Below are 72,089 nucleotides of genomic sequence, written 5' to 3' on the forward strand. Positions count from 1 at the left end.
TTCTCTTGTCCATTGAGTCCTGGCAGGGTTACTAGCGTCGCCCTTCGATCCTGGTGCCACTAGCTCGATCTGACATGTAATGTCGCTCTCGTTTGAGTTCACTAATATCTTTGCTCGAGATTGTTGATGGGGGACAGGACATGTTGCGGCGTGGTGAGTTGGGGAGTTCACAAATGACACCGCACGAGAAGGGAGATCGCCTTCTTCCGGCTGTAGCCAGGTGGTTTATCTTTACCGCTGCTCTGCGAGGTGAAAGCTGTTGCACCAGCAGCTCCTTCGTATTTCCTCAGTAGGCAGAGCCGTGTCGGGGGCAGGTGTGGCGCGTCCATGCGTTTTCAACGGAGCAATTAGAACGACCTGCTGGAAGGTGATTCTTTCTGCTCCACGCGTTCTGCCGGACACTGGTTTTGTCAGCTGAGTGCGGGCAAGAGAGTGTTGCTACCGACGTAGTTTTGTTCACTGTAACGCAGTGAATTTTGTGTGTTAGCGGAAGTATTTAGGCGATGGAGTATAGTACCATTAGTATGAATATTGAGTATTTGGCGGGCAGTTCTTGATCAGCTTAAATAGAATTTAGGTTTGTGAAAGTACCTTGAACGTAACTTTTCATTACATGCTGACGCTAGAATGAGGTCTGAACTTCCACTGATTCTCTAAAAGGCCCGGTGACACTGAATTGTAATAAATATCTAGCTGACTTTATCGATTTGGAGCATTTACCCGTGTTTAATTAAATCATGTCATGCAATGGCAAATTACATCGACTTATGTAATGTCTCTAAGGAAATTTAATATTATTTCTGTTATTTAATCTATCTGAATGAGCTGTTCGACCTTGGCGTCAAGTTTATTTTCGAACAGGACTAACCACACACAACTGTTAGTTGACTGGTTGGTGTACAGTTTGGCTCGGCCGCTCTGTTTGTAGTTAGCGGAAAGAGGTCTGTCGTGGGTGATTCGCTGGTTTCTCTTGCTCCTCGTGCGCTGACGTGTTCGAATTCGGCCGGGAAAGCTGTGTTGCGCTTCCGTCTCTCACGGCCGCCGCTACTGACGTTTGTGTGTGATTCGTTATCGGGCTTGTTACTTTGTCCTATATCCTAAAACAGTTCATTTGATAACTTGTTCTTACGTGGAATTGTATCGTTGTAGCTTTCTGTAGTATCGTGGCCATTATTGGTCGTTAATGCGCAACCTTAGCGTGCTGCAGAGGTACTCTGCATGTGTCTGGCCTTTCTAACCGTGGTGCAGTGACTGCGCCTCGTTGTACTGTGAAAGAGTTTCGTCGCACCTTGAGTGATTGTCCAATACATAGCCTGGTTATTTTAATATGATTTAAAGTCTTGTAGGTTGAATGCCCAAAATTTTCTGCGCTTAATTATTATTGTTTAAAGGGAGCCTTTTGGGTTTTATTGTTATCGACAATTGGGCGTAATATGTTGTCGCTCCTCAAGGTTAATTACTTTGCAATTGGTCTGATTCTTTATATTGAGTTTATTCAACATTGGAGTTTCTCTATTTAATTTATTACTGGTTTACGTGACAGTTACTTGCCTAAGAATTTCGTAACTGAAGCAGAATTGAAATTTTCAGTCATTTAAATCTTATTAATTACTGGTTTACGTCAGTTATTTGTCGAAGCCATTTGTGTAACTAATTTGATTCGAAATTTTCACTCTTTTACATTTTATTATTTACTAGTTTAGAGGAGTGTTCTATCTCAGTCTTGTAACTGAAGCCGTTATAACAGAAGGCCTGCCTGTTCTCTTTTTACTAATTTTACTTAATTAGTGAGGTTATTATTGAAGGCCGGCCCGTTTGCATTGGGTAATTTGACTCAAGCTCTTATTATTGAAGACCTGCCCGCAGGCCGATGTGGCCGAGCGGTTCTAGGCGCGTCAGTGTGGAACCGCGCGACCGCTACGGTCGCAGGTTCGAATCCTGCCTCGGGCATGGATGTGTGTGATGGCCTTAGTGTAGTTAAGTTTAAGTTGTTCTAATTTCTAGGGGACTGATGACCTCGGATGATAAGTCCCATAGTGCTCAGAGCCATTTGACCCAATTTTTTAAGACCTGCCTGTTTTGCATTTGCAAATTTTGCGTAACTGAAGTTGTAATTATGTAATGCCTGTCTCATCTCTATTAATTAAATTAAGAGCTGTTTCATAGTCTGGGTTAGCTGAAACTCTTAACAAGGCATTCCAGTTTTTATTTACCTATTATTAAGATTTATCTTAACCAGTATGTATTGTGATTAACTGAAATTGTCATTTCCATTGGCTTACATGTTTCAGAGGTACTTCCGTTAATAAGGTAGTAACAGGAAATGAACGTGACAGTACATGGGCTCTAGCCTTTAGCCTTACATCCCTCTATCCATAATTGTAGGTTTCACCAATGTTTCATATGTCTGCCTCAGCTTCAGTTTGTCTGGGAGGGTTTGGCTGCGTTTAAATTTGCAGTGAAGCTCTCTTTGCTTTCGCAGTAGTTTCCTAACTTTGTTGTTGAACCACGGTGGGTTTTTCCCGTCCCTCACAGTTTTACCCGGCACGTACCTGTCTTGAACGCATTTTACGATTGCCTTGAACTTTTTCCATAAACACTCAACATTGTCAGTGTAGGAATAGAAATTTTCGTTTTGATCTGTTAGGTAGTCTGAAATCTGCGTCCTCAGAAATCATATAAAGTGAGTTTTGCGTCAGTGCACATAGATTTTCTACAAGGCAGGACGCAGATTCACAGTCAGGCCAAGAGGTCAGAGTGTATCAACCGTAAAAAAGTCAAATCGCGTTATTATATTTTCTTGAGTCAAAACGGTGTATGAAACGGGAAATATTTTCCAGGCATTCTCAATGGAGACCTACTAGCTATAAACTTACCGTGGTTAAAAAAAGAGTAAGTAAACGAAATGGAGACAGACAACAACCCTACGACTGACTGTGGATCGGACCCTCTGTATACATATTCTGGCATCTTACAACTGAGTCACCTGTCCACATTAAAATGAGCAGAAGGAATTTGTAAAATGCACCGTAAGAAAGATTAAAAACAACGTGCCAGACCATTACAGGAAGCACAATCTTGGCCTTTTGCGTTCAAGTGTTCTACCAACTAAGCCAATGGTTCCAGATGTTTCTGACACGAGATACCATTGTTCCTGAGTATAGATATTAACTAGTTTTTCCTCCTCTTTCACCATTATCAATATTACTGCGTAGCTAGATGTTAGGATAACAATGAATTCTCTTTGAAAACTTTCATATTTAAAATGAAAGGTAAATGATGCTTAGTTGAGGGCAATTGAAACACTCAACACGTCCATAAAGTCGAAAATCGAGATATCGCCCTTTCGATAATCTTCGTCCTATTCTTTGTAATGTGGTAAAAGAGTTATGTCCGTAACTTCTCACGTCCGGTGGATATTAAGCATTGTAATTTCAAAAATTTCGTATGTTCCTGATTAATGCGTTTCTAAATATTGTATGTCCAACATGAATTTCAAAGTTTCTCGAAGTAATGTTAATATGTTGTGTTTGCTATTGCGTATTAAAAGCAAATATGTATAAGTAGTCGTATTTTATACAGTTAAATGAGTCATCACTTTTTTTAACTCTGAGAAGACTGAAAAGAAGCTCTTTCGTAAGAGTTGGCTGTTGAATAAAACAGAGTTTTATTTATGATGTTTATGACCGTATAACAAAAATAAATGTGTGGGGACAATGAGTATAAACAAATACTTGAATACTTGAATAACAATGTACTTCTGCAATGGGTTTTTCCCAATTGATATCATACAGCATTACGAGCGCAGTATCTGTAATGGTGCAGAGTAAAATGGACAGGGAAGAAGCCAGTTTTAGAGTTTGTGAAAGTATTATTACTGCAACTGAATTACGAATTAAGAAAAGGAAACTAAATGTTTCCACATCGAAGGGAAGCCAAGAGAAACCAACTAGGTAAGAATTATTACGAAAGGTGTCTTATTTTATTCCTACAAAGATTACCTGTAGTTTATGCCGAGGCTCCAATTTTTCTAGTTTAATAGTGGGTTTTCAAAAAGAAATGAATTAACCTTGGCTCAACCATATTAGCGCTGTTGTTCTTAGCGTTTTTGAACCATAGGTATATCTCGTCAATTCCATTAAACAGACCAAAATTACAGACTGAATTTTTTCAGTATTTCAGTAACTTTTCCAAATCTCCTCCCAGCAAACCAAATTGTAATTACTCTCAAAAGGCTGACTTTAAAGGCAGTGATCTTGGAACGAGAGACATCACAGCTTCACCAGCCAGTTTATGAGTCTCATAAATAAGTAGGCCAAGATTCATTCTTTCTTCATTACGTGACGCAAGAATCTCTACAGAGTAGAACACCAACAACGAAAGAAAGAACTGATTAAAACCAAAGTTTTCACACTGAAATACTACGTACCTAAACTTAGAGATTCTTGCCAGACAGTACGTGATAAGTGTAAGAAGTTTGGAGTAGGTACAGTAACCTAGGAGGAGATGTGTACGATACATACATATATATGTCTATATATATTTATTGTATGTATGAAAGTGTGGATTAAAGAAACTAAGTTCATTTACAGATATCACGACTTCCGTGGTAAAAACACCTTTCGTTTCAAAGTCCGAGATGATAGTCAAAATATGGCTTCATCGTCGACTCTTACTAGTTTTAAAAATAAAAAGACATTTATTCACCATAGAACACTGTAACTGAAGAATTAACAATATCCCCAAAATAGCCGTAATACACTGCCGAAAAAAAGGGGACCCTTTTAGAGGTATCCACTTCGCGTAAGATTTATTGGTGCAATAATTCATATGGTTTACTTAAAATGATTACATCTGCAGATCAACAGCACAAACGGTTCTGAGGTACCAGGTATCGGCAAATTCTGCAACACCCATTTCATCACATGGTGTGGTCTCCATGGGCGGCAGTGCTGGCGCTGACTCTGGCATCCAATCGAACGTACAGATTGTGAATACTGTCCTGGGATACGTTATGCCTCACATGCGTGACCTGTTCACGTAGCGATGTAACAGTTGTTGGCCGACGTGTGGCACAAATCACTTGTAGTCCCGTTATGTCCCACGCCTGCCCCATTGAAGACAATTCCGCGGATCGTGCTGGCCAGGGAATTTGCTGCACCTCTTGCAGAGCACGTAGAGTTACACTGGAAATGTGTGGATGTGCATCCTCTTGTTGGAATAACACGTCGCCTTTCTGTTGTATGAACACCTAAAGAACGGATCTAACAACATTCTGTACGTACCGACAGCTGGCCTGCGTCTCTCCCCTCGCCCCCTCCCCACCCCGAAAACATCAGAGGTTTCTAGAGCTGTAATTTATCACACCTCAGACCCTAAGCTCTGGGTTGAGGACAGTGTGTCTTGGACGTATGCACTCTGTGAAACAGTGCTCATCAGGTGTACCTCGTACGCGCAAACGACCGTTACTTGCGTTAAACAGAATATCCTTTCATCGCTGAAGACCGCGGCATACCATTCCATCTTCCAAATGATCCTCCTACATCTCCAGTTAAGCTGTTCGCGTCGAAACTGTGGCATGAATTTAATAGGGCCAGAGATGTGCGTCCCTGCAGTCCATTGACAATAACCGGTTCGCAACAGTTCGTGGTGACACATCCGGACTCACAAGCCCTCTTATCCGTGCTGCGGTAGCTGTACAATCTGTCACTACTGCCCTTACAATAGATGATCCTAGCGAGCATCTATACTGTGTGGACATCCAGAAGCACGAGTGTGAGAATGTTCTTGTGACCACTGATACCAGCATCGTTGCACAACTCACGCAGCACGCCCTACTTGTGTGGCAGTTCTCATTTAGGACCATCCCGCCATTCGGAAAACCATAATTTAACCCAATCCAAACTCGCTGAATTGGCTGTAGAAAGAACGAGTGCGTCTCCGTAGCATGGTTGCACCGTTGTTCTGAAACGTCCCCTTAGAAAAATTATCAGTTACTGTGCTGGTAAACTTCTACGTTATTTGATACAGAGGCAGCTGAGTAAAACTGAACTTATTCAGACATTTCTCTCTTTACTTATTCTGATCATCACTAAACCGAAACACAAAATTTTTAGCGCAACGCAACCTCACTTTCAATAACCCCTACAAAAGAATTGCCCTGACTAACAATAACATGCACAAATTTAATAAACATTTTTGGAACAGTGATCAAAATTTTTTTTAATTTTTCTTTTTAAAATTCAGTCTTGATCACACCATGTATATTACAAGCACGTAGGTGACCGGTTTCGGTCATATCACATGACCGTCATCAGACCTGTAATTTAATTTAGAAAGTAACAGAAACCTTACTAGATTGACAATAATATATGACAAAATGGTTATAAGGATAAAACACAATAAGACCTACTATACCCATGGCATCCTTCGAAGATGGTAGGTGGAGCACTCTTCTCAGCTGCTGGTGTCAGCTGGTGCCAGCAAGTGGCGAGCATACGCTTAAGTTCGAAGATGCTCCGCCTACCTCTTCTCCCTCCACCTCACGTCAACCAATCAGTATAAAATGGATTCACATAATCGTCAAAACGAAAAAAAAAACAAAGTACGATAATAACATAAAAATAGTTATGTATAAAATACCTCTTTACAACCATAGAATTACTTAAATATTGTATAAAATATCAATTACAATAAAATAACTGTACAGACGATGCATACTCAGTGTGCCCTCTACGAGCTTAGGTGGTACTACCACAATGGGACCAAAGTCAACGATGTTGTGGAGGTCTTTGGCATTGTGGCATCATATCGAAATGTCAGTAGTGACTCGACTCCAAGTTACATCTATGCCAGATTCAGTCTGTCTGTCTTATATTAACTTCATTTGGCACTAGAGATATATGTAATGATGAAAGGATCAGCTGCAGAGTGGTATGATATTACATAGATTCTTTAAAATCTATGCTAAATTCCATGGTTCTAAGGAGATTTTTATACATAACTATTTTTATGTTATTATTGTACTTATTTTTTTACGTTTTGACGATTATGTGAACCCATTTTATACTGATTGGTTGACGTGAGGTGGAGGGAGAAGAGGTAGGCGGAGCATCTTAGTACTTAAGCGTATGCTCGTCACTTGCTGGCACCAGTTGACAAAAGTGGTTCAAATGGCTCTGAGCACTATGGGACTCAACTGCAGTGGTCATAAGTCCCCTAGAACTTAGAACTACTTAAACGTAACTAACCATAAGGACATCACACACATCCATGCCCGAGGCAGGATTCGAACCTGCAACCGTAGCGGTCGTGCGGTTCCAGACTGTAGCGCCTTTAACCGCTCGGCCACTCCGGCTGGCACCAGTTGACATCACAGCAGCTGAGAAGAGTGCTCCACCTACCATCTTCGAAGGATGCCATGGGTATATCTCGTCTTATTGTATTTCATCCTTGTAACCGTTTTGTCATATTTTATTGTCAGTCTAGTAAGGGTTCTATTACTTTCTCAATTAAATTACAGGTCTGATGATGGTCATGTGATACGATCGGAACCGGTCATCTATGTTTTTATAGCATACGTGGTGTGATCAAGACTGAATTTTAAAAAGAAAAACTTTAATAACCTATACCCTTCATGAATCACTCGCCTCAGAACTCGTTACTCAAACTACTGCAATACAGCGAGCGCCAGCACTGCCAGCTAAATAAAAGAATCTAACCACGGAAGGCACTTACAACTGATAGGCACCGTTATGAAATATTGATTTTGATATAGAACAAACAATGTATTTACCTTAATAATGTTCAAAACTCATCATATATGTATCAGTTCATGATGTCCAGTCTTACAAATTTCCTCTTTCTGACGGACACACGTCTATATCGTCCGCTCTCGAAACTCTGGCATCTCTGTCCCCACATCCACCACTGTTCGCGGCTCACCTCAAACTGCACAACGCTACGCGCTGTTCACATCAAACAGCCCAACAGTACACAAGCAAATATTCCAACAATGCCAACCAACCACGGACTGCACACAGCACAGTCAGTGATTTTAATACAGAGCGCTACGTGGAGTTACCAACATAAAAACCTGAACAGCCTACTTAGAGCTCCACACGTTTACACCACACTAATCGCTCTGGCTATGAGCATTCCATAGACATACATGGCACTCTGGTAGCAACGCCACTACTGCCACTACTCTATCTGTTGGAGCACGGCAATGAAATCATTATCATTAGATCTACTATATCCCAGGTGGCATAAGTAGTCGTACCTTTTTTACCTGTAGTTTATATTATACAGTATTTGAGGGTGTCGATCTGGTGATATTCACTAAACGCTGCACAAAGCACATCCCCATGGCTCACAACAAGGACAGCTGGAAATTCTGGACACTGTTTATGGCGGTCTCCCTAGGGTGTATTCCTGCATGGGATTCTAAATGTGCTCTGTCGACTGAAACACAGACCACGAAACATCATGTTCTCATACGTACATTGTCCCTTAAGTGCAATACTCTTCCCAATTTTAATATCTGGAACTGTATGCTACAATGTTATTGGTAGCAAAAGACGTGCTCTCAAAGTGAGAATAAGGAACATATATCTTAATCAAGATTTATTTTCTGAATGTATCTGTTACAGCTACAATTATTAAAATAAATACTCTTTTCGGTGATGAGACAATTAACTTCACGCACCAAGTGACACGAGTATCTCAGCCAGTTGATAGCTTTTATCACTTAAGGAAGATTATACGAGGGTATACTGAAAAGTAATGACTACGAATTTTTTATGTGAGAACTCTTAAAGCTTTTTACATCAATCAAACATTACTACGATTGTGTCTATTTATTTATTGCTAAACATAGTCAGCCTGGTGATGGAGTCATTTATCTCGTCGAGAGACCGGTTTGTTGATACCGTCACTGTAGAATGTCTGACTTTATGCACGGCGCTACAACCTCACGTCTGCCTGCACGAAATCATCACTATGAAGGTGAAGTCCTTTCAGGTTTTTGAAACAGAATAGAATCGGATGGAACCAAGTCGGGAGTGTGTGGACTATGGTCGACGACAGTGAACGCAAGGTGGTCAGATTATTGCAGATGTAGCAGCGCTGCTGTATGACCCGGCATTAACATGCTGAAGGAGAGAGTGCTACAGGCGTAGACTAACGCGTCGGTTTCGAAACTCGATTGTAGCACGCTCTTTCTCACTCACCGACATAGTTACTTTACAAACCGCCATGTTACACGCTACAATTCGGTGCCCTCTAGAGGTAGAGGGTTGCAAATTTTTAGCCGTGAAGAATAAAAATGTAGACTGTCAATAACGTTTGTTTTATTTAAACAGTTTTAAAACTTTCACATAAATAATTGGAGGCATCACCTATCAACATGCCCTTGTATGTCGCTTCAGAGCGGTCTGTGCTTGCGAAGAGCTCACCATTGTGAGTAAATTCGATATTAATAGAATGATGGGGGAAGTTGTGCCATCGCAAGGTGGCATCTTCCTTCACCTGTTACTTCCATGCGGCAGTGGCCTGTAAGGATGGGCAACGCCTGTGATCTGGCATCTGTGTGCAAAACCGCAGCATACCTTGATGCCGGTGGGCGACGCCCACCCGCGAGGAGCCAGTGACAGATGCGCTTTTTATGGGATCGGCGGCCTGCGAGAGGACAGGGAATGGCTCTAAAGCATGCGTATCCGTTGACAGTGACGGATGGGGGTGGACGAGGCCCACTGGTCTCCCGCTCGGCGCCTCTGCTCTTCCGTGGACTGTGCGAATGAGTAGTGGCTTCGGACCGCTCCTAATACCTCGCATCTTATGACCTACTTCAGTTCGATGCGATGTAACTGCATGTTGTTCTTTCTGTGCTGTTCAGGAAATTTTGCAGTTTTACCACGTTTCTTTGCAGGTATTAAATTTTCTGTTATTACATTTGCATCTACTGAGAAGTGCGCGCATTAGAATCGTAGGTCATGAAACGTCTTTGTTTCGGTTTTCCCTAGCAAAGGCTGGTTAGTCGGCGTCGCGGGAGAGGGCGCGGAGTCATCCATCGAATTCACTTAACAAGTGCGGTCCTTCCTGATCTCACTATAGGCCTCCTGTTTAGCAACTGAAGTCACTCACCGAAGACTAAGGTCCGCCTCGTCGTGCCATCGGTGAATGTGGAAACATTGTCCACACACCCGCTCAAGGATTATTGTTTTCATCGGCGGGTATGACTGCTGCTTTGCATCATTTGAATCGGTACGCTTCTTATTTCTGCTGCTTTGATTCTGGAAGGTGTGCTGTCCGGATTAACTTACAGCCAAACGCAGACGTACCAAGAAAACGGTGAGCGCCTCTGTTACATGAAGCCAAAGGACGTGAATGTCTCTTGTCGTTTGCGAAATTCCATGTTTCTTGAGCGCAATGCAGTTTGGGTTCTCTTACCTTTCTTCAGTGACAGTTACATTTCTCTTTGATATTTATGTCGATCAATATTCTGTATCTATAGTACATGCCCGAGTTTCTTTGAACCTTCTTGTAAAGGGCAAACATAATTTTATATTTTAATCTTGATTGCATTGTGGAAGTCTCATTTCTGCATCCATCCATTTAAAAGATATTAATTTTTAAATTATGTGCTTTCGTTTAACGGCCAAAATTTAAAACCGTCAATCGCTTCCATTGTTTCCTTTGCTTTAAATTGCTACAGTAATTTCTTTAATCTAAGGTTATTACGACGAGGTATGCAAGCTTCAGATGCAGAGAACTGGAAAACAGAATGCTGCTTGATGTTTTATTTTGGTATATAAGCTTATTTCGGCTATATTACCATCACCAGTACATGCATTAACGTTGTAGATAGACATGTATCAACTTTGAGTACATCACTATTGCTGTCTGTAGTTGCTAGTTGTAATATTATCTTCAGCAACATTTTCCAACTGTTCGATAATTCGCTGTTGCACGTATATTGTAATATGTTTTTTTACTAACAGTTGTAGGAAATCGAGATTGACAGCTAATGATTTACTCAAAAATATTCGAGGTGCTACAATAAATAAACAAACTTGAGATGTTTAGCTAAATTTTGCAAGGGCCTTGTACGATCTTCCTGTGTGCGATTTATGGTCATCTGGTTTTAATTTTACTTTGTGTCTGTCTTAGATCTGAAGTGACCCAGTGATGTCCGAGGCAGCTCAGGTAGAAGTCCTACGTTAACGCACCATTTGTTTTCATGTCGTTTCTGAGTTATTGCTCGGAAACTTGTAAAATTGTTAACAATTATTCTCTTACTGTTTATCTTATCCGACGGGCAAGTGTAAGGATTTGTAAAGTTTTTGGTAAACGTTGAGTCATTTTTAGTGTCATAATTTCAACGATATTTTGGTGGATGATATAAAAACACTTTCGATTTGTTTGTTTTCTCAATACAACGAAATAATGTGCAACAAGTTGAATAAACTAAATTTAATTTCTTGACCGATTTCGAGCACTTAGTGCCCTTGTTCACAAGGTTATACCTATCGCATTATTTGCTACTGTCAACAATAAGATTCATCATTCGCAAACAATGCGGTACGTATAACCTTGTGAAGAAGGGCACTAAGTGCCCAAAATAGGTAAGGAAATTAAATTTATTTTATGCAAGTGGTTGATTATTGTTTCGTTACATAGGACTACAGTTGCTGAGGATGGATAAAATACTAAATATTTTCTCAGTGATAAAAAGACATGCAGGAAAATAATAATTATTAAAAGCTTTTTCACGTATTGGCACACCAGCTTACAACTCCCAGATCCAAGCTCCCTGCCATTTCATCTATACAGCTATATCTACTACTTGAACCTGCATCTCTACGCCACTAGCCACCTCTCGGTGTGTGGCGGAGGGTGCTTGTGATACCATTAGCATTACACCCTCCACCCTCCCATCCCCCTCCCCCCACTACCGTGTCCGTTCCTGCTCCATTGGCGAATGATGCGTGGAAACGAAGACTATCGGTATACCTCATCAGTGGGAACTGTCATTTCGCGAAAGGTGTATGGGCAAAAGTAACATATTGCTCATATGGTCTTGCTGCACATGCTCTCGTTATTTCAACTGTATACTTCTTCATAATACACAATGCATCTGCAGTAACGACTGCAGTTTGAGTTTTTGGGCGTCTCCGTGCAGATGATGCAGTTAGTAAGAGATTCCGTGACGAAACACTCCGCTCTTCCTTGGATAGTCGACATCTCTTCCAGTATTCCAACCGGGGCTTGGTCCAGGACTGATCATCAATACTTGTGAATCAGGATGACATGTATTTAAATAGGGAGAAATGTTAATCATAATAAAATTAGAGAAATCAGAGTTCGGAAGAAAACATTTAAATATTCGTTTCACCCAAGCGCTGTTCAAGAGTAGAGTGAGAGAAATTGTCGCAAGGTGGTTCGATGAACCCTCTACCAGGCACTAAAGCCTGAACTGCATACTACTGTAACAGTTCTGTCACTAAATGTAACAGGGTTTTCTCTTTTGATGCTAGTCAGTTGTCAGGATGAGCTTTACTGCAAAGGGCATTTGATTCTAAAGCGTTATGTCAGGGTGAAAATACTAAATTAATTAGTTTTTCTCTCTTAACAACATGTGGGCAGGGTGGGTTCTTCCTTGGCTCGGGTATGAGGTAGAATGAAACAGCATTTTTACATAAGATAACTTTTATTGAAGATGTGTACAACTGTTTCCTTACTGGATGTGCTGGCTCGGAGAGCGACAGCTGTGTCGTTTGCGAAGCCTTCTGCTGCGGCAGCGGCAGTGTCTGATCACGCGTGGCAGTGTGTATCTCGTGTCGCCGTCTCGCCCAGTTGACTGGAGACGCGCAGCGCGAGGTGGCCCGTTTAATTATTGCAAGCGAAGTCGTGCGTCGGATGGTGATACCTTGGATGTGGCGTCCCAGCGTTTCTCTTCTCTAAGCGGCCGCGTGTGTTGTGCGTCGGCTAGCGGAGCGGCGCGGCGGGGGAAGGCCAGTGTCCCTGACTCGAACAACGGACTCTCGCTTGCCAGTCTTCGGCTGTCAGATCCTCATCCCAGCTCACAGGTGACTGCTGATGTGAGGCCGTCTCCTTCCCGTCCTCACGAGTCAACCGGGTACGTAAAAATCAGATTTCAAAGACATTTTAACTTCTGTCTTCTGGCGCCGAGGCTACTGCTTGCTATTCCATTACAGCGGCGGACTTGGTGCGTCTGTCTTTGATGTAGTCTCTTCTTGCATGACGGTCTTCAGCACCGAAACTGACTGAAAACTACTGCTACTCTCTTTTCTCTTCTCTTCTTGTCGGGCCCACTGCGTCTCACGTATTTATTCACTTCAATTCACTGGAGGTGAACGACCTCACGGTCATTGCCTAATCTGTCACGCTGAAAAACATCTCGAAGAATCTTCTTAACGTCGGTCATTGGCTCTTGGAATGTAGGCGAGGGCCTTTGCTCACATGTGACAACTGAGAAACACGTGAGCCGGTCGGGCGATGCCCTGACGGCTGAATCGACAGCGTCCGCTTATGTGGGGAGGGCGATGGCTTCTTCTGTCACGTGAAAAGCTTGTCGAAGAATCTTCTTGACATGAGACGGTCGGGCGATGCCCTGACGGCTGAATCGACAGCTTCTACTGAACGTGCTATGCTGACTTGCAAGCGCCGGCCGTTCCCACTGCTGCTTTGTCCGTTGTTTGCCAGTGTGTAATTCTTCTAAACTAAACTAAGTTTTTCATTTATTTTCTAATTTCTCTAATTTATTTACTTATCTTAAGTACCACTCAACACTACTAATGTAGATAGGTAGATGAAGGGAATCCAGGAACATTGTACATCTAAATGTCCTTACGTGGAACTGAGTGTTGGTCCTCCCGAATGAATGTCCGCTACTTAACCACTATGCAGGGTAACGCGGCATGTAAATTGCTAGTGATACAGAGCAGTAGCGTTTGCAAGAGCTGAGCGACGCTCTATGTGCGGCAGCATCGGGTGCAACTACAGAGGCTTTTAGAGGAGCATTGAACGCGGCGCGTGGTTATCTGCCGGCGCTAAACGTTGAATGAGAGATCCCTACGCCTCGGTTACGCCTCGGTTACGCCAAATGATGCCATTTACTCAGTTGCGGATGTTTGTCGTATCGTGAAATTGCAGCCGGTAATGGGACCATAACGAGGAATTCCACGGGCCATACAGATCCAGACGACTACGAAATATGACGACAGCAAATAATGAGTGACATCTCGTTCATGAGACTGACGTATCGCAAATGCACATCTCCAGTGGTGACGCAAGGCTACATCACAACCACTATGGAGTCATACACTGAAGAGCCAAAGAAATTGTTACATAAACTTAATATCGAGTAGGGCCCCTCGCGAGCACGCGTAAGTGCAGAAACACGACGTGGCATGGACTCCATCAAAGTCTAACGTAGTGCTGGAGGGAACTGACACCATGAATCCTGCAGGGCTGTCCATAAATCCGTGAGAGTAGGGGGGTTGGAGGTCTGTTCTGAGCAGCACGTTGCTAGGCATCCGAAATATGCTAAATAATGTTCATGTCTGGGCCAACGGAAGTGTTAAAACTCAGAAGAGTGATCCTGGAGCCACTCGTAGCTTTTCTGGACGTTTGGGGTATCGCATTGTCCTACTGGAATTACCCAAGTCCTTCGGAATACACAATAGACATGTATGGATGCAGGTGATCAGACAGGAGGGATACGTACGTGTCACCCGTCAGAGTCGTATATAGACGTATCGGGGGGGGGGGGGGGGGGGTCCCGTATCACTCCAACTGCACACGTCCCACACCACATACCATTACAGAGCCTCCACAAGCTTGAACAGACCCCAGCTGGCATGCAGGTTCGGTGGGTTCATGAGGTCGTCTCCATACCCCTACACGTTAATTAGCTCGTCACAATTTGAAACGAGACTCGTCCGACCAGGCAACGTGTTTCCAGGGATCTAGTGTCATACGTCGGTGTAGACGGAACCAGGCGAGGCGTAAGCTTTGTGTCGCGCAGTCATCAAGGGATCACGAGTGGGCCTTCAGCTCCGAAAGCCCATATCGATGATATTCCGTTGAATGGTTCGCACGTTGACACTTGTTGATGGCCCAGCACTGAAATCGTCACCAATTTGAGCAAGGGTTGCACTTCTGTCACTTTAGACGATTTTCTTCAGTTGTCGTTGGTCCCGTTCTTGCAGGGTCTTTTTCTGGCCGGAGGGATGTCGGACATTTGATGTTTTACCGGATTCCTGATATTCACGGTACATTCGTGAAATGGTCGTATGGGAAATTGCGTACTTCATCGCTACCTCGGAGATGCTGTGTTCCATCGCTCGTGCGCCGACTATAACCCTACGTTCAAACTCACTTGAATCCTTATAACCTGCCACTGTGGCAGCAGTAACAGATATAATGGCACCAGACACTTGTTGTGTTATAAAGGCGTTGCGGACCGCAGGGGTGTATTCTGCCTGTTTACATATCTCTATTTGAATACGCATGCCTATACCAGATTCATTGGGGCTTCAGTGTATTCAGAATCCGTCTGCATTGGAGTGAAATGGTTCAAATGGCTCTGAGCACTATGGGACTTAAATTCTGAGGTCATCAGTCCCCTATAACGTAGAACTACTGAAACCTAACTAACCTAAGGACATCACACACATCCATGCCCGAGGCAGGATTCGAACCTGCGACCGTAGAAGTGTGTGCTATAATGCACGTGTGTGCATTTATCATAGAACTGTAAGTCCTACGGTAAGAATGGTTCCCATATTAGTTGTAATGAAATGAAAGTTATGCGCCAACGGTAGAATACATTGCGTCACACAGAACCAAAGTTTGCTTGGTTGCTCTTCATTTTATCATTTCAATTTGGGGGTTATGTTCAGTGTACTGCTCATCGGTAACAGTAACATTTTTGTGTAGACTTTTTTGTGTTCCTGTGAGCAACGCGCACAGTGTTTATTAATACACAAGGAAAGAATCACAGAGGAAGGTATGGTTTACAAGAAACCTGAATGAAATGGATCTGTGTGAGCGAGGAATCTGTATTGTGTGACGTTTATTCCAGAAAGACCTTATGCCGTCGCAGAGTGGTAATTAACACAGCATTAAACACTCCCCTGAGCAAATCCGACATCCTGTCCAGTAGCTGGCAGCCAAGGCCCTACAGTCTTCACTCGGCGAACAACGTCGAGCTCTCAGCCGCTGCTTATACAGGCGACTTGGCCAATTTGAAGTGCTCATACACAACTCGGCAGGAGCGCTGCTTATGATGTGTTCTCAGAATTCACGACCTCTTTGACTCTATAGCCGTGATAGTTTACTCAGCCGAATCGTCGCCATCCACCACCCCCCCCCCACCCCACCCCGCCACAAGGGAAGGTCGGTAAAAAAAAATGACCAGAAGGATGGCGGATACAACACGATTGCCTAAAGGATAGGGGGTTGTCTGGGTCGTTGTTTACGCTGGAGTGGGTGGAGGTTGCTGCATATCTCAATTCTGGTAATGACAGAGGGATTTGAGATGCCTCGTCCTTATCCCATAAAACGGTGGCAGAGTATTTCTGCGCCAGATGCCTGGACGGTGCATAATGTGCAATACTGTATCACTGATTACCCATTAGCGGCATCTTCCTCATAGGTTGGTCACCAAGGGTGACAAGACTGGATGAAAGTGCACTGAGTTGAGGCTGGATTATATTTTTTGATTATAATATAGAAAGTGATATTTGGACAGAATGGTATCTTAAGAAGGAATGTGATTTTACTGTAACTGATTGGCGATGGTACGGGAGAACATTATGATCGTTATTGCCTCATTTGTAGACTTGAGAGAAGTTTAAGATAGCGAGAGGTCTAGAAGGGCAGAAAATGAAAGTGGGGCAAAAGAAGCATTTAATGAATTATTTTGGGCGAATACAAAATTGAGGGGTGGATCGAACAGGATATGTGTACTCTAGAGATTGAAGAGAAGGGGACAGCAGGTTAAGAAACAAGATTATTTGGAGGGGTAAATTGCAATGTTTTATTTCAGGATTTATTCTAGCTTGTTTGGTGTCACATTACATAAGGATTTTTTTTTTGGCACAAGGTCTGTGCAATTATAAAGAGATAGTTTAGACACACATTTGGGTGCAAGGAGGGCGGAGAACCCAGTTATTTGGTGAATGGTATCAAGTCAAAAATCAGTGCACAGTATGCATATCAACTAGGTTTTCAGGAGTATATAAGGGATTTGTTTATGTGTATGTATGTGTTAGAATGAAGTTTTCGGATCGTCTTATGTTCGTTGTAACTTCCAAATTATAAGTTATGGTCACGCAAATTTGGGCGCATGGAGGTTGGAGAAATTTGAAAAATGAAATATAATAATGCTTACCTAGGATGACAGATGTATGTTTATCTACTTATCTGAGAATAACTTGGGGGAATAATTTACTGTTGTATGAAGTAACGATTTGTGTACGCAGCTTCACTACATGGAATTAAATAAAGGGGAGATTTGTTCATGTTTCTTGTTAGTTTTGAGTCTAAGTGAGTTAAATGAAAGAAAATATTAATTTGGCGATGAAGTCGATTGGGAATCTGTCACAAGATGCATGTCTCTAGTGGGACTTGAACAACGTGTCAGAATCATTGAAGAATTTACGAGCATCTTACAAACGCTGTAAATCAATTGTTTGATATGTTGTTTAGATCTGTTTTTATCGATACCACTGGAGAAAGCGTTCATTGCAGATTCTGAGTGGTTTCAGAAAGTGTTTGTTTTCTGGTATCTACACCCGATTCGAATTTCAACAGATTTGTTCCCGCAAAACGATGGCGATGGAATGCAAAGTCACACAGAATTTCTGCGGAGTACTCGGCTCCAAATTTGTGGATTGTCGCTGGAGATTTCGTCGTGACAAAATGTTTCTTTGAAAGTGAGCGCAGTAGCGCTGATATTTCTGGTGCATTTCAATAGACAGTCGATTTTGACGAATGTATACTTTTATTTGGCAGTTAAGTAATATGCAGCAATTCGTAATTTATGTTAGATATAATTCTCTTTAAATTTAAAGCATGTAGAATCAACACACACAAATAATTACATTGTTGATATGGCGCTTATGATATTTATGTTATTGTATTATGAATTTGTGTCTCGTAAATTTGGGTGCTACTTCATATATGGCACGCCAACATGTTATGAAGTGGAGGTGTGTGAGTTAACGAGCATTTCGCTCTCATTTAAATATATGGCCGAAAGAGTCAGCCTTAAGGAATTGTGAAACGCACCCTGTCGTCCGGGACCGGATGCCACAAAGGGCGCAGATTCACCACGAGATGGGAAAACTCACAGGCGTCTATTGTCAATGTAGACCTAAGCGCTGTAGTGTGCGAGTGAGACAGACGAGAACCTACATCATTGGGAAACCCAGTAGAAGGCTTTTGTGGCCAAGGAGACGTAGCAGTGTTAAATATGGCGGACCTCAGATCGGCATAAAGGGAAACATTTATGAAAACTACTTATTTCTGTAGTAATGCAGGGAATCAAGCCACAGTAATTGTAACCTGCCATCCTCCATAAAGTTTCATAGTGATCTCAATAAAACTTGAATATTGATCATATCTATAATAGTCTAGGATTTACTGTTAAAGTGAAATTAACAAGTTTTGCAACAAAGACCTGATTGCTGAACTCTGAACGCTTTGGTCGATCTTAACGATCGATATTTCATATAGAAGAGCATCATTAAAATGACACACCTCGTAAATATCAACTCTGTAACATTATTTGTTCAAAAGACATATTAAACTTAAATTATCAGTATTTAAAGCATCAGATCGCCATTTACTCCACACAAAACCCATTGAACGATGACAGAACGACAGCTTATTAAGTCATTAGGTAATAGAATATTTGTTGTAAAATTTAGTGCATAAAAGTTACTTTTGTTCTTTATTTATTTATCAGAAAGCACATTGGTACAAGGCTACTGGAAGTTACTTTCAATGGTGAGAAGGAAATTGTATTAGTTTTATGTAAAAGAATTTAACGTTTATTATGTAATGGATATTATTGTTATTTTATATAGAACGTGAAAGTGGTCAAACTTTTATTATTAAAATATGTTAAAATGTAAAGTAATGTAGAATAAGCTGTAGCCAATCAGATGGACATCTTCAGGTAAGGAAATAGCACTAGTCCGTTCAGCGAAGATGTTCGGCGCGCGGGAAACGCGGTCGGAGACGGGAACAGGGCAGTTGTGGTCGAGACACCAAAGAGAACAGTTCGGACTGAGACGCGAAAGCGGACAGTCTGTCTTTAGGCAGCACGAAATGCAACTACTTAGAAACTTTCGTGATGTGTCGTATCGCGGGACTTAGTCTCTGAGCGGTGAGCAGCCGCGCGCCTGTTGTGAACATTTATCTTTTCACATATTTAACGAGGCGAAGTACTGGACTGGTAATTCGCGATAAGATTGTGAATGATCGAACTGTGTCGAATGGATATGCGCTCGAGTGTAACAATAACTCTAAATAAGACCACTTTCACGATTAGTTTCGAAATGGTTCAAATGGCTCTAAGCACTATGGGTCTTAACTTCTGAGGTCATCAGTGCCCTACACTTAAAACTACTTACACCTAACTAACCTAAGGACATAACACATTCCATGCCCGAGGCAGGGATCGAACCTGCGACCGTTGCAGCAGCGTGGTTCTGGACTGAAACGCCTAGATCCGCTTGGCCACAGCGGCGGGCGCTATTAGTTTGCTTTCGGAATAAACATTTTTCTAACCAAATAGCAACAGTGTGGCCTACATCATTTATGGGTCGTTAGTTTAGTTCCCGATATTATTATTATTATTGTTATTGTATTTTAAATTAACTTTGTATTTCGCAACCTTGCCATCAGTCAGACATTTTAACCAAAGGGTCACAAATGTCTAATTTATGGCGTGTAATGCGACACGTGCGGTTCAACCCCTAGACGAGTTTGAATCAAGACATTTTGACGAAGGGGAACCGCATGTGAGCCCGAACATCTTTCGGATGTTACCTCACAGACTGGTCTAGTGGGTGGATTAAAAGTCATACAACGCGTCTCCCTTATTAACACCCATGACAGCTCTCATCAATAACACTTCAATGTGCACACGAGGCACTAAGCTTCGCCGTTAGAGATGGCTTAAAAGCGGTAGAAAACATTTGCCGTCTGTCGTTGTTTCCTCAGAAGTCCAAAATTATGATCCATTTTTCGAGGCGAAAGTGTAGGATGCTCCCTGCGTGGCGAATATTTTTCCTAGGATACGTATGTGTGTGGCTTCGAATATGGTGTTGGAATGAGCTACATAGAGAAATTTATAGAATGCGTCGACGACCACTAGCAACTTGTGTAGCCGACGTGGACGTGCTCTCGTGGTCCGCGGCATCGGCCACGGCAAACACTTCTGTAGTGGTGCTGCGTGGGTGACAGCATAGCCCTAGATAGCGTGTTGTATGTCCCTAGTGCGTTTGGCCATTAGATGTACAGCATGGCAAGCGCCTTGATATGAAGGTGCTGGGGTCATACCTTAGTGATGAAGCGCAGCACCTTTTTGAGAATTTGGTCCTGTGCTATAGCTTTAGAAATCTCTTGCACAATGATTGGAAGTTCATTGTGAGTGTCCTGTAGCTTCCTGTCAACACTTTAGCTCCTTCATCGGGATCCGAGGCAACAAGAAAAGAGCGTCCACACTGGCATGTTGAGACGTGAATCCATATTGGAAGCAGATGAAGAGGATGACCAAAGGTTTATAATCCATTATTCGCTCAATGGCATTCATTATGGAATTTTTGGACCCGAAAAAAATTGCTAGCGCATATTTCTCTATTTGGCTACAGTTGAGTGGTGTCTAATGTTTTATAGGCATAAGCATTAGGATGCAGTGTGTGATTTGTGCATTTATCAGTGGGGGGGGGGGGGGGGGGATTTCCTAGGGGGTTAGTATAATTACATATGTTACTAGCTTGGACCGTGGCGTTACCCATGGTTAAACAGTTATTTATAAATTCATGTTAAAGCCGAAACTCACTATGCACGCGTATGCACTATCAGAAAAGCCATCCCTTGTTATGTCTTTAAAAGTTCATTATAGGTAAAGCTTATTTACAAAATCATCTACATACAAGTATACGACGGGGATTCAAAAAGTAAAGGCACATTTGTGAAAAGCTGTACTTATTCTGATGATAGAAAACTGAAACATGCGTTATTTTTCTACGTAACCTCCCTGGACTTAATGTAGTATTCCCGACGTTTTACGAGTTTTTATTTTTATTTCATTAGAAATAAGTTTTTCGGTTGCACCTGTAACCAATTTTGCACCGCAGCGATGACGTCTTCATCACTTTCAAATCTTCCGTTAAGTGTCCAAACATGTGAAAATCACTTGGAGCCAGGTCTGTACTGTGTGGTGGATGTTCCAGCTCCTCGAATCTCAACTTCTTTTTGCGTCGGCTGTCCGTTTGGCCGAATGTGTGCGAGCGTTATCTTGCTGCAGGATGACACCTCTTAACAGTTTTCCACGACTTTTGGATTTGATTGCAGGTTTTAGTTTCGTACGCAACACATCACATACACCATACAATACAGACCTGACTCTAAAGCCTCGTTTACGCTGGGGCGACGTCTTGCAACATTGTGGCATGCTACTGAAATGTGGCGTGCGTCGCCTTGTAGCATGCTACAAAAGGCAACATCTTGCGGCGTATGTTGCATGCGGCAGGTTAATTTATACCAAAGCAACAGAATTTGTGCCATACGTGTGTCGGTCTTGCAGTATAAATGATGATAAAGTATCGCAGCGGCGGCCTACTTGGTACTTGCACATGCAGCTAACAACGGAAATGAAAACCAAAGGAAAAGAAAACGATGGTGGAAGAGAAGAGTACTTAAAGATGGTCCACGAAATAGTATCCTAGGAACTAGATGCACACGATGGTGCGTTATTTAGTAATATGTGTTTACATCCCAGGCGCGTTAGTCCGCGCCATACCGTTGCCGAAAGGTGGCCTAACGGTATATGTTTCCACAGGCACCGGGCCGGTCACAACCCTGTGTCAGGGCCTGGGGTGGGAATTTCAGCCCCCAGATCACACAACTCTGCGGTACGACTGCTGCGGTATGACTGCCACACTACTTCCTTCGAAAGCTCGCAAGTTAACGGATGACGCACCTTAGACGAAAGCAACAATGACAACATGAGAATGGTGCTTTAGTTCTAAATGTTTTGAAATGCTTAACTACTACATAACACTTTTGCAAAATTAATAAGCAAACATATTAATAGTATTAATAGTAAGACTGTATTAAAAACTTTCAGGGTTCGGCTCCACAAATTTAAATTATATGAGTTTTACTCCAGTGCATGGAAATAAACATCCCAGGTTGGGATTCATAAACTACAGCCAGAGGAGGGGATGGTCTGATGCAGAGGGGGGGAAATCCCCCCCATCCCCCCCTGCAATTCGCACACTGGTAGGATGTTCTGTGTCACCAAATTTTTTGTGTGATGCCGTGTTGGGAGGCAATGGCTTGCTAGGGTACAGAGCACGCTAAAAGCCTTGTTTTAAATTGTAAAAGTCTGTTGACAAGCAGTATTCCACCGAAATTTTGCGCGTTGCTTTCTCATAATGTTACGACGTACTGATATATGTACTCGTAATGCCAAAGTATAAGTTTCCCATAATAATCAACTCATGCCAGAGAGGATTATAGTTGTATAAGACTCTAAGGTTTCATTCTTTCAAAGAAGAAGACAGCAACCAGCCCTACTGATAAAGCTATGTATTTGCAAAACACAGCCGTAAACGGTTTCTACACGTCAGGTTCATCTCCAGACGCCCGACACGTCGAGAATGCACACTTTTTGGAGCTAACGTAAGTTTTCGGCCCTTTATTCCCCCTTGGGGTGAAAGATTCGTGGAGTGCTGGTGCAATACAGTAAAATAACGATGGTAGAAACGACCTGTTTAAACGTAACTATCCTTCATAATGATCTAGCTCAATGTAAAGAGACCTTGAGGATTGAGTCTCACGACGTGATTGTGAAGCTGTTTTGATTTTTATTGTTATTGAGGACTGAAAGCACTACAAACATTCCGCTCTTTCGTCAACTGCTCTAAATATAAATAAATACGAAATGAATATGACTAGAAAGTGAAAATTTTAAAACGCTTTTAAAATCTATAAAATGAAAAATTTCCTTGGCGCTCACGTGGGATTAAAACTGTTGATTTATGTTGTTTAATGAAAATCAAGCAACTAAGAGATACAGACAATAGAAATTATATTTTCAAGACTTGTTCCAGAAATGGTGACGTTCTCTTGTAAGAGGGCGCTGCATTTTCGGTAAAAGGCTGAAGGAGATGCACTAGCAAAAAGAAAGTGTCTGGGGAGTGAAAAAGTTGTTCTAAGGGGTTGAAGGGTGTAGGTACAGATAAAAAATTCCGATTTTGATGAAGGAAGGTGTTAGGATGAGGAAGAGATTGCTGTGTGGGCGGGACCATGGTGTCAAGAAGAAAAGGTTTGGGAAAGATGAAGAGGGAACAGTGGGAACTGTGATTCGTAGTGGTATAGGTTAAAAAAGAAATTATAGCTTCTATGAGAGATAAATATCGGAACAGATATCCTTTTCTGTTAGAGTGAGTCTGTTTAATTTGCATTGGAACAGCATACAAAGTGTGTGTAAGTTTTGGGACGTTGAGATGTGTTCATACAGGTGCGGCAGCATCCCACAATTGATGATTGGAAGGGAAACAATGAGGTTACTGGAGTATAGGTTGCGTATGATGTACGAGACATGGAAGTGTTCAAATTGTATAGTTGAGGACTCAGATCAATGCTTTGTAGAAGATAGTGGAGGTGTGCAATGACAATATTCGGCCAGTTGGTAGTTTTCCTAATTTTACTCTGTAGTGGGCTTACAGTTGAATGGTTAGAAGGTGAGGTTTCAGTGTTAGCTGCCAGTCTAGGTAACTGTGGAGCTCCCGGCCGCTGCTTTCTTTTCTGTTTTTATTTGTGTCAGCAGTCTTTCGACTGGTTTCATGCGACCCGCCACGAATTCCTCTCCTGTACGAACCTTTTCATCTCATAATAGCACTTGCAACCTACGTCCTCGACTATTCGCTGGATGTAGTTCAGTCTGTCTTCCTCTACAGTTTCTGCCCTCTACAGCTCCCTCTAGTACCATGAAAGTCGTTCCCTGATGTATTAATAGGTCTCCTATCATCCTGTACCTTCTCCTTGTCAGTGTCTTCCACATATTCCTTTCCTCTCCGATTCCTTACCCTATCAGTCCGCAAAATTTTTCAACATTGTCTGTACCACCATATCTCAATTGCTTCGAGTCTCTCCTCTTCATTTTCCCGTAGTCCATGTTTCATTAACACAGAATGCTGTGCTCCAAACATAAATTCTCAGAAGTTTCTTCCTCAAATTAAGACTTATGTTTGACACTAGTAGACTTTTCTTGGACAGGAATGCCCTATTTGCCAGTGCTAGTGTTCTTTTGATGTCGTCCTTGCTCTGTCCGTCATTGGTTATTTTGCTGGGTGATAGGATTCCATAACTTCATTTACTTCGTAACCATCAATACTGATGAGCTTCTCTCTGTTCTCATTTCTGCTACTTCTCATTACTTTAGTCTTTCTTCGATTTAATCTTAATCCATAAACTGTATTCGCTATACCGTTCATTCCATTCAGCATATCATGTAATTCTTCTTCACTTTCACTGAGGATAGCAATATCCTCAGCGAATAGTATCACTGATATCCTGTCACCTCGACTTTTAATTCCCACTCCTGGAACTTCCTTTTATTTCCAGCACTGCGTCTTCGATGTAGCGACAGAAAAGTAGGAGCGAAAGAATACCTCCCTGTCTTATGCCCTTTTTAATCCGAGCGCTGCGTTCTTGGTCGTCTGCTCATATTATTCACTGTAGGCTCTTTTACATATTGTATATTAGCGCTCTCTTCCTACAGCTTATCCCTATTCGTCTTAACATTTCGAACATGTTGCACCATTTGACACTGTCGAACGCTTTTCCTGGGTCGACAAATCCTACGACGTGCCTCGACATTTCTTTAATCTTGCTTCCATTATCAACCGCAAAGTAAAAATTTCCTCTCTGGTGCCTTCACCTGTCCTATAGCAAAACTGATCGTCAGCTAACTCATCCCCAAGTTTATTTTCCGTTCTTCTGTATATTATTCATGTAAGAAACTAGTACGCATCAGCTGCAAAACTGATTGTGCAATAATTCTCGCCCTTGTTATCTATTGCAGTCTTCGGAAATCAGATGGTATGTCGCCAGACGCATACATCCTACACACAAACGTGAATAGTCGTTTTGTTGCCACTTACCCCAATGATTTTGGAAATTCTGATGGAATGTTACTTATCAATTGTATCCATTACTTGATCTTAAGTCCTGCAAATCTCTCTTGAATTCCGGTTCTAATACTGGATTCCTTATCTGTTCTAAATCAACTCCTGTTTCTTATTCCATCTCATCACACAAATCTTCCCCCTAATAGAGCCCTTCAATGTACTCTTTCCGCCTATCCTCTCTCTCCTCTGCGTTTAACAGTGGAATTCCCCTTGCACTCTTTATGTTCCACCCTTGCTTTTATTTTCAACGAAGGTTGTTTTGACTTTCCTATATGCTGAGTTAATCCTCCTGAGAATCATTTCTTTTCCTATTTCTCACATTTTTGAAGCAGCCATTTCGTCTTAGCTTTCCCGCACTTTCAGATTATTTCATTCCTTACTGACCCTCCATTCCATTTCACTTCACTGACTCCTACTATGTATAGAGTGAGAAGTTGGATTCCCTTTTCAGATTTTCTAACTTCCCTACAACGATCAAGTTTCTGACACTCCAAGGCCCGATTCGTAGAACGTTATTATCCTTTCGTTGGAGATTCAATTTTTTTTTTTCATAGTCACCTTCCCATTAGCAGTTCTCTCCCGGAGGTTCGAAAGGGGGGCTATTCTGGAATCTTTTGCCAATGGAGAGATCATCATGACACTTTAATAAAGGCCTTTTAGTGAATAATTGACGTGTCCAGGAGATCCGCCCAGTCAGTTGCGGGGTATCACAACCTCTTTGCCTCGATAGCTTGGATATCTTCCTCGGTGGAATAGACGTCGCTCTCCGGGCAAGGTATTTAATAGAGTCAGTCCCATGAAGATCAGTATTACTTGATTGTGACGTCCTCTGTTGTTAATATAGCTGCATTAGGAGAAAGTAATGTCTATGGATTAATTTTACACAAATAAATGCTCAATCAATGAGTCATTGAGATATCATCGAATTAGATTTTTATTACTGCCAGGAATTTTACCTTCCCTATTACGGGCTGTACTTAGCCTCCGGAGGCCAACTGAGGACCTACTCAGTCCCAAGGTCAAGAAACCCGACAACGACTGGGACAACGCTGTGGTTACCACTTGCTGCACCATACCACAACCGATGAAGCCGTTGGCAGAGATTGGCATGACGGTCGGTCGGTCCCGAGTGACCATTCAGAAGTTAGTACACGAATCCTTACCTTACCTAATTAGCTATTAGTGAGATTCATGTTCGTGGTCGTGCGGTAGCGTTCTCGCTTCCCACGCCCGGATTCCCGGGTTCGATTCCCGGCGGGGTCAGGGATTTTCTCTGCCTCGTGATGGCTGGGTGTTGTGTGATGTCCTTAGGTTGGTTAGGTTTAAGTAGTTCTAAGTTCTAGGGGACTGATGACCATAGATATTAAGTCCCATAGTGCTCAGAGCCATTTGAACCATTTGAGATTCATGTTACGCACAGACGTTTCTTAATACCGTTTATAATCGTTTATTTTACCCAGAACAATTGTTGGGACCCTTGTTGGATTACGAGGGGTGTTCAGAAGATAATATCTTTTTTTTCTGAAAGCAGGTTGGTTTTATTCAGTATTCCAGAGCCTCACATTATTCCCCATTCTTTTGACTACAGAAGACCCTTTTTAACATAATTTACGTTCAAAGGGAGGGCCTTATGTCACATTACCGAGAGGGTACGCGTTGTATCACTCTACTGCTAGTCGTCGGAGCCCACGTCTTGCATCAGTAACCTCCTTAACATACACATACTGTATCCACCATACTTCACCCTCCATTGGGCCAAACAGACGGAAGATGGAAAATGCGAAATCCGGGCTGTAGGGTAGATGAAGGTTGGTTGCCTTTTCTCTGGTTCGCAGATTTGTGTGAGGTCTTGATTTGTCATGCAGAAGGAGAAGTTCGTTGCCACGTTTGTGGCGACGATCACACTGAAGTCGTTTCTTCAATTTCCTGAGGACAGCACAAAACACTTCATAGTTAATCGTTTCACCGTGAGGCAGGATATTAAAGAGAGTAACCCCTTCAGAGAACCAGAAGGCAATCGCCTTGGCCATACCGAATGTAGGTGATATTGGAACTGTTCCTTCGGAGGAGAGTTGGTGCAGCGTTACTCCATGGATTGCTCTTTTGTTTCAAATTCGAAGTGATGAGCCCATATTTCACCGCCTGAGACCTCGCTCTACAGAAAATTGTCGTGATTAGCCTCGCGACGAGCAAGCACTGACACATAGATGATACTTCGTTGCTCCATATGGTCCTATGTTAGGAGGCAAGGAACCCAGCGGGTTTGAGTACTACCAACTGTTGGGCAAGTGTGTCAGCACCACCAACAGAGGTGTGAGAGTGTCAGCTGTATGCGGCCGCCCGGCCAGCACGCTGGAGGTCGGATAGGTTTTGCGCGACCTTCTTGCGATGATAGCAGACGCCTCGCCCAACGACTCCCTGTGATTTTGTTCGCTGACTGGGCTCCGTAGATTTTCTGCAAGCGTCTATGAATATCTGCAAAAAATGGTTCAAATGGCTTTGAGCACTATGGGACTTAACTTCTGAGGTCATCAGTCCCCTAGGACTTAGAACTACTTAAACCTAACTAACCTGAGGACAGCACACACATCCATGCCTGAGGCAGGATTCGAACCTGCGACCGTAGCGGTCGCACGGTTCCAGACTCCAGCGCCTAGAACCGCTAGGCCACCACGGCCGGCGAATATCTGAAATACTCTGGGTTTCCGCCCAAAGAAAACGATGGCTCTCCGCTTGCAACGCCCTCCACTACAGACGACACTTATCTGAATTTCAAGGAACTGTAGGGGATTAAGCTGGAACATTCCACGTTGTTCCATAACGACTTCTGCATTTTTGAACCGATATTGGCCGAAAAAAAATGGTAGCGTTACTTATTGAATGCCCCTCGTATCTTCTGATTTCAAGTTAAGAAAACAGTGTTCCTTGATTGATAATCTTTTGACGGTTTTTGTGTTTGACGAGTATTCCGAGCTCCGTGGATTGATACATGGAATGGGAGAGAAGAATACTCCTAAAAATTGTTGCTGTGAGCGAAGTAGCGACCGACACTCGCGGGAACGCGCACTGCCGGTCGGTGTTGCTTTTGTGAAGGCCGGCTCGAGGCTCCCACTCGTCGACGCGTGCCGGCCGAAGCCACGGGCCAGAGAACACAGGCCATTAGCGGGGCCGCTCGCCTGCGGGCGGAAACTATTTGCTCTGCGGCCCCGGGCGGGGTTGCCAGGCACGGCGGCGGCCGCTTTGCGGGTCGAGCGCGCATCCACAGCAGCGGCAGGGCTGCAACCGGTGACCGATAGCGATCAACTTTTCCCCTGTCAGAATACACGGGAAACTCAACTGGTGGGCAGCAAATGGAGCCAAGTCAGCTAAGAAGTACATTCTGCAGGCTCTGCCCGTCTGCAATAACCCCTGTACGACAGTAAATTTTCAGTGTTGCCTCCTGTAACGGAATTCACTATTCCTTATTAGACGAGTATTCCAGTTACAAACTTCTAAGTGCTGTAGAAGGGGGTGAGTAGATACGTGGTGTATCAAAATGAATGATCCGATTTAAAAAAAAAAATTATAACTATTGCTTTATTCGAGATGTGTGCGTGAACAACGTACTGTTGAAAATAGCAGACTCTCATGGTAGCAGCTAATTAGCAGCAGTGTGCGCCCATTTCAGTTGTAGTGAAAATGGTGTCGGAACAACAGAAAGCGTCTTGTGTTCTACGTTTTTCGTAGTGCGGACCACTAATAACTGTTCAGCGTGACGTTCGTAATAGGTACGGTGTGGATCGTTAGACGATGGTACGAACAATTTCGAGAAACAGGTTGTTTGTGTAAAGGCAAATCGCCGGGCCGCCTCTGAGTGTCTGACACAGACGTCGAACGCATCCGCCACAGTTTCACAAGAAGTCCGCAGAAATCAGTTCTCTGTGCAGCTCGATAGGTCAGCAAGCCCCTGATGTTCGTCTGGCGTGTGTTGCGTCGACGTTTACACATTGAACCATACAAAATTCAGGTACTACAAGCCCTTCGTGAAGATGACAAACAACAGCGTGTGAAGTTCTGTAATTTCGTTATTGGCAAGATGGATGATGACAGTTTTCTTCCACGCTTAGTGTTTAGTGACGAGGCAACATTCCATTTAAACGGAAAGGTAAACCGTCACAATGTAAGAACATGCGATACGGAACAACCACCTGAAGTTTTACAAGATGAGGGGGGTTCACCAAAATTTAATGTATTTTTTGCAGTTTCACAGGAAAAGGTATATGATCCATTTTTCTTTGCCGAGAACACTGTTACAGGAAGCACATATTTCGATATGCTTGAGAACTTTCATTTCCCACATTTGGAGACTTATTCGAATGACTTCGTTTACCAACAGGATCGGTCACCGCCACGCTGGCATCTGGAAGTGCGGGAAGTTTTGAATCATAGGGTTACTGACCGATGAATCGGTCGCATTGGACCAAATGATTAAGCCTTACATTACTGGCTTCCAAGGTCACCGGATCTGACTGTGTATGATTATTTCTTGTGGAGGTTTATAGAACGCTGTGTTTATGTGCCTCCGTCACCAACGACAGTAATTGAACTAAGACAACGCATAACAGCAGCTGTGGAAGCTGTAACTCAAAGACCCATTCTCGAATCATTGGGTAATTGTAGCCAAGAGGATATGCCTTGGAGCCGGTCGTTGTGTATAACGATTGTGATAAAGACGGCGATCAGCTCTTTCATTACCGTGAGCTTCACCATTCAGAAGAACCTTATCAGTGTATTCTCCAAACGCGTACTCAACATTGTTGCTCTAACATTCACAGACACGTGAATGGGGCTCAAACCAGGTCAAATTCAATTGGCTCTAAGCACTATGGGACTTAACATTTGAGGTCATCCGTCTCCTAGACTTAGAACTACTTGAACATAACTAACCTAAGGGCATCACACCAAACCATGCCCGAGGCAGGATTCGAGCCTGCGACTGTAGCAGCAGCGCGATTCCGGACTTACGCGCTTAGAACCACACGGCCACAAGGCCGGCAAACCAAAGAGATAGGACAGACGTCGAATGACATCAGCCTATACGATGTAACCACTCTATATCACGACTACCCTCTTGCATACCCACCTAACAAACATGTTTTCAAACGGCTGTAACAAGAAAATAGTACGTTCCCGGACATGGATTCTCCTTTAAAATGTTTTTACTCACTCCCATTTACAAGTCCTAGTAGTGTGTAACGGGAATTTCCGAACACCACCTATACAGGGTGTTAAAAGACGTATTCCGTATTTTGGGGGAAAGAACGTCCAGAAAACGTGGGATTTAAAACGCATACCTTAAAACAGGGACAGGCATGACCTCGGCTTGGGTGCGGTACTCATACACGAGTGCCAATTTCTATTGCCCAAGTGCATACTTCCCTCTCTGAAGCCGGCCGAAGTGGCCGTGCGGTTCTAGTCGCTACAGTCTGGAATCGCGTGACCGCTACGGTCACAGGTTTGAATCCTGCCTTGGGCATTAATGTGTGTGATGTCCTTAGGTTAGTTAGGTTTAAGTAGTTCTAAGTTCTAGGGGACTGATGACCTCAGAAGTTAAGTCCCATAGTGATCAGAGCCATTTGAACCCTCTCTGAAACCACATACCTTTTCGGATGAAAAAGGGGAAGAGAGAGAAACTGTGAAAGTGTCACTCGTGGGATGTGGCATTGTTTCTTGTTTCATATTTCTCAATAAAATACATTCTACCAGTCTAAAATTGTCTGTCACCTATCACAACCATGGGATTTTGGCTAAAACAGTGACATATTTTTAAGCATTATATCAAATATTCGTCCTAATAGTAAGAAAAGTATAAACATGCAAAGATGGGCGCTGTTCCATTTGAATAGACCTCATTCCTTCAGCTCTCTATGTACCAATCAGTTCGCACTAGTTTACAGTACATACTGGGCATCTAGCAGTGCGTTTGCCCATCACAACAGGTTCATTCAACATTTCCTTCTAGTGGGAGTGGAGCGGGAAATGGGAATTGAAAAACGAGCTGCGATTTTAGCTCTGGGTAAGGAAGATTATTTCAGCAGGGCGTGAGCAACAAATGTTGGTATAATCAAGTCTACTGTGGTGCATACATTGCAGCGGGTGAATCAAGCTGGTTCCAGTGCTGCTGATTTGCGATCTGGAAGACCTAGAGTAACATTATGCAGATAAGATGACTTCATGTGTGTACTGAAAAAAATGTCGGACGACACGTACTGCACTTCAGATTTGTAAGTAAGTAAATAGTACGCGACCAGCTCCAGCCTCTGTCTCAATACTGCAACTCCGTCTTCTTTAACGAGGTTTAAACGTCTGCATAGCGACCAGAAACATTTATTATGCATAAAAGGAGAGAGCGTTGCAGTGAGTGTACTAACATAAATATTGGAGCGTGCAGCGGTGGTCCAAGGTATCATTCATGGACGAATCTAAGTCTAAAGTATCAGAAAGCCATCGTCGAATGTTTTCGTCGCCCTTTGTTGAGAACGTTTGAAGAGTCAGTGTCAGTCGTGGGGGAGGATGTGTTGTGGGTGATAAGGCAGTTGGTAAGCGAGAGATATTCGGCCATTAAAGGAAAAAACATATCACAGGATAATGATCAACAATACAGTTCCATTTGGCAAGTAACTTATCGGTCGGTTGATCTGCAGCAGGACAATGATCCCAAACAAGCTTCTAAAACGTTTAGAGAATATGTCAATTGAAAGGAGAAATGTGGGGAACTGAAAAATATGATTGGTCAAGTCATTTACCTGAATTCAGTCGCATTTAACTCGTGTGGTATGAACGTGACAGGGCAGTCAGATAAGTGGGGTCATCTAATGTTGTAGGTCTCTGGAAAAATTTACAAAGGTATTGAAATGCAATGTGTACAAAAACACTGTAAAATTTACGACCAGAATGCCAAGAGTTTGTGCAGCTCTTGTAATGACAGAAGTTGGAAACAAACCGCTGAAATACTAACCATATTTTATGGTACTTAATGATAAAGAGAGAAAATACTTCTTTTGTGGGTCTATTTGGTTTGTGCAAGTAATAAAGTATATGGCTTTTGTCATAGGTGATCGAAGCCTTTTGACCAGTAGCGCAAATAACAAACAACACAATATTAGTATTATTCAGTTATTTTTGGTTGAAGGCATAATAAAATTTATGTTTGGCTCAAACTGTCAACATACGACTGGAGCAGATAGTATCGCAGATTTTCATCACTCAGGTTGCCACGTAATGGTGATATCCTTAGTTTCATAATTGAAAAAATCCTTTCATGCACATGCATTGAACGAAACATCCATATCACATTTGTGATCTCATAATCGTAATCTGAGAAGTCTGAACGTGGTAGGGAAGCTAGAATAAATGAAAACGGAAGTGCTAAGGCTAAATCTAAATGTATTGGCTGTCAGTGAAATGAGATGGAAATAAGACGAGAATCTCTGCTCAGATAAGTATAGGGCGATATCAACGGCAGCAGAAAATGGTATATCGAGAGTAGGATTCCTTATGGATAGGAAGGTAGGTCAAAGAGTGAGTTAATGAAAACTGTTCAGTAATAGGGTTGTCCTCATCAAAATCGACAGCCAGCCAACACCGACAACGATAGTTCAGGTTTAAATGCCGACGTTGCACGCAAAAGATGAAGGGATAGAGAAAGTAGACGAGGATGTTGAAAGGGTAATTCAGTATATACGTCATGGAGGATTGGAACGTGGTAGTAGGGGAAGGAGTAGGGAAAATGGTTTCGGGAGAATGTGGGCTTGGGACTAGGAATGAAGGAGAAGAAAGAGTAATTGAGTTCTGCATTAAATTTCAGCTAGTAATGGAGAAAATTCTGTTCAAGAACCACAAAACGAGTAGGTATACTTGGAAAAAGCTGGGAGACACGTGAACATTTACGTTAGATTACATCATGGTCAGGCGGAGATTCCGAAATCAGATACTGGATTGTAAGGCGTGTAGGAAGAAGATACAGACTCAAATTTCAATTTAGTAGTGAAGACGGGTAGGCTGAAGTTTAAGAGACTAGTCAGGAATAATCAATCCACAAACAAGTGGGATACGGAAATACTAATGAATGAAGAAATAGACTTAAAGTTATCTGAGGCTACGGATACTACGATAAGGAATAGCTCAGCAGGCAGTTCAGTTGATGAAGAATGGACGTCTCCAAAACGAGCAATCACAGAAGTTTAGAAGACAAACATAGGCACAAAGAAAGTAAGTGCGAAGAAACCATGTGTCACGAAAGAAATATTTCAGCTGATCGATGGAAAGAGAAGGTGCAAAAATCTTCAGGGAAATTCAAGAATACAGAAGTAAAAGTCACTTAGGAATGAAATAAATTGGAACTGCGAGGATGCTCAGACGAAATGTCTCCATAAATGTGAGGAAACCGAAAAAGGAATGATTGTCGGAGTGACTGACTCAGCACATAGGAAAAGCAAAAGCACTATCCCAGAAGTTAAAATCCGGGGTAGTAACTTTAAGAGTGCAATGGGCATTCCAGTGCTAAATGCAGAGAACAGAGTGGGAAAGTACACTGAAAGCCTTTATGAAGGGAGGACCTGTTTGATGACGTGACGGAAGGAAACGCTGGACTCGATAGAGAAGAGGTAGGGTATCCAACATTAGAACCAGATTTTAAAAGAGATTTGGAAGACATAAAATCAAATAAGGCAGTAGAGATAGATAAAATTTGATAAGAATTTGTAAAATCTTGGGCAAGTGAAAATAAAATGACTATTGACGTTGGTGTGCAGAGTGTAGGAGTCTGGAGTCTGGCGATACCATCACACTTTCAGAAAACGTTATCCACACAATTCCCAAGAGCCGAAAAGCGCGAGAATAATCGCACAATCAGGTCAACTGCTCATGGATCCAAGTTGCTTACAAGAATGATACACAGAAAAATGGACAAGAAAATTTAGGATTTGCCAGATGACGGTCAGTTCGGCTTCAGGAAAGGTAAAGGCACCAGAGAGGCAATTCTGACGTTGCGTTTGATAATGGAAGCAAGACTGAAGAAAAATCAAGACACGTTGATAGTAATTGTCGACCTGTAAAAAGCGATTGACAATGTGTAATGCTGAAAGGTTTTCGAATTTCTGAGTAAAATAGGAGTAAGCAGTATGGAATGACGGGTAATATACAATATCAACAAGAGCCATGAGGGAACAGTAAGACTGCAAGATCAAGAACGAATTGCTCGAATGAGAAAGAGAATAAGGCAGGGATGTAGTCTTTCGTCCCTACTGATCAATCGCTACTTCGAGGAGGCAGTGACGGAAATCAAAGAAATGTTCAAGAGAATTCAGGACGAAAGGATACGAATGGCAAGATTCGCTTATGACATTGCTATCCTCAGCGAAGGTGAAGAAGACTTACGAGATCTGCTGAATGAAATGTACAGTTTAATGAGTACAGAATATGGACAGAAAGTAAATCGAAGAAAGAGGCAAGTATTGAGAAATAGCAAAAATGCGAATAGCGCGAGACTTTATCTCAGGGTTGCTAATCACGATGTAGGTGAAGTTAAGGGATTCTGCTACCTAGGTAGCAGAAAAACCCATGAACGACGGAGCAAGGAGGATATAAGAAGCAGACTGGCCCTGGCAAACAGGGCAACCTCAGTCAAGAGAAGTCTACCAGCATCCAACATCTACCTTAATTTGAGAAATAAATTTCTGAGAATGTACGTTCGAAATACAGCATTGTATGGTAGTCAAGCATTGATTGTGGGGAAACTGGAAAAAAACCGAACCGAAGCATCTGACATGTGTTACTACAGAGGAAATGAGGATGTTTTCCGGAGAATCGGCGATAAATGGAATATATGGCTAACACTGATAAGAAGAAAGGACAAGATGGTAGGAGAACTCTTAAGACATCCTGAAATAACTTCCTTGGTACTAGAGGGAGCTGTGGAGGGTAAAAACTGTAGAGGAAGACAGAGATTGAAATACATCCTACAAATAAAGGACGTAGGTCGGAAGTGCTACTTTGGGAAAATGGGACTTACACTGCAGTCAATCACTTTCATCTGCAGAAGCTCAGGCCGCTTCAAATGTTACCGAAAACAAAAAGTCGGCAGGGGTACCCGACCGGTTCTAGGCGCTACAGTCTGGAACCGCGTGGCTGCTACGGTCGCAGTTTCGCATCCTGCCTCGGGCATGGATGTCTGTGATATCCTTAGGTTAGTTAGGTTTAAGTAGTTCTACGTTCCAGGGGACTGATGACATCAGAAGTTAAGTCCCATAGTACTCAGAGCCATTTGAACCATTTGAAAACTAAAACAAATGGAAGACTGGTAGTGTCCTCTAACGTTTGGAAAGCTATTCCTGTAGTACTTTCAACCTCAGAATGGACACCTTTAATACTGGTGAACTTATGCAAATGGTTGTTTTCTTTGTCAAATGATGTCCCTTCAACAACGGGAATTTCTTTTTAAATGCGTATACTTTCGCCATGAAATCAGAAGTAAACTGCTTCCCACCTTGTAATGTCTTACTGACAACTCTACCTAAAATGCAAGGTCTGCAATCTAAATCTTCTAAATTGTGTCCTTGCTCTCCTTTTCTTACCTTTCAGAATTAGTTGCGCTTAAATCTAAGAGTCATCCAGGCATGTCCTTTGTTTATCAACGTATTCAGCAGTATGCATACTCTTAGTTCAGTTGCAAGAAAAACTTTTGGAACCCATGACGTAAACCGCTACGGTCGCATGTTCGAATCCTGCCTCGGGAATGGGTGTGTGTGATGTCTTTAGCTTAGCTAGGTTTAAGTAGTTCTTAGTTCTAGGGGACTGATGACGTCAGAAGTTAAGTCCCATAGTGCTCAGAGCCAGTTTGAACCATGACGTGATATTACGCGCGTCTTCAGAATTTTCCTGTTTGCACAACCAATTCCATCACGTGAATGAAATTACAATGAAATCCAGACCTTTAGCTGCTGATACGCGTTGATAAATATCAACGGGGACAGATGAAAATGTGTACCCCGACCGGCACTCGATCCCGGGATCTCCTGCTTACATGGTAGACACACTATCCATCTGAGCCACCGAGGACTGCAGGGACTGCAGGGACTTATCTTTGACACGCTTCCCGTGAGACCCAAATCTCCAACGTACTGTCCACACACTACGTTTGTAGTGCCCCTGCCAGCTATACTTATTACTCGCAGCAGTCAGTTTACCGATTCCCGTAAGAGATTGAGCAATGTGAGTTCATCCGCACTTAAGAAGATGGTTGCCGGGTGAGCCTTATCTATATGACGATGGTATGTGTTCTTTCGGACATGTCCGAAAGTAGAGATACCATCTTCATATAAATTCCATCACATGTTCCATTCCTATATATTTAACACAAAGTGCTTCTTGATCTACAGCACAATGAATTCGGTACAAATCGTCTTTCAATCATATTTTTAACTCTTTCTCCATCGATTAAATATTTAAATTATTCTTACTGTAATGGCGTTCAGTAGTAACTTGCGATACTCATCCATTGTGCGACTACGTAATAGATATTGAAATTTCTTCCACTTCTTCAATTTTGTTACCATTCATTTTAGAGCATTGTGACGATATATCGCTAGTTTCTCGAGCTGTGAAATTCTTTCGGACCACGAATAAATAGCGAAAGGCAAACAGCGTTTACACCGCAATTAGGCCAAACTTTAGAAAGTCGTGCTCCAAGTGTTGGAAGAAAGTGTCGAATCGCACTGCTAAACCAAATATCGCGGTGTACCGATAAGATTCGAGCAAAAACATGACGTACCTAGCAGTGTTGAGGAAGGCCGACCCTTGGACCGCACGTGGGCAGGTCTTAGTGCACAGATGGAGTTTTACACGTCGTGGCCGACCCTGGCTTAAGAGTTACGTGCACTTGTTTACCTTCGCTACCGTAAAACAAGTTATGTCTACGGCAAGCTCACAGCTGTTACGAATGACCTAAAGAATGCAGTATGAAAAAAGTGAAGTAAAAACTCCCTGAAAACCTCCAGGTTGGGCACGGATGAGCTGTCAGACACTGATAAGGCGTTCTTGTAGCGTCTGTGCATCATCAATGGGGTTCTGCATACACCAAAGATATCAAGCGTCCACTCAGTCAAAAATCCAAGAAATAAGTTTGGGGGAACGAGCTGACCAACGTACTAGACCTCCCCGAACAATCAATTACCTATTAAATGTCTCTGTGAGTCGTACTCGGTTGTTTCAGAGGAAAATGGGCTGATACTCCATCATGGACGAAATAAATTTCCAGCCATTGCTGGAATTGACCTCTTTTAGCAAGTGAGCCATGTTGTTTTATTGGAACTGAACATATTTTGCACCAGCCAACCTGTTTGGTAGTATGTAAGGTCCTGTTAGTTTATCGCCCGTAATTAATGCTCATACATTGATAATCGGTACTTATTCCTTGCTTCTTCACCTGGGTTTGTATTTGCATGAGTCCACACAATTTGCTTATGAAAACTGAGAATTCCAGCTTACATGAAACCAGTTTTATCTATACACTGTATCTCCCTTGTGAAAAGTGGATCTTCACATCTTTACAACGGCCAACGGCAGAACTTCATGTTGGCAGGCTCATCTCGTAGCCGAAGAGGCTGTACAAGAAGTAGGCATAGCTACAGTTCATACAGGATGCCGAGGCTAAAGGATGACCAACCCTGATGGATGCCGAAATTCAATGTACACTAATTCCGGGATTTTCTTCCCCTCGTTGCGACATTTGCTTCAACACAAAAGAAGTACTAATGCTGCATCGTCTGCCAAGTTTCACTGTTGTTGGGGTTACGGAATCAAAGTCTGCTAGTCGATTGAAAAGACGGCTGAATAAAATTGAATATGGTATCCTGTCTACTGGATATTTTTCAGCATACATGAAATGGGCATGACGGTTGCTTCCATTAATTCTGAGTTTGAAATTAGGCATTAGAAACACATCAAGCTACAACTTTTCGTAAAATAACAACTTAAACGGCATGTATAGAGTTGTGTGTAAGAGATGTTGGTTGTATTACTCTCCGCAGGTAAGATACGGTTAAAAGCCCTTTTCGCTTTGGAAACGTGTGGTAATGCCTTCCTGTGTCTATAATTCAAGTAGTGTTGTCGTAATTAGAGATGGAGAGGAGAGATCTGTATTTTCTCTGAAGAAAGTCTTAATGATCGTAATCATATTCATTACTGTTTATTTCTGAGGACCAGTCTCAACAGTTAACACTGTTATATTGTGATCTTCGAAAAACTCTTGCTCTTACACGCCATGTACCATTATGACACTATCGCACATCGTATGTTGATGACATAGTGGATAATATGTAGCACATTCCACACAGAACAAGAAATTTAAACATATGCACAAGTGCGCACTTTTACTCGGTTCAACAGCTAACAAACATTAACGAAATGTCGTGTATGGACATCCGTAGCTAACTAGGTGATTAATTGTATTTTTTTTTATTCATCAAAAACATCTTCTTATTTTTAACAAGCCTGTGTGGATGTGTAAGATATTATCCTCTATAAAGGCAACTGGGCTCAAATTGGAATGAGTGATACAGACATAACTGAACATTTCGTATAACAACAAGATTTATAGATTTGTTTCTTAAGTTCAGAAGATCGCAGTCAGAACTGTTGAAATCCGTGATCAGTAGTAAACAGTATGGGAAATTTCTTCACAGAGTTGTCTGAGTTGTCTGTTATCCAGTAATTTCAACTAAGACCAGAATTTTCCAAGACCTGTAGAATCCTTATAAAGAAACTGTACCATATTACTGCAGTGAGCAACCAAACCACAGAAACTAAATTGGCAAGACATGACTCCACTGCTTCCGAAACTCGGTGTTTGCTCTGGGGTGAGCGACGTTCAGCAATTGTAAACTGGGACCTGCCATCTAATCAGTATTATGTGAGCTTCCTTGTGTCCCAAGGGACTCCAGTCATAAAGTTTATAATCATTCTGGCTTAGAGAAATTTGCAAACAGTCACAGCACTCAAAAGAGTAACTATTGTTCAATGTTCAGCACACATCAGTTTCTTCACTCAACGGTTCCGTTATTGTGATATCATTTTGCGATACTTCATGGAAGTAAACAGAAACACTGTTTCACCAATATTATCAATAAAATTTCAGTCATAATTTAATATTCTGGACGAAGAAGTTAGCTCTCATGAAGCCTTTGGGGCCTAGTAGATCGTCTGGTAAAGGTAACAAAATGGTGTTAAAATCTTTCAAGTACAATGCAGTTGCAACTATTGTGCTTGAAATACCGGCTAATTGAACTGTTCAAATGGTTCAAATGGCTCTGAGCACTATGGGACTTAACTGCTGAGGTCATCAGTCCCCTAGAACTTAGAACTACTTAAACCTAACTAACCTAAGGACATCAAACATATCCATGCCCGAGGCAGGATTCGAACCTGCGACCGTAGCGGTCACGCGGTTCCAGACTGAAGCGCCTATAACCACACGGGCACACCGGCCGACAATTGAACTGTACCATACTTAGATAGCTTCCAACATACAGTTCAGGATGTATATTCTAATTACTTTGATGTATATTTAGAGGAAAGTACAACAAGTCAAAACGTTCGGCATTTTCTAAGCGTCGGATACCGCTAGAACAGTATCTGCTCTTTTGCTCTTTCCAGAAAACGGATGAACATTTCTGGATGTTTTGACAGATATTTCATTTCTCATCCTTTCGCTTGTGTATTTCAAGTATAATCTGTTTTACTCTTTTCTTGATGCTCTCTATCCATTTCATACGTTGACTAGCGAACATCACGAATTAATTTAACTTTTTCATGGATGTCTATTATCTACGTTTCTCTTCTATACGATGCATTTATCCTGGTGTACATTTTCTTGACTCCACAGCTTCATGGACATACATGAATTGGTGTAGTTGTCTTCATCATGTAGACCAAAATATTACTGGAAACATTTGCCTACCGTATTCGGTAAAATCCTCTCAGTCAGCTCGCTGACTTATCGTCCTATAATTATTATTTAACAGATTGCCTTTTTCTTTTTGCTACTTTTCTCAGTTCTTTTCTTAGCCGTATTTAATTTTCAGCCGCACTGTGTTCTTAGCAGACTCCTGCCAGTTCTAGTTACATATTCTGTGGGACTTTTTTTATTTTCATGTAATGTGGTAGCAGAAGGTATAGCATCGCTTCTTGAAAAAAAAATGTAATGTTAATGAACGTATCGATATGTAACTACAATGGAACCGCTATACGTGCTCATGGAATTGTAATTACTATTATCTCTGTATCGTAGTATATAAGAAGATTTCTTTGTTTCACGCTCTTGCCTTTTCTTTGCCTTCTGTGTCTGGTAGGTTCTGATGTTCTACCTGACCGTCGCATATAGATCACGGTCTGTAAATAATTATTTCAATCAGGTTACCATCCATTCAGAGGCTATTGCACTCAACGACCGTTATTTTGATTTGTGAATAATAGATTTCAGCTATAAGTCATCCTTTCGAATATTTATTGGCAGATCTAGATTTCGGCTAGCAACCAGCCATTCTCAATGCACCATCTTTTTTTGGTCAATGCATTTAATGCCTATTGGTCTGTATTCCATGAATTGTATATAAAGCGAGATCAACAGGCATTACAAGCATTGACCAAAAAAGGATAGTGCATTGAGAATGGCTAGTTGCTACTCGAAATCTAGATCTGCCAATAAATATTCCAAAGGACGAGTGATAGCTGAAATATATTATTTACAAATTATTTCAATTATATGTAGTGTCATGGTAAATATTCTCAAATATTTATGCAAATAGCTTGGTAGTATGTGTTTATTGTTAGTAGCAAAAAGTACCTTCTCTGACCCATGGTTCATTTATGTAATAATTAAATGCTGACTTGGCCATTTGTGTAAGTTAATCGTTGTAGCGGCGCCATTGGTGTTAAAAATAATAAAAACTCTTTTAATATTCATTTCTTGCAAGAATTATTAAAGATAATAATCTTAATAAATACAGAACGGCGTTTTGTTATATTTTTTATTTGTTTTTCAGGCCAGAGGTCCAGCTTTATGAATAATAATTTTTATTAACGTATACGCTGCCGTTGTACATAGGGAGTTATACTAGAGAATCAAGCCTCACAGAAAAAGAAATAATTAAGCACTTTATTTAACTTGTTTATCGCTTAACATAAAAGAAATACTTTTTTTTAAATCCATCGTGAGTAAGACGGATGTTTTCACGTTGGAATACTTATGATATTTCAGGCGATCACCGTGGCTTTTAACCAACATAAAAGAGAATTTTTAACAAAAGATTTTCATCTCCATTTCCAACTATCAGAATAATTTATTTCATTCTCTTCTGAAAAAAGGCTACGCGATAAAGGCGGCGGTAGAGGAGAAGCTGAAAGTTTACGTCTAGTTATCCGTTTTCGTGGTTTCTCTCAATCACTTAAGACGAATGGCAGAATTTTTAGTTCGACAAGGCTATAGCCAACTTCTGACCACTTCTTTGTCGAATCTTGGTTTTTGCATCGGTTTTACTCAGTCCAGTCACATTAATGTGACAACCGTCTATGTTAGATGTCAACGTGCAGTAACCATTCACAGTCGGCAGGTAGCAGCACCAGTAGTAAAGGGCATATAAAGCGCCTTCGGGTGGAGGGGAAGTGGGGGGGGGGGGGTGGCGGCAGAACCAGTGCAGTCGTTGCTGTAATGCAGATATTGACCTGTTTATCTGACTTCCAAAAGGGCATGATAAGTGGCTTTCGGGTGAAGAGTGGAAGCATTTCCGAAACGGCTAGGTTTGTAAACAGTTCGCCTGCCGCCAGGGGCTTGCCCAAATGGCTCTCTCCAAAACCAGCGGCAGGGCAGCTGTGGTGCACCACGGGCTGTAAATGGTAGGGGTGAACAACGGCTGCGGAGATGTATACAGGCGAATAGAGTGCTATTATTGAGCAACCTACCACCCAGATGAACCAAGGGACCTACCACAGTGTCTCCTCAACGACCGTTCAGCGTACGTTGCTGTGTATGAGCCTCAACAGCAGCCACCTTGCATGTATACTGACTGCTGTTCATTGGTGAGGAAGGCTGGAATTTGCCAGCCACAAGCTCAACTGGGCATCCACTGAGTGGCGACAGCTGGCCTTTTCAGATGAATGCTTCATCGGACAGACGAAGGTTGGTGTGTGCAGGGTGAATTGTCTGAAAGCAAACATCCTGCAAAAATCGTCAGAAGGTTAGAGGCCGGAGGAAACACTTTCGCGGCATTCCATGGATGATCTCGTCATTCTGGAAGACATTAGTGTGCATCTATCGTTGTCGAACGTGTCCACCCCTCCATGTAGTTTATTTTTTCTCGGCACAGTGATATCTGCCAAAAGGACGAAGCAGTGTACAACACAGCCCGAAGAGTATGTGCCAGGTGCAAGAGTACAGTGATGAGTTTAATATGTTGTATTGTATGTTTACCGGGGGTCTAGAAACGACGGAGTGCCTCCATCCCCGACGCAGTCACAGTGGTCCACAAACCCCACGACGACTACCGCAGTCCACATCACTGCTCCGCCGCCCCACACCGAACCACTCTTTCAGGGTTATTGTACGGTTCGGCCCCCGGTGGAAACCCCACCCCTTTCCCCCATACAACGTCACACACCAGACGAGTGTAACCCCTATATTTGCGTGGTTGAGTAATGGTGGTTGTAACGTCCCCTTAGAAAAATTATACATGACTGTGCTTAAACTGGCACACAATATTTTTAGCGCAACGCAATCTGACTTTCAATAATCCCTACTGAAGAATGGCCCTGACTAACAGTAACCTATACCTTTCACAAATCACTTACCTCACAAAAATCTTCGCTACTCGAACTACTGCAACACAGCGAGCGCCACTACTGCCAGCTAAATAAAAGATTTAAACTACTGAAGGCACTAACTACTGATAGGCATAGTTAGCAAATGAAAGATTTTGATAGAGAACAAACAATGTATTTACCTCAATAGTGTTCAAAAGTCATAATGTGTATAGCAGTTCATGACATCCAGTCTTACAAATTTCAAAACTCCACCATCTCTCTCCCCACATCAACCACTGCTGGCGGCTCACCTCCAACTGCGTAACAACGCTACGCGCTGTTAACATCCAGCTGCCCAACACTACAATGGCCAACAACAATGCAAACCAGCCACAGACTGCACACAGCACAGCCAGTGATTTTCATACAGAGCGCTACGTGGCGTTACCAATATAAAAACCTAAACAGCCTACTTACATAGCCCCCATGCTCCCCACAAAAAATTTTAGAAATTGTTTTGGGCAGTGGCCAATACAGATTTGAAAAAATTTTTCACAATTACAATAACAAAGAAATCAAATGCACACACTTATCGCTACAGTGTTGGTCAAAAGCTAAAATTTTCTCACAGTCCATAAAGACAGTCTTGATCATTCATCACAGTTAAATTACAGTGTTTTTTTTTCCCTCAAAGTCTGAGCAGTAAAAGAAAATGCACACGGAAGTAGTGGATTTCCATGCAGTCTTGAAGAGGTAGTGTTGTCCTTCCAACAGAAAGACAGTGCTGACTCTTGACATGCAGACAGGTAATGGGCCACAACAGAGGAAACCCACAGCAGAGTCATTCGACATTTTGAAAAATATTGGTAGGTAGGTCATCACAGAGCAGACCCACTATAGTCTTGGTAGAGATTACGGTATTGGTGGGCCACCAGAGGTGCAGACCCACTGCAGTCCTTGTAGAAATAATGGTATTGGTGGGTCATCAAAGATGCAGACCCACTGTAGTCCTTGTAGAGATGGCCAGCAGCCATCTGTTCTGACTGTTCAGGTGCACAATCACCATTGAAGAGTCTTGCGGATAATATAGCAAGTCCATAACCACCACTTGTGCACTCACAAAGTTTTTGGAATTGTCCTTAGAACCAGCAATGCTGTTATCCAGTCCCTTGCTGAATTATTAACACATGTGCAAACACTAACAGTCCCTACTTCTCACATATTGTCCATATAATATGACCAACAGAAACGTGTGCAGTGAAATGTAACTTACAAGTTACTTAATTTGATGAACTGGTGTCAATTACAATTTTATAACATAAGAATACAATAATAATGGTACAAAGTACATAATTAAAAACATAACAGTACAGATAACAATTGTAGTAACACAGACTTTACAAAAGAATAGAAATAAACATATACATCAGTGTTACAAGAATTATGACATAAGTAAATAAATAAAATAATGAGAATAGTTTTCGAAACATTAATTTCACACATGAGAATTGAAACAGAACAGAATTAATAATGTGTAAACATCTTTACAAAGAAAATGACATATTATAATTGCAAATTATATTTGAGGATAACAGTATTCCTCGTCATAGTGAATGTAGCTTAGTACCAGTAAAATTCTACAACATAAATCTTATTAACTAAACACATAAAGACAGGAAAAAGACAAGTACACAAGGGTACACAAACACATAGTGGGATAACTCAAGGGAAGGATAGGGTGTGTTTTACTGCAGTATTTTGCATGGAGATCTCCCTTCGTTCATCATTATTCCCAAAAAGTCATATCTAAGCCTGCTTTCTGTATTCTGTTCACATCCTCTTTGAAAAATAAATTTTCTCCACTGTACACTACTTTTTTTGGCCAAACCATTTTCTTATATCATCTCAATGTATTTCATCCAATTCATCACAGTTAGTTTCTCATATAGAATACCCCCTCTTAAGCTAACTTAAATCTACTGAGCTCAGATGCTGAACTAAGGGACGAGGCAACACAGCAGTACAAAACAATTAACATAAACAGCAATGACAAAAAAATTAAAATTGGCAAAGCAATTGCAATATTACAACTAATATAAGGCACTGTGCAGCAAACAAGAAAAATAAATCCGTAGTAAAACTGACTTAACAGCATAATACAAAGTCAAATTCAGTAACACTATGCCTGGCAAACAGCTGCAGAAATTGCAATAACTTATATCTAAACATGACAAAGCTCAAGCAGAAAAAATATTACAGTAAAGATATGGCCATGTTTAATACCTATGTCACATCTTAACACTAGAGTGATGCATCACTGTAACTTGCTCTAGCAGACAAGTTACCAACTCACTGACAAAAATTATGTATGCAATTCCTGTGAAGTGGAAATGTCTTTTTGTGCTCCCTCATTTTTTTGGAGTACATCCATCATAAAGTTATTTTTTACTGGATCTGTAGGAATAAAATATTTTATATTAGTATATCTATAAAATTTAATTTTAACCAATGCTGCCGTGCAGCTAGGAACTAGATATTAAACAAAATAGGCAAAGCAAGGTGTGAAACGTCATTCACTTGCCATATGGCATTTGATAATGCAGTGAACAATCTTTCAACTAGCAAGACAATAGACATGAAATGTTTCTCATCATTTCATTAGGCATTTTAGTAAATATCATAAATTAAGAGCTCCACTGTGTAATCATATATTTTCATGTTTGAGCGTGTCATATTCGTGATGCTTTCTACAAAGAAATGTCAATAGTGAGGATAATGACCTCTTTTTTTCTCCACACGTGCCTCTGAAAGGCACACACTAATGGCTTTTTTCCAGGCGACTGTTGCGCAGCTGCCCACGTAATGCGTCGTGCCCACGACGCATTACGTGAAGGCCACTTAACTTTCTTACTGAAATATTTACAACACCAGTTTGCACTACAGTGGCAGTCTCATATACAAAATTTCACAGGTCGAGAATTTGCGTTGCAAATGTGTTGAAACAAAATCTTATGAATATAACAGTGTCCAAAAAATTTTCGCCGGCATTGTGATACATTCACGCATTTACACACATTTCATAACTCTTAAAGTACGATTCTTGGTTTCCAACATCCTTTTTCACAAGTCAGAGTCCCTAACCACTATTAATTACTCCTTACCTTATTACACATATACATATTCGTCGACACGTCAATCTTGTGATGACACTTCAATATTTCATTGTAATAAATACGTAGCATAATCAACTTCCCCATATAGGATCAGCTTATTGATCATAAACATACCTCAACAGCATAATACATATCGTCGTCGTAAAACTAACATCATAATACCTCAGTCAAATCTCAAAAACGTCGTAGCTTTCTGAAATAATGTCAAAACGTAAAAAAATTCTCTGCTCATTTCAATAGTGTCATCTACCTCAAACGTACTTTAAAAATCATGATCCCATACCAAACACATCATTCAAAGCTCTCATACTATCACAATGGTTCTGAAAAAATATGAACAGTTCACAAAGTACAGACTAAATACAGTTTCATAAGTGTGAAGTTATCCAACTGTGTAATTACGTAAACATCTGTCACTGATGTAGTAAAAAATAATGTTTGTCTCTCAGTTAAATGATCAGATAGCTGTGTAATTTATGTGTTGGAGAAATATGGTACCGATGTGTAAAGTTGTATAAGCAAATACCAGATTAGCTAGGGCTCCTTGTGCTTGCCAAACACATGGTACACAAAGTAAGCATGTACCCCCCTGAGGATTAATATAATTATACCCTCAGGTGTTACAGATTACAGCAATGTAGTGAAATGTATCACAGAAAACCTTTGTATCATTGTACTTCAAATATCTTTAAAAATAAATGATATCAGTACAAAATTAATCACTCAAATACGTGTACTGTAGCGCTAAACTGTGCGTCTTGTTGTAAGATAATCTCTGTGGAAGTGTCGTAGTTATCGTCCTCTGAAAGCTAAGTTCTGCAGAAGTCAATGTACTTACCTCATGATAAACAAAAGTGAAATGCTTTGCGTATAGATATCTTAGTTATTACGCTTATTGCCGTGATGAAGAAAGTACTGTGCTGTAACGTATGGTTGTGCTACGAAAAAGGCTGTCTCATTGTAGCTGTACCACAAAAGTTACTACTAAAACATGTTTTACTTTCCAGAATAATACAGAAAAACTGTGCAGATATAAAAGAGATACACCGCAAAAGCAACATTGTAAATTGTCCCTCATTAGTAGCGTCGTGATAAAATCGTGTAGCTGTCACATAAACTAACCACTGTCTCATCTGGTGTCTCATAGAAAGTACTTTAAATCCAGAATGTATTTTCAAGTAAACCAAAATGTTGCATTAAAATCTCATTAGCAGTATATGTTCTTAGTATGTAAGCCTTATAGACGTTACGTAATCCTGCAATTAACAAGCAAGAATGTACACACACAATAACATTGTGACGTCTGTTCACTATAACAATGCATTCGTAACTACTTGTCTAAGTTCCCTAGGTTCTTGACCGGATAGTTAACTTTAAAACATTGTTGCATGTTAACAGTTTCTCAGTGTGACAAATCATACTAGTAATGTAAAGTGAAAAGTTATATGGTAAAGACAAAGTTAAAAAGCAGATTATCTTTCAATAAATGGTTTTACATGTGAAATGTGGTGTAACCCTTTGCTCTTCCTAGTACGCAGAGTTTCAACTTTAATGCAATTATCATGCGGTATATGTCGCTAAAGAATACTGGAATTTTTCTGCAGGTTAGCGTCTATGTTATTTATCCCTGAGCCAGCGGGCGCACGTGGCTGCCTCAGGTGCGAGTCATTGTCTGTTTCTTTGTTGGCGCGCATCGTTACTGGAATTGGGAGACCTAAATTCTACAAATTCGCCTTGCCGAGAAGTCCCTACCCTGTTTGAATCTCGCCAGTTCTGATGGAATTCAGGTCTGTCGTTTTGTCGATAGTTCCTGTCCATTCTTTCTTGTCTGTTAAGTGATGGAGAATTTCTCCCTGAATTATTACTGCACGGTGGACCGTTGCGTCTGAAGTTATTCTGTCTCCCATGATAATAATAGTTCTGGTTGCCAAATTGTCTATTTCTATGATTGTCTTTGTCATATTCATTACTACGGAAATGCGATCTTTCCCTGTAACTATTACTCTGCCAGTGGTTGTCATACAGGTGGTGTCTGTTTTGGTCACGATTTGTGTTCTGACAATAGCCTTGCCGTGTCCAGTTATTATTTCTTTCATTGCGGAATTGTGACGGATGTGACCTGTAATTGTTGTGTTCCTGTTTCCGCGTTCCGCGATTGTCAGTGTGAATTTCCACATCTTGTAACAGTCCCTGAAAAGCTTCAATGTCATCTTTGCAACGTCCTGCCAAAATAATATGTCGTAAATGTTCAGGTAGTTCGATTAAGCAATGAGTTCTGAGGGGCTGTATGGGTTTGACAGGTACTGATTCTTGTGCAACATGTCTTCAAAATACTTCACAAGACTGGAAAATTCAGATTGTTCGAAATGTTTCATCATTATGATGCTATGTTTTACTCGGTCTTGTGTAGCTTGAGACCAATATGCTAAGAGGAAGGCATGATAAAATTCTCCTTCACTGTGGCAATCGTGAATGACCGATCGCATGCTTACAGCTGGTTCATTCTCTAAATAGCCACACATAAATTCTAATCTGTGCTCTAATGACCGGTTGAAAGAAAAACAATGAGAGAATTAATGGAGCCACGCTTGTGGATGAATGTCGTTGCCAGAATTCTTAAATGTTTTAAATTTACGTATAGTAATGAACAGCTTATAGTCAAAATCATCATGTCGGCGAGTCGCATATCGGTCATTGTTACGTCTTTTCGGCGGTTCCATTTCAAAATTCGGTGCACCTTGCCAATTTCTTTCATAATTTACGAAATGTCCTGTGTTATTATTTTGTGGTTGTTCCGTATTTCTATGTCCCTCTTCCCGTACTGGAGTGCGAGTGTCCTCTGAAATATGTAACTCTTGTATCACTTGTTACAACTGATCTTGTACCTCCCAGATTTCTCTTTTGTACTGTGTATTGATTTGATTTTGATTTTGTTTGAATTTTCTAATTTGTTCATACTCTTCTGTGTCCGTGAAGGTTACAGGTCTTGTGTCATTCAGATCATCATCTACCTTTGTAGATAAGTTAGTGAACTGGTCTGAAACTTCGGCTACTTTATCTGATAGTGAAATTATTTCCTCAGTGTGTTTTTCTGAACCAATTTTCAGAGTGTCCATTTGTGTTGAAATCGTATCTACTGTGTCCTTTAAGTTTTCCTGAGTTTTTGCAAGTTGCGTAACCGAATCGGTAGATGCCACTGAGTCAATTTTAGCTTGCAAGGTGTTGTGATTTTCATGAACAATAGTTTGCAGTTCTTTTATGGCTGCTTCGTGATTCTGTAATGCATTTTAATGACGCGAAAAAATAGGTTGGAAATGCTCAAATTTATGTTTTTACATCATTACAGACTTTTTGACATTTCGATTCAATGTTATGTAACTCAGTAGTTAAATCTTCACGTGTTTGTTCAAGTGTGGAGTCTAACCTCCGAAGATTTTGTTCCATTGTGTCTAACTGTTGCTGTGTTTGTCTCTGGTGTTGTTCCATTGTGTCTAACTTTTGAAGATTTTGTTCCATTGTGTCTAACTTTTGAAGCTTTAGCTGTGTTTGTCTCTGATTTTGTTCCACTGTGTCTAACTTTTGAAGCTTTTGCTGTGTTTGTCTCATTTGTTGTATTAATTGTGATAACAATGCACTGGTGTCTGAAACATGTTCCTCACTGCTTTTCGGCAGTGAATTTGCACCGGCAACATTCACATTTTGACAAGCAGAAAATGTGTCTTGACTTATTTGAGAAAACGGTGAGGACCCAAAACCTGAATCTACAGTATTTGCGAGATTGTGTCCTGTCATTGCCGATTCTTCAGGCGAGCTATTGCCGACCGATCGATCGATAATGCTTCCCTGTTCACTAATTGTTTCACTGTCTACGCCATTATTTGCCGCTCGCTCCATATCCCTATGCACAATTACCAAATCACTAGTTTGAACATTAGTTAATTCATTACACGGTGGCGCTAACACACTGCTTTCGTCTTCACTGTCATTTCTCAGTTTACTTTGGAGCCTAGTATTACGTTTTTCACACGCCATTATTGTCACAATATTTCACACGACAACACAGAAAAGCGCAATTTGCCCGCACATGGACAACTTGTTTGCGTAGCAGTCGCCAACATAGTGTAGCTGAGGTGAAATAAGCGGAACCATCCCGCATTCGCCGAGACAGATGGAAAACCCCTAAAAACCATTCATAGACTGGCCGGCTCACCGGACCTGGACACAAGTCCGCCGGGCGGACTCGTGCCGGGGACCAGGCGCTCCTTCCCACTCCGGAAAGCCGTCCGTTAGAACCGTTCGTCTCACCGGGCGGGCGAGTTTACCGTACTTACCTCTCCACGAAATCAAACAGACAATCTGTGTGACAAGCTCGATCGAGCTGCACGCATCGTAGACCTCTACCGAGAAATTTTGCGCAACTGGTCAGGGCATCGTAGTCGGTATGGCTCCACATGCAGTCGGTAACCTCCATAAACTCAATGACTCTTTTCTTGCACGTCTCGCAGCTTTCCGAGCTGCAAAAGACGGTTAGTCACACTTTTGACGTGTAGTCTCTTTAAGGTGACTGGATAGTGTCGTAACGTTATTGTTGACGCGGCAGCCCAGTCTTCCGCTCTGTCTGCTAGAAGACCTGCGTCGTCTCCTAACCTTAAAATTTTTAACTGCTTCCCGTTTTATTCCCGTCGCGATATAGCCTTTTGTTTCGCTTATAGGTCTTATTCCTGTTTATCTTGTCTCGAAAGTCCACCCAAACACTATACTCTTAAAAGTTGTGCAATAGATTAATGTAATCCCGCACAGTGTTTCTGTAGTCATTCTGGGAAATACCCCCTAGTTCTTCGGTGGCGCGTCGTCGGCTCGCAGTGTGGGCTGTCCAAACGCGCGCGCCGCTGTTTCACCTGCAGACCGTGACGTGGCGGGCGGACAGCGCCGGCGTCGCGTAATGAATTGCGTCGCGTCTCGCACCGCCGCTAATTCAATAAACTGCGGACACCGATGCGGCGCCGCGCGGCCCGGCTTGTTAATAAATGAAACGGCCGGCCGGCGGATTAAGCGACCGGACCGGAGCGGACCGGACCGGCTGCTGGCGAGGCGAGCGGCCGCACCGCCACTGTGCGCTGGCGATCAAATCACGCCTCGCCTGTGCAGCGGAAAACATGGATGGGTAGGTGTGGCGGTGGGTGTGTAACGGGATGGTCAGAGCGTGTTGGGAAAACGCGTGTATAATTTAAACACGAGGTGCTCTACCTGTGTCAGCTTCTGCTTGTTACTGGTTAGTGCCCTTCTCTCGTTACTCACGTTATATTTGTTGAAATTTCCAGTTACTCTTCAACAACAGGCAATTTTATCTTTATAATGCACGCTTGATTACCTGTTACTACAGTCGCTCTCTAACAACACTACGATTCGGTAGTTTTGGTACAGTACATAAATGATGTAGTAAATGGTAGGGTTACCCGTATTATTGCTAGCAATGGTAGGAAAATACATAAAGGAGTGTGGGAAAGTGGCAGTGGTGTAAGTAGGCTGTTTAGGTCTTTATGTTGGTAACGCCACGTAGCGCTCTGTATGAAAATCACTAACTGTGCTGTGTGCAGTCTGTGGCTGGTTGGCATTGTTGGAATATTCGCTAGTGTACTGTTGGGCTGTTTGATGTGAACAGCGCTTAGCGTTGTGCAGTTGGAGGTGAGCCGCCAGCAGTGGTGGATGTGGGGACAGAGATACCAGAGGTTTGAGAGCGGACGATATGGTCGTGTGTCCGTCATAAAGAGGAAATTTGTAAGAGTGGACATCATGAACTGATACATATATTATGACTTTTTAACACTATTAAGGTAAATACATTATTTGTTCTCCACCAAAATCTTTCATTTGCTAACTGTGCCTATCAGTAGTTAGTGCCTTCAGTAGTTAGAATCTTTTATTTAGCAGGCAGTATTGGCGTTCACTGTATTGCAGTAGTTCGAGTAACGAACATTTTTGTGGGGTAAGTGATTCATGAAAGGTATAGGTTATTGTTAGTCAGGGCCATTCTTTTGTAGGGATTATTGAAAGTCAGATTGCGTTGCGCTAAAAAAAAAAAAAAAAAAAAATATTGTGTGTCGGTTTACTGTTGATCAGAATAAGTAAAGGGAGAAATGTCTGAGTACATTCAGTTTTGCTCAAGTGTTTGAAAATCAAATAACGTAAGAGGTTTACCAGCACAGTCATACTTAATTTTTCAAAGGGGATCTTTCAGTGGATGCCTTTGCTGTTTCGTTGTTTGCTTGTTTCGCACATAATTAGAACTGCACGTCGTTCAGTGTTAGTACAATGAGTATATTTATCCTTGCAAAATATAAACTGCAGTTTATAAGGAATAAAAATTAGTTTGTCACGTAACTTTTGCGCTTTCATGTAACGAAATAGTAGGTTTGATGCAAGTGCAGTTTACATGCAAAAACGCAAAAAATCTATATAGTTATTGTTGTTAATTTATGCCAATTAGAAGGATGCACATCTAGATTAAAAGCAAGGTTTTTTTACGTTATTGATAACTGCAGAATTTATTTATGAATAACAGAAACAGGTTTTATATAAGCTCGACGTAATTACTGAAGCGATGTTTGGTGTTTTTTTGCCTTATGTATTTTTTCTGTTTTATTTCTTGTTGTTTTATAGCGTTGTCTAGCGCTATATGTTAAATCAACAATTTTTATTTTATTTTTGATTCAGAATTCCTCTGTTTCATGTTACAAATTAACAATTTTCGAATAAAAACTAACTGAACATTGTCAATTTCAATTTTACTGCAAATACTGTTTATTATATCGAGTTGTAACATATTCACAATAATGTTTCACAGTGACACAATAAATATTTGTTTTGCTATAAATCCAGTCACTTACTACGAAAGTTAATTAACCTGGTAACAATATTCGAATAAAAACTAAACTGAAAATTAACAATTTCAAATTTACTGCAAATACTGTTTATTTTAGCGAGTTGCGACATAATCACAGTAATGTTTCAGTGACCCAATAAATATTTGTTTTGTTATAAATCCAATCACTTGCCACAAAAGATAATTAACCTGGTAATGAATTTCAGTCGACGGTATACAGGCATCTTCAGACATGAGTTCTCAATTCATTTTTGAGTAGCAGAAAGGATAATAACCACGCGGAACACAAATTTTCCGTGGGTTACGTGTCCCTTCAAATATCCTCTCTTAGTTTCTAGATGGTTCACCGCTTCCGATTTTTAGAGGAACCCAATAAAACATTGAGTGCATACCGAAACAAAGTGATCGAAATGAGGTATGCCCAATACGTGTGCAACTCACATAACGTGGAGGTAACGAGATTACGGTCATCTGACCAAGGCTACTCCCACGCCCGGGTTCCCGGGTTCGATTCCCGGCGGGGTCGGGGATTTTCTCTGCCTCGTGATGGCTGGGTGTTGTGTGATGTCCTTAGGTTAGTTAGGTTTAAGTAGTTCTAAGTTCTAGGGGACTGATGACCTAAGATGTTAAGTCCCATAGTGCTCAGAGCCATTTGAACCATTTTTTTGACCAAGGCTACTAGGAAGACTACTATGGTGGACTCTAATTTTTGTTAATCAACGGAGCCTACGGTAGTTTTGCAACTCTGTCAGTAACAAATCTGCCTCTTCTATTTTCTCTGGCTAAACACCCTCTTTCCTGACATTATTCCTACCTGGCAGAACACTGCTTCACGGACACTCGGCATACTCCCCATTTCTACTAGCCTGTTTGACCGAAGTAAACGTCAGATTTTTAAACAACCATTAACTGGCTCTTATAAAGACATAGTATTCCCTCATGTATGTGACTCAATATACACACATAAAAAAAAGTTTTGCATCACCTCGGTTCCGAGAGTTCCGGAAACTGTACAGAAAATTGGAATAGAGATCAACATAAACATCATTTCCGTCCTTTTTATTGCTCATGAGAACCACACATTGCATGTTGTACCACCACACAGCGAGGCCTTCAGGTGTGGTGGTCCAGATTGCTGTACACACCGGTACCTCTAATACTCACCAGCAGGTCCCCTTGCATTGAGAGGGGCCTGTATTCGTCGTGGCACACTATCCACTAGTTCATCAAGGCACTGTTGGTCCAGATTGTCCCACTCCTCAACGGCGATTCGGCGTAGATCCCTCAGAGTGGTTCGTGGGTCACGTCGTCCATAAACAGCACTTTTCAATCTGTCCCAGGTGTTATACCGGAATCAAGGTAGCCCCTGAGTGCCGGCAACCCATATTACTCCACAGAGGAGGAGGTTATCTATGCCCAAGGCGTACCAAAACGACTATGGTAAATATCGGCTATTTACATACAAGATAATGGAAACAGACATTCCGAGCACTACTTCCTGCAGGGCAAGCTCGAGCCACAGCCTGCAGGAAGTATCACGACGCCAAAACCTGATTGGCTGGAGACAGCTATTTAGGGACTAAAACCAGCCCCGAAGTTCAGTTCACGCCGGATACCGACCTCGTGTACTGTGTCCGTTGAATGTTACGTCTTCGTCTCTAAATTGGACTGTTACTAGTGTGTGAGTGTGTTACCACAAACCTTTGTGGAAAATTAGAAGTGAACTTTCGTTTGCCTCAATTAGTAGACCGTTACTGGCATCGTTATTGTTACCTTTCCTTTGTTGTTCAGTCATCAACCTTGTGAACTTACATCAATAAAAGTGGTGTTTGTGAAAAACTGCGAATTGTCAGTCAGAAAACCAGGCATGTTCATGTTTGGAGAACATGCTGGTCACTCTAGTCCAGCAATGTCGTCATCCTGAAGAAAGTCATTCACAAGATGTGCACGATGGGGGCGTGAATTGTCGTCCGTGATCACAAATACCTCGCCAATACGCTGCCGATATGGTTGCACTATCTGTCGGAGGATGGCATTCACGTATCGTACAGACGTTACGGCGCCTTCCATGACCAGCAGTGGCGTACGTCGGCCCCACATAATGCCACCTCAAAACAGCACGGAACCTCCACCTTGCTGCACTCGCTGGACAGTGTGTCTAAGGCGTTCAGCCTGACCGGGTTGCCTCCAACACACCTCCGACGATTGTATGGTTGAAGGCACATGCGACGATCTTCGGTGAAGAGATGCCAAGCCTGAGCGGTCCATTCGAAATGTTGTTGGCCCATCTGTATCGCGCTGCATGGTGTCGTGTTGCAAAGATGGACCTCGCCATGGAGGTCGGGAGTGAAGATGCGCATCATTCAGCCTATTGCGCACAGGTTGAGTCGTAACACGACGTCCTGGGGCTGCATTATTCAATATAGTGGTGTTGGTGTCAGGGTTCCTATGAGCCATAATCCGTAGGCAGCGGCTATCCATTGCATTAGTAGCACTTGGGTGGCCTGAGCGAGACACATCATTGACAGCTTCTGCCTCTCTGTATCTCCTTCATGTCCGAACAACATCGCTTTGGTTCACTCGCAGACGCCTGGAAACGTCCCTTGTTGATAGCCCTTCCTGGCACAAAGTAACAATGCGGACGCAATCGAACCGCGGCATTGACCGTCTAGGCACGGTTGTACTATAGACAGCAAGAGCCGTGTACCTCCTTCCTGGTGGAATGACTGTAACTGGTCAGCTGTCGGACCCCTCCGTCCAATAGGCGCTGCTCATTAATGGTTATTAACATCTTTGGGCTGGTTTAGTAACGTCTCCGAACAGTCAAAGGGACTGTGTCTATGATGCAATATCTACAGTCAACGTCTATCTTCAGTAGTTCTGGGAACTGGGGTGATGCAAACCTTTCTTTGATGTGTGTATATTCACAAAGCTATGTGAGAATCGTAACAACAATTAAAAAGGAGAGGAAAGGTGGGAACGTATGTTACCAAATATGGCCCATCAGCAGAATTAGAAGTGCTTAGCGCAATGGATAACTTCGATGTAATCAAGTAAGCGGTGGGAGATGACGTTATGGAGAAGCCCTCCAAAGTCATTTACTTCAGTATTCTGTTTCATATTTCTTTCCATTGCACACATAACTGTGCATCTAACATAGATATTGTAGATATATGCGCATTGAGCAGCACGGGAGATCGGGATTACGTGGTAAAAAAGGAATACCTAAATTGAGAGGAAGGTTTGTAATCCACAAACGGGCACAAATTATTGTACAAAAGTGTGGTATAGAAAAGGAAAAAAAACAGAGACTTAAATCACATCATAAAATTCCGTCTCATAGCATTGAATTATATATGGACCGTTCAACATGTATCACACTAGGGTATAGGTTGACCCCACTGGAGTGAAACGAGTCTCGTGCCCAGGACGGAGCAACAACACAGCAGATAAGATCAGATTTTCTTAATCCACACACATACGTGCACAGAGAACGGGCAGTGTCTGCTGCTGTAAGTGAATCTTTAGGCACATTCGAAGAAGGAACAGAGAGAGCAGGAGTGAGCATTGGCAGTAAGACTCAAGTTTTCAGGAATACAGTTAAAATTGGAAATTCCAGAACGAAAGAAAATTCTCCCGGTATACTGCAATTCGTTACATGTGGAATCGTGCGTTCTACGACGCGCACTGCAGTATTAACTGGTAGGTATCAGACTGAGAACTACTCGTATGAATCACACTTATTGGGTGTGACTATATCCCAATAAACCAACCGTCCTTTAAACAGTCCGAGATACAAGAAATAAACCATAAAATTGCAAGTGACGGCTGCTGAAAGCATTTGCATTAATTGAGTCTGTTACTGTTATTCATAGCCAAACGTGAATTCCCGTAGACCAATTCCGCATACTTAAAGTTTCACAGCCGGATCCAGAACAACGCGGAGAGGTCGTGTCTCCCTCAGACAGGTGGGGCATAGGAAAAGTCCGGCTACACTGAGGAGCCAAACAAACTGGTACACCTGCCTAATATTGTGTAGGGCCCCTGAGAGCACACAGAAATGCTGCAACACAACGTGGCGTGGACGCGACTAATGTCTGAGGTAGTGCTGAAGGGAACTGACAGCATGGATCCTGCAGAATTCAATGTCTGCGTATGAGTACGAGGGGGTGGCGTTCTGTTCTGAACAGCACGTCGCAAGACATCTCAGATACGCTCAGTGGAGTCTGGTGCCCAGCGGGAGTGTTTAAACTCAGAAGAGTGCTCCTGAAGCCACTCTGTAGTAATTCTAGACGTGCAGGGTGTCACATTGTAATGCTGGAATTGCCCGAGTCCATCGGAATGCACAAAGGAGGTTAATGGATGCAGGTGATCATACGGGATGCTAACGTACGTGTCACCTGTCAGAGTCGTATTTAGACGTATCAGATGTCCCGTATCACTCCAGCTGCACACGCCCCACTCCATTACGGAGCCACAACCAGCTTGAACAGTCCCCTGCTGACATGTAGGGTCCATGGATTCATTCGCTCGATAAAATTTGAAACGAGACTCGACCGATAATGTAAAATGTTTCTAGTCACCCAAAATCCAATGATGGTGTTAACGGGTCCAGTCGAGGCGCAAGGGTTTGTGTCAAGCAGTCATTAACAGTACACGAGTGCGCCTTCTGCCCGAAAACCCATATCAAATGGTTCAAATGGCTCTGAGCACTATGGGACTTAACTTCTGAGGTCATCAATCCCCTAGAACTTAGAACTACTTAAACCTAACTAACCTAAGGACTTCACACACATCCATGCCCGAGGCAGGATTCGAACCGGCGACCGTAGCGGTCACGCGGTTCGAGACTGGAGTGACTAGAATCGCACGGCCACACCGGCCGGTAAGCCCATATCGATGACGTTTTGTTGAATGGTTCGCACATTGCCCATTACTGAAATCTGCAGCAAATTCCGGGAGGGTTACACTTCAGTCACGCTGAACGATTCTCTTCAGACTTCGTTGGTAGTAGTAGTGCATTTTCACTTTTGGTTGCCTAAATCAGGGGCAAGTATGCACTCAGGGGCAAACCTATGGTTGTCCTTTGATTGGCAGGCCATTAACCTATGAAGATTAAGACATCCTGGGGATAATCCACGCTTTTGACTACTTATGACCACCTGGAGATTATTTGACAGTAATTAAACCTATTGTTCCCCACCCTCCTCCTCCTCTTTCCCCCACCAACTCCTCCTCCCTCTGCCAGATACAAGCACACTTTTGATATCAATTTGATCAATTAAATCCACTCTCTGGGAATTCCCCCAACCCTCCCCCTACCTTACTCCTCCTCCCGAAAATTGGCAAGAAAAAGACTCATTGATCGGTCGTTTGGAAGGAAACCTATTTCAGTGTATGGAATATTGTTTAAACTATTTAGACGATCTGTGGAATACTGTTTAGTTAAACAATTTACGCAATACAACACAGTGTTTGGAATATAGTTTATCTATTTAGTTAAAGAATTTGTCGTGAAATTCACTGCAGCTTCGGAATACTGTTTATTTAAATTTACAGGACACTATATGGTATTGGAAATATAGTTTACTTAAAGAATTTGTAAGGATATCGATTGCAGCATGAAATATTTAAAGAATTTCAGCGCTTTTTTATTCTGATCGCGCTTGGTAACGCTAAGTGGGTTTAGTTTATATCTGTTGTTAAGGCAATTATTATTTATTTTCCTCACTTTTCGAAGCACAATGGTGTCTAAGAACACAAGTTCACGACACATTGCGAAACCCAACGTCACTTTCTGCAGATGGGTAAATTACTAGAATCTCAATGGCAAAATCTTATGTACTGATTGGAAACATACAGCTGTCATATTGCACCGACAGTTGAGCCCATCACTAGTGGTCTGCAGATCGTGCACGAATGGAATGAAGTGCAGTACAGTAGACTTTGTTTGACGCCTGTGCGTGTCTTTATCGTCAGGGCACTGCAACGAAGCTCAGAACTGGCCAATGTCCGAATTACATACCTCAGTAGGAAGGAGAAGGAGAGGTGGGCAAAGCTTATAGATGAAAATGTAGTGGGTGGTGGTGGGATCACTCATGGAAAAATTTATGTAGTAGTTGGTGTTAGAGCTGCACCTTTTTTAGAGTGAAGTTAGTTGGTAGGTATACCTGCTTAAAGAAAGTCTCTCTAACTAAGGGCTCACCTTCAGAGGACGTCATGTTTTCAAGTAGAGAAGGAATTAGCATATTCCATCAAAATATAAGAGGTATTTGAGATAAAGTTAGCGAACTGCTTATAGATGTTGACTCTGAAATTATTGGTATATCGGAGAACCACATAAGTAATTTGACAATTCAGAGGCTTCCTTTACCAGTATACAGATTAGTTGGCTGCTTTTCAAGGAGTTCCTTGCGGGGTGGGGGAGAGGCCATGTACAGTGTGGACAGACCCCTCGCCTTTTCGTTATGCTGATCCGCAGACCTTTAAAGTCTGCTAAACAGCATAACAGGCAAGGCGACGAAGTGCTACCAACATACTATGCAAGTTCGCTCAGCTGATATGCTAAGATAGCTAGCACTGGCGAAACTCGCGCTTCGAAGACACTTCGTGGGAAACGAAATACCTCAATGTGTTGTATTCGCATATCTGTGACTATGACTTGGATCTAAAGTGTGGTTATGGACAGTACGTATGCTCAGATTGAGTAAAGACAAGGGGAAATGAATTAGGCGTCCTTCCTCTTCCGTAACATCAAATATATTTTAGTTAGTCTTTCTTAAAGGAACTGCGCAGAAAATCATTCACCAGAAGTGAATAAGTTTTTAGTAACACCAGATGATATTAACAGCTTGCCGGCGCGGGTTAGCCGTGCGCTCAACGGCGTCATATCGCGGACCGCGCGGCTTCTTGCGCCGTCAGTTCCAATCCTTCCCCAGGCATGGATGTGTGTTAGGTTAGGTAGGTTGAAGTTGTTCTAGATCTAGGAGACTGATGACCTAAGCAGTTTGGTGGCATAGTTCTTTACATAAACGGCCGTGTCTTCCGATTGCGTTCATATAGCTCACTTTCTTACACCACCAAGGGACCGTATACCGCAGGAAGTGCGATACATTTTCGCTTATTATGTCCACCCGTACTCGAGGTAAACGGGTTTTAAGGGTTGGTAGACATAGACGGTCAAGAAAGTGAGACTAGTAGGGTTCCATTTTTACCGATTTACGTGACGAAATCCTAACAACGAAAATAGTTACTGAAGATGAGGGCAGCATAATAATTTCCCCTACTCTTTATTCGAAGAGTTCTAGTTGCAATCGATACATTAGCATATTAATCGTAGCTACGCTTCCGATCCAAATCACGTTTACAGGAATGCAAATAAAATCCATCTGCCTATACACGTGGTAATTCAGATCCCACTATTAATGCCACCGCGTTTTAGATGTGCGAGCATTCCCATTGCTAGCTGCCTTAAGGAACACTTCGGCTAAAGAACGTTTTCTGGCTGTGGCACGTCTAATGGAGTGTTCGAGAGATTATAGAATACGTTTGGCAGCTACGTCGTCGTTTATTTCCTGGGGTGGTGCAGAATTATCCTACTAAATTTACTCGCTAATAACAGTTTCTTGTTATTTCGATAAACATCCCGAATGATTGTCACATAAGCGGTGACATAAAGGTAGACAATTCATGTTTTTGAGTCCAGAAAGCTCTATGCAACAGAAACTGCAGATCATTTTGCCATTTTCATTGCGAAATTGCCGGCTTATTCAAGTCTGGAGTAATAATAGAGGGCTGTTTGCCTGGGTTGTCTGCTAGCGTAGTGAAAGATGTTTGATTGTGCAAATGAGGTCAGGTTTGTTTTCAGTTCTAATCTCGATGGAGGCAGGTAGACTATCAGTAAAGGAATTTTAAGAAATTCTCGCGCCCCCAACACGTTTTATTGCTACCTTTATTCTGTACCGGCGTCCTGTGGATGTCGATATGAAAGTTTTGTAGAATTTCATACTTGTTACTGGCTACTTTTTCCGCTTCTGCGGCTATAGTCTTACACATGATTGAAAACAGTCTGACAGATTTCGGATTGTTTTTCAATTTCACGCCTGTGCATGGTATGTTAGTAGTACTTCGTCGCCTTGCCTGTTATGCTGTGTAGCAGACTTTAAAGCAGTGCGGATCAGCATAACGAAAAGGCGAGGGGTCTCGCTCGTTTTGTCCACGACTGTACGTAAAATACAGTATTTCGTTTGAGTCCATAGACGTATCAGGCACTGCACTGAACAGATATTCGAATGTTGTGCAGGGGCAGTTGAATTTAGTAAAACTAAACTTGTAATTGTTGTTGTTTATAGATCTCCTAAGTCTGACTTCAGAGAATTTCTGCTCGAGCGAGAGAATATTCTTGATTCACTTTATAGGAAGTACCAGAAATTAGTTACGTGTGGTGACTTCAATAATAATTTTGTATAGGTGCAAGAAAAAGGATCTTGGTAGATCTCCTAAATTCATATGATCTGATGCAGACAGTGTTTTTTCCAACTAGGGACCGGGGAATACTAGCTCAGCCATAGACAATATTTTTATTCATTCTTCATTACTAGATGGGCATTCTATTAGTGAAAGGGGAAATGGCCTTTCAGACCATGATGCACAAATTTGAACACTAAAAGGCTTTTGTACTCAAACAAATGTCGCATACAATTACAAACTATCTACGGAAATTAATCCAACATCAATAGAGAGTTTTTAAACCTCGCGAAGAAGCAAGATTGGGTGGATGTTTATAGTGTCGATAACACAGATGACAAATATAATGCTTTCCGTAATACATTTCTCTTGCTCTGTGAGAGTTGATTTCCATTAGAATGTTCTGCGGGGTACTAGCAGTAAAAGGCAGCCTGAATGACTGCCTGACTAGTGGGATAAGGGTATCACGTAGAACAAAGCGGGATTATTTCAAAATGCATAGTCACAATCAAGGTAAAGTAGCCCATCACAGGCAGTACTGTGAGGTGCTTAAAAATGTTATTAAGAAGACAAAGAGTATGTGATATGGATATAGCTAATTCACAAGATAAATTTATAACCATATGGTCAGCTGTGAATAGAGTGTCTGGTCAGCATCATAGGGTCGGCGATATAAAGTAAGTTCGTAGTAAAATTACACTCCTGGAAATTGAAATAAGAACACCGTGAATTCATTGTCCCAGGAAGGGGAAACTTTATTGACACATTCCTGGGGTCAGATACATCACATGATCACACTGACAGAACCACAGGCACATAGACACAGGCAACAGAGCATGCACAATGTCGGCACTAGTACAGTGTATATCCACCTTTCGCAGCAATGCAGGCTGCTATTCTCCCATGGAGACGATCGTAGAGATGCTGGATGTAGTCCTGTGGAACGGCTTGCCATGCCATTTCCACCTGGCGCCTCAGTTGGACCAGCGTTCGTGCTGGACGTGCAGACCGCGTGAGACGACGCTTCATCCAGTCCCAAACATGCTCAATGGGGGACAGATCCGGAGATCTTGCTGGCCAGGGTAGTTGACTTACACCTTCTAGAGCACGGTGGGTGGCACGGGATACATGCGGACGTGCATTGTCCTGTTGGAACAGCAAGTTCCCTTGCCGGTCTAGGAATGGTAGAACGATGGGTTCTATGACGGTTTGGATGTACCGTGCACTATTCAGTGTCCCCTCGACGATCACCAGTGGTGTACGGCCAGTGTAGGAGATCGCTCCCCACACCATGATGCCGGGTGTTGGCCCTGTGTGCCTCGGTCGTATGCAGTCCTGATTGTGGCGCTCACCTGCACGGCGCCAAACACGCATACGACCATCATTGGCACCAAGGCAGAAGCGACTCTCATCGCTGAAGACGACACGTCTCCATTCGTCCCTCCATTCACGCCTGTCGCGACCCCACTGGAGGCGGGCTGCACGATGTTGGGGCGTGAGCGGAAGACGGCCTAACGGTGTGCGGGACCGTAGCCCAGCTTCATGGAGACGGTTGCGAATGGTCCTCGCCGATACCCCAGGAGCAACAGTGTCCCTAATTTGCTGGGAAGTGGCGGTGCGGTCCCCTACGGCACTGCGTAGGATCCTACGGTCTTGGCGTGCATCCGTGCGTCGCTGCGGTCCGGTCCCAGGTCGACGGGCACGTGCACCTTCCGCCGACCACTGGCGACAACATCGATGTACTGTGGAGACCTCACGCCCCACGTGTTGAGCAATTCGGCGGTACGTCCACCTGGCCTCCCGCATGCCCACTATACGCCCTCGCTCAAAGTCCGTCAACTGCACATACGGTTCACGTCCACGCTGTCGCGGCATGCTACCAGTGTTAAAGACTGCGATGGAGCTCCGTATGCCACGGCAAACTGGCTGACACTGACGGCGGCGGTGCACAAATGCTGCGCAGCTAGCGCCATTCGACGGCCAACACCGCGGTTCCTGGTGTGTCCGCTGTGCCGTGCGTGTGATCATTGCTTGTACAGCCCTCTCGCAGTGTCCGGAGCAAGTATGGTGGGTCTGACACACCGGTGTCAATGTGTTCTTTTTTCCATTTCCAGGAGTGTATTTCTGTTACTAATAAATCAGATATATGTACAGTATTTAACAATCATTTTCTGAGCATTGCTGTTGAATTAAATAAAAATTTAGTTTCTACTGGGAATTATGTAACTCTCTTGGCAAATCCCTTTCCGAGACTGATGTTTGAAATACTCCTCTGTGGTACAGACATTAGGGAGATTGAGTCCATAATTAAATCACTGAGGACTAAGGACTCTCATGGATATGATGGAGTGCCTAGCAGAGTATTAAACTACCGTACTGCACATGTCAGGCCTGTATTTAGCCATATTTGTAATTTTTCCTTTAGAAATGGTCAGTTTCCTGAACGACTTAAGTACTCAGTAGTAAAACTGCTGTATACAAAGGGATAAAGGAATAATGTAGACAATTTTAGTTCTATTTTTATGCCACTAGTGTTTGGTAAAGTTATAGAAAAGGCTGTGTACGTAATGATAATTCATCATTTTATATCACTCGATTTGCTGTCAGATGTACACTTCGGATTTAGAAGTCGTTTCACTACTAAACTCTTGCACTGTGAGGTACTGAGAGGGTTAAAAAAAAGTTTCGAACGCTAGGCATATTTTTTGATTTAACTAAGGCGTTTCATTGTGGTGATCACAAAATATTGCTCTAGAAGTTCGACAATTACGGTATACGGGGAGTAGCTCACAATTGGTTCACCTCTTACTTTAGCAACAAACAGCAAAAGGTCATTATTCACAGTGTTTAGAATTGCTGAGATGTGGTGTCTGAGTGGGGTACGGTCAAATGAGGGGAGCGCGGTGCCCCAGGGATCAATGTTGGGGCTACTCCTATTCCTTATTTATATAAATGATATGCCCTCTAGTATTACAGGTAACTAGCCGGCCGCGGTGGCCGTGCGGTTCTAGGCGCTTCAGTCCGGAACCGCGGGTTTGCTACGGGCCCAGGTTCGAATCCTGCCTCGGGCATGGATGTGTGTAATGTCCTAAGGTTATTTAGGTTTAAGTAATTCTAAGTTCTAGGGGACTGATGACCTAAGATGTTAAGTCCCATAGTGCTCAGAGCCATTTGAACCATTACAGGTAACTCTAACATATTTCTGTTTGCTGGTGACTGCCTCGGTAGTAAAGGATGTTGTGTGCAACACTGGTTTGGTTTCAAATACTGTCGTTCATGACATAAGTTCATGGCTTGTAGAAATAAACAAATGCTAGATCACAGTAATACTAAGTTTGTACAGTTTCTAACACAGAATTCAACAAAACCTAATGTTTTCATTTCGCAGAATGGGCATATGATTAGTGAAACTGAACAACTCCAATCTCTAGGTGTTCGATAGATAGTAAACTGACGCTGAAAGCCCAGATTCAGGATCTTGTTCAAAAACTTAATGCTGCCATTTTTACTATTCGAACGGTATCTGAGGTGAGTGATCGTTCCACACGAAAATTAGTCTACTTTGCTTATTTTCATTCGCTTATGTCGTATGGTTCTATATTTTGGGGTAACTCTTCCCATTGTAGTAGGATATTTTTGGCTCAGAAACAGGTGGATCGGGCAATAAGTGGTGTAAGTTCACGAACCTCTTGTCGACCCCTGTTCAGCAGTCTGGGTATCTTGACATTAGCCTGTCAATATACAGGGCTATTACAAATGATTGAAGCGATTTCATAAATTCACTGTAGCTCCATTCATTGACATATGGTCACGACACACTACAGATACGTAGAATAACTCATAAAGTTTTGTTCGGCTGAAGCCGCACTTCAGGTTTCTGCCGTCAGAGCGCTCGAGAGCGCAGTGAGACAAAATGGCGACACGAGCCGAGAAAGCGTATGTCGTGCTTGAAATGCACTCACATCAGTCAGTCATAACAGTGCAACGACACTTCAGGACGAAGTTCAACGAAGATCCACCAACTGCTAACTCCATTCGGCGATGGTATGCGCAGTTTAAAGCTTCTGGATGCCTCTGTAAGGGGAAATCAACGGGTCGGCCTGCAGTGAGCGAAGAAACGGTTGAACGCGTGCGGGCAAGTTTCACACGTAGCCCGCGGAAAAGTGGCTCATGCCACAACTGGAGGCCGACAGCGCCGACTTCATCTTTCAACAGGATGATGCTCCACCGCACTTCCATCATGATGTTCGGCATTTCTTACACAGGAAATTGGAAAACCGATGGATCGGTCGTGGTGGAGATCACGATCAGCAATTCATGTCATGGCCTCCACGCTCTCCCGACTTAACCCCATGTGATTTCTGTGGGGTTATGTGAAAGATTCAGTGTTTAAACCTCCTCTACCAAGAAACGTGCCAGAACTGCGAGCTCGCATCAACGATGCTTTCGAACTCATTGATGAGGACATGCTGCGCCTAGTGTGGGAGGAACTTTATTATCGGCTTGATGTCTGCCGAATCACTAAAGGGGCACATATCGAACATTTGTGAATGCCTAAAAAAACCTTTTTGAGTTTTTGTATGTGTGTGCAAAGCATTGTGAAAATATCTCAAATAATAAAGTTATTGTAGAGCTGTGAAAGCGCTTCAATCATTTGTAATAAACCTGTATATGTTTCTTTCTGTTATTGCTTGTTAACAACATTAGCTTATTCCCAAGAATAACCAGCATTCACTCTGTTAATACTCGGCAGAAATCAAACCTGCATTTGGATCGGACTTCCTAAACTCTTGTGCAGAAAGATGTGCAGTATACTGCTGCATCCAATTTCAATAAGCTACCACAAGAATTCCAAGATCGTTGGAATAATCCAGGCGCTTTCAAATGGTATCTGAAGAGTTTCCACATTGCTCATTACATTTATTCTGTCGCGCTCATGCCGGCCGGTGTGGCCTTGCGGTTAAAGGCGCTTCAGTCTCGAACCGCGTGACCGCTACGGTCGCAGGTTCGAATCCTGCCTCGGGCATGGATGTGTGTGATGTCCTTAGGTTAGTTAGGTTTAATTAGTTCTAAGTTCTAGGCGACTGATGACCTCAGAAGATAAGTCGCTTAGTGCTCAGAGCCATTTGAACCATTGTCGCGTTCACCCAGCACACTGGTCACTTCACCGGCCCTCCCTGCCGCGGACAAGATCAGAAAGGCAGAAACATTCTTTGGAGACGTCAAAGGCTGAGCTAATCCATTGCTTCCGGTGGCCGTTTCGCCGTGACCGCTGCTGCAGCCAGCCACGATGCACTGCGAAACAAGCAAGTGCAACTTGTACGTACACAGTAATTCTAATTCATTCCGCCCCGATATAGACACACTAGTTTAAAAAACCACTTTGCCAAATCCGGGGCAACGTTGCTGTTGACCATACAAAATGGTTCAAATGGCTCTGAACACTATGGGACTTAACATCTGAGGTCATCAGCCTACTAGAACTTAGAACTACTTAAACCTAACTAACCTATGGACATCACACACATACATGCCCGAGGCAGCATTCGAACCTGCGACCGTAGCGGTCGCGCGGTTCCAGTTTAATAAAACTAGATATTGCACAGTGTAAATCATGTTGTTGCTGCTGCTCCCACAGCAAACACTGTGTGATTGAAATAAAAGACAGTCACAACATAAGCAAAATGAAAGTTTTGCGACATTGTAGAGCATTTTCAAACTGCTGTCCGATGCTGATTGTGGCCCTCTACATTTAAACTCCTCTTTCACAGTGACAGGCTAGCTGATGGCTCTGTGTTCGGTTTCGACTGATTCAGCATATTGCTGTAATGTATGTGATCAGTGTTCCAGTGCTAGCCATCCCCAGAAAGTGTTGCCCCACCACCAAGACTCTTCCTCCAACTCAAACAAGTGAGTCAGTCAGTCACTGGCGTACCAGTGGACAGATGGGACTGAAAACACGATACCGATGCACTGTAACAATAAGCACCACAATTGAGCGTGCAATCAGTTTTCGCCATTTTACCAGATTTTTTACAACACTGTCCAGTGACACAGCAGCATGCTTCCCAGTTTGTGTATCATCGCTAACCCACCCATCCACTACATTGCGAATACCATGGTGAATGTAGAAAAATGACTGTGTGGTACGTCTATTCATTGTTAATTCTTGAACATAAACGCCAAACTATAGCTCACAGCGATCAACAATTCCTAGCATTTAGATCGTAATGCATAAATTACTATCTTGCCCCATATGCATGGATCTCACGGAGCATTCTCGCATTCTTATCATGAAGTTAGAGACTGAAAGAGCTCCTCTCGTTGTCTTTGACCAACTCTTGCTACTGCACTTTCACTGATTTAATCTGCAGCTGACCGGAAGAAGACCGCTACATTCCACATCTCGTGAAGGAATGGAGTGAGCCGAGTCCGTAACTGCTGTCTCGCATCCATTCAAGAGCACAAGATTTCTCCAGACCCACACATGTCGAGGACGTTAGCAGCCTTTTCGGTGTATAGCAGATATGAAAGTGTTGTGATGATACAGCAGACGGTTAAGAAGAAGAAGAAACAGAGGTTTTTATGCATGATGGAGTACCAGATGGACGAAGTTTTAACCATTTTACGTAAATTAACTGAGCTATCAATTATAAAGTATTGTTCTTGTTGTGGTTGGCAGGAGAGCCAACACCGTGTTACTAGAGGAAGCCGAAAGGCACGCGTTTTGGCTCACGCAGGCTGGCGTGAGGTCTGGAACAGGACAAGGAAACTAGAATTTAGATAAAACGGACGTAGCTGGTGGAATACTTTACTTTAATCCATTAATGTTGAGCGTCGCTCTTGACGGTACATGATTCAGTATCAATAGCAACTGGTAATGGCGCCTTGCTAGGTCGTAGCAAATGACGTAGCTTAAGGCTATGCTAACTATCGTCTCGGCAAATGAGAGCATATTTTGTCAGTGAACCATCGCTAGCAAAGTCGGTTGTACAACTGGGGCGAGTGCTAGGAAGTCTCTCTAAACCTGCCGTGTGGCGGCGCTCGGTCTGCAATCACTGATAGTGGCGACACGCGGATCCGACGTATACTAACGGACCGCAGCCGATTTACAGGCTACCACCTATCAAGTGTGGTGTCTGGCGGTCACACCACAGTTCTAGTGTCTGGGGTCAGTAGCAAGAAGGTACTGGTAAGAACATAACTCACACTGTTAAGGCTACACGGTTCTGCACATAAAACACGCTATAATATTAGATTATTCTGGTTAACAACCAATCAGTTGTGAGGAATGTAATGCTGTTACTATCCATATATAAGAAATATATCTCCAGCACATGACATACTATCTTCTTGCAGGTTTCTCTGCGATAAACTATGGCTGCCGCAATGTAAAATGAAAAAACTATTGCTTAAAACATCGATTCTTTGTGATACATGCACAATATAGCTTTCCAGAGGTGTATAGCGCTCACTGTTCACATCCGGTCATGGTTCAGAAATCATACTGCGCTCGTATCAATCCTATATAAAATGATCTTTAGTAACGGAGAATGCCTTTTACAAAGAAAGAGTCAAACTCATAACAGCTGTGCCTGAAATGTAAAATTACACGTCATGCCACCATTAATTCCGTAAACAGGACGTCTGTATAGCAAATGTATACAAGGGGGGTGCAGTACCTCACAAAAACCTGTCGCTAACTTAGAATCACCATAGTTATGAAACTGAAAACTCGAATTTATTCCCAAGATGTGGCAAGGGAATGGTGTACGTTGTATAGTTCTTTGTTTGTGTTTCATCACACATGAGACGGAAGTCCTCCGATGACCGAGAGATTTGCTGTTAATTACCGAAGTAGGAAGTGCTCTAAGTCACACACAGAACACGCAGTGGTACATCAGTCGAAAGCAGGTTATGTCACACAACTGTTGCACCCCAACAGAACGATGGAAAAGATGGTCAAATGACCTGCAGCAACATGCCCTCTCCTCTATCTCTAGAATGCATCATCAGACTACCATTAACTTATATCTCGTTACAACTCCATCTCAACCAATCACTCCATCCATTCTCGGTCATCCTCTAACACAGATGAAAGCACGTTTAGAGGAAGATGGTTCTCTTTCTTTCCAGGAAGGCATTAAAGACAGCAGTCAAGTGGCGTGTATCACAATTACGTCAATAGACATGCAGTAGAATGTTGCCTCAACGAAAAAAACGACTGTTTCCCTGATTTCTGGAGCGTCCATCTCAACGTTTTCTCGTATGCCTCTTGCTGTTGCATACTCGTTCCCATGTATAAGAATTGTTCTGCACCAAGCAGGACACATGAAAGTACTCCGCCAATTTCTCTCACTTTATATGTATTTTCCATCAATTTTTGTAATTTCATCGATTTTATGCCACTTCTACCCACGTAATAATGACATCACTTCTCGTTCTGTATTCCAAAATTGCTTGTAAATTTAGTACACTGCCAACATCTACCGCAAATACACTTTTCTAGTCGGCCGGCATAGTATAGCAGTGTACGCGAATGCATCCACTCACCTCCAGCCACATATTCTACAATTGTAGTGCGTTTGCTTTGCTTTTTGTATGTCTTTACCCGTGAACGTATTGCAGAAGCCTCACATGACCCGGTCTACCCGCTGGTGGATCCAGCTTCGAAGATAGAACACATGTCCGGACGTAAAGCATGGTTGGTCGACTTTCGAGCATCCTCCCAACCAGTGTTGTGGATCTGCCTCTGAACATCGCTCTGGATGTAACGTGCAGCAGATCCACCTCCAGACTCTATCCCGGGTGTGGTATATTGGGGATCTCAACCCCAAAATCGCTCGAGAAATAACGCGTGGCGGATCCACAATCGAAAGCTAACTCAGGTCTACTCTGGGTCATGGGGGACTTCCGCAACAGAAACCAACGTGTGTGTGTGTTACGTGAGAAAGTTTGCGCTGGACATCTTGATAACATCCGATTTATTACCACTCAAATCATCCTCATGTGCTCTCCATGGACGGGAGTGGTGCACTCTGGGATACATGTGCGTCCAAGCCTGCGACTGCGGCTGTGGTGGATATTTACACTGACTTCTTTACGTGGGCGGTGGCGGTGTACATGGCGACGGGGGCGCTGTGTATGCACGCTGGGAGGTGAGTGCGCGAGATGTACAAGTGTGACCGTAGCGGTCACGCGGTTCCAGACTGTAGCGCCTAGAACCGCACGGCCACTCCGGCCGGCGCGGGGTTTAACTTTCAGTGCAATATGACTGATGTATGTTTCCGATCTGTACAAAATAGTTGGCCACTGAGATTCTAGTAATTGACCCGTCCCGAAAATTACAGCGGGTTTTGCAATATGTCATGAACTTTTAGGTAAGTATTGGTTCCGCTTTTTCTGTCTGTGCCTAGACACCAGTGTGCGTCGAAAAGTGAGGAAATTAAATAATAACAGCCTTAATATCTCTGACTCCGGCAGGAGATATAAACTAAGCCTACTTAACGTTACCAAGTGTGGTCAGAATAGAAAAGCGCGGCAATTCTTTAAATATTCCATGGTGCAATCGATTTCCCGACAAATTCGTTAGAGAAACTACATTCCGAGCTCCATCTGTTTAAATAAACAGTATTCCATTCACTGCGGTCAATTACCTGACTAATTCCTTAACCAAATAAATAAACTATTTTCCAAACACTGCCTTGTAGTGTGGAAATTGCTTAACTAAACAATATTCCACATATTGTTTAAATTGTTTAAACAATATTCTATACATTGCAATCGACTTCCTGACAAATTCCTTAACTAAATAAATAACCTATATTCTATTTACTGACTTGAATCCCATAAATTCTTTAAATAAACAATATTCCACACGTTTTCTAAATTGTTTAAACAATATTTCATATACTGCAATCGATTTATTGATAGGGGGGAGGGGGCGGGGAGACACTGGGCTTTCCCAGAGGGTGGATTTAATTAATTGATCGATTTAATTAATTAGTCAATCTTATTGGTATGAAATATGTGAGTGTATTGGCGAGGGGACGTACCTGAGGATTGGTGGAGGAGGCAGTGATGGGTGTTGATGATGATGATGATGAAGAGGAGGAGGAGGAGGGGGAGCACAATACGTTAAGGACCAGTCAGTCAAAAAGGATTATCCCCAGGGGGTCATAAACTGTCAATCAAAAGAATGGATTACCTCCAGAGGGTCTTAATCGTCTTAGCAGGATAATAGGTTAATTACTTGTCAATCAAAGGAGATCAGTA

The sequence above is a fragment of the Schistocerca cancellata genome, chromosome 2, assembly GCF_023864275.1.
Source record: "Schistocerca cancellata isolate TAMUIC-IGC-003103 chromosome 2, iqSchCanc2.1, whole genome shotgun sequence".
Lineage (NCBI taxonomy): Eukaryota > Metazoa > Arthropoda > Insecta > Orthoptera > Acrididae > Schistocerca > Schistocerca cancellata.